This window comes from Engystomops pustulosus, chromosome 6, assembly GCF_040894005.1.
Source record: "Engystomops pustulosus chromosome 6, aEngPut4.maternal, whole genome shotgun sequence".
Lineage (NCBI taxonomy): Eukaryota > Metazoa > Chordata > Amphibia > Anura > Leptodactylidae > Engystomops > Engystomops pustulosus.
The window spans coordinates 176,613,506-176,685,594 of NC_092416.1; the positions used below are offsets into that span (position 1 = coordinate 176,613,506).

A 72,089-nucleotide genomic window follows, 5' to 3' on the forward strand; every position below is an offset into this window, starting at 1 on the left:
AAAAAATTATTTTATGTAATGTTTTTAACATTTTTTATTAACTTTTACTAACTTCGCATGCTCAGTGTGTTACAGCCGGGTCCTGCTAGAAGGCGTGTCAGGGGTTAACACCCGCGATCGGAGAAATCTCCGATCGCGGGTGTTAGAGGTGGGTGTAGGCTATAATATATAGCCGACACCCGCAGCTTCTGCCGCGGGCTCCATTCTGGAGCCGGCGCCAGAAGCATGACGTATTATTACTGCATTTTGCGGGAACGAATTTTGCGGGAACAAAGGAGGCAGAGACACAGGTACATGTACATGTCTGAGCTGTGAGGAATAGAATGGACAGTGAGGAGGGAGACACAGTGGGAGACGCCATGAGGACGGCCTAGAGCATATAGAGAGAGGAAGCTGTGTATATGCAGAGAGCAGCATGGAGAGAACAGAGGAGGCAGAGACACAGGTACATGTACATGTCTGAGCTGTGAGGAATAGAATGGACAGTGAGGAGAGAGACACAGTGGGAGTCGCCATGAGGACGGCCTAGAGCATATAGAGAGAGGAAGCTGTGTATATGCAGAGAGCAGCATGGAGAGAACAGAGGAGGCAGAGACACAGGTACATGTACATGTCTGAGCTGTGAGGAATAGAATGGACAGTGAGGAGGGAGACACAGTGGGAGACGCCATGAGGACGGCCTAGAGCATATAGAGAGAGGAAGCTGTGTATATGCAGAGAGCAGCATGGAGAGAACAAAGGAGGCAGAGACACAGGTACATGTACATGTATGAGCTCTGAGGAATAGAATGGACAGTGAGGAGAGAGACACAGTGGGAGACGCCATGAGGACGGCCTGGAGCATATAGAGAGAGGAAGCTGTGTATATGCAGAGAGCAGCATGGAGAGAACAAAGGAGGCAGAGACACAGGTACATGTACATGTCTGAGCTGTGAGGAATAGAATGGACAGTGAGGAGGGAGACACAGTGGGAGACGCCATGAGGACGGCCTAGAGCATATAGAGAGAGGAAGCTGTGTATGTGCAGAGAGCAGCATGGAGAGAACAAAGGAGGCAGAGACACAGGTACATGTACATGTCTGAGCTGTGAGGAATAGAATGGACAGTGAGGAGAGAGACACAGTGGGAGACGCCAAGAGGACGGCCTGGAGCATATAGAGAGAGGAAGCTGTGTATATGCAGAGAGCAGCATGGAGAGAACAAAGGAGGCAGAGACACAGGTACATGTACATGTCTGAGCTGTGAGGAATAGAATGGACAGTGAGGAGGGAGACACAGTGGGAGACGCCATGAGGACGGCCTAGAGCATATAGAGAGAGGAAGCTGTGTATATGCAGAGAGCAGCATGGAGAGAACAAAGGAGGCAGAGACACAGGTACATGTACATGTCTGAGCTGTGAGGAATAGAAGGGACAGTGAGGAGAGAGACACAGTGGGAGACGCCATGAGGACGGCCTAGAGCACATAGAGAGAGGGAGCCGTGTATATGCAGAGAGCAGCATGGAGAGAACAAAGGAGGAAGACACAGGTACATGTACATGTCTGAGCTGTGAAGAATAGAATGGACAGTGAGGAGAGAGACACAGTGGGAGACGCCATGAGGACGGCCTGGAGCATGTAGAAAGAGGAAGCTGTGTATATACAGAGAGCAGCATGGAGAGAACAATGGAGGCAGAGACACAGGTACATGTACATGTCTGAGCTGTAAGGAATTGAATGGACAGTGAGGAGAGAGACACAGTGGGAGACGCCATGAGGACGGCCTAGAGCATATAGAGAGAGGAAGCTGTGTATATGCAGAGAGCAGCATGGAGAGAACAATGGAGGCAGAGACACAGGTACATGTACATGTCTGAGCTGTGAGGAATAGAAGGGACAGTGAGGAGAGAGACACAGTGGGAGACGCCATGAGGACGGCCCAGAGCATATAGAGAGAGGAAGCTGTGTATATACAGAGAGCAGCATGGAGAGAACAATGTAGGCAGAGACACAGGTACAAGTACATGTCTGAGCTGTGAGGAATAGAATGGACAGTGAGGAGAGAGACACAGTGGGAGACGCCATGAGGACGGCCTAGAGCATATAGAGAGAGGAAGCTGTGTATATGCAGAGAGCAGCATGGAGAGAACAAAGGAGGCAGAGACACAGGTACATGTACATGTCTGAGCTGTGAGGAATAGAATGGACAGTGAGGAGAGAGACACAGTGGGAGACACCATGAGGACGGCATAGAGCATATAGAGAGAGGAAGCTGTGTATATGCAGAGAGCAGCATGGAGAGAACAAAGGAGGCAGAGGCACAGGTACATGTACATGTCTGAGCTCTGAGGAATAGAAGGGACAGTGAGGAGAAAGACATAGTGGGAGACACCATGAGGACGGCCTAGAGCATATAGAGAGAGGAAGCTGTGTATATGCAGAGAGCAGCATGGAGAGAACAAAGGAGGCAGAGGCACAGGTACATGTACATGTCTGAGCTGTGAGGAATAGAATGGACAGTGAGGAGAGAGACACAGTGGGAGATGCCATGAGGACGGCCTAGAGCATATAGAGAGAGGAAGCTGTGTATATACAGAGAGCAGCATGGAGAGAACAAAGGAGGCAGAGACACAGGTACATGTACATGTCTGAGCTGTGAGGAATAGAATGGACAGTGAGGAGAGAGACACAGTGGGAGACACCATGAGGACGGCCTAGAGCATATAGAGAGGGGAAGCTGTGTATATGCAGAGAGCAGCATGGAGAGAACAAAGGAGGCAGAGACACAGGTACATGTACATGTCTGAGCTGTGAGGAATAGAATGGACAGTGAGGAGAGAGACACAGTGGGAGACGCCATGAGGACGGCCTAGAGCATATAGAGAGAGGAAGCTGTGTATATGCAGAGAGCAGCATGGAGAGAACCAAGGAGGCAGAGACACCGGTACATGTACATGTCTGAGCTGTGAGTAATAGAAGGGACAGTGAGGAGAGAGACACAGTGGGAGACGCCATGAGGACGGCCTAGAGCATATAGAGAGAGGAAGCTGTGTATATGCAGAGAGCAGCATGGAGAGAACAAAGGAGGCAGAGACACAGGTACATGTACATGTCTGAGCTGTGAGGAATAGAATGGACAGTGAGGAGAGAGACACAGTGGGAGACGCCATGAGGACGGCCTAGAGCATATAGAGAGAGGAAGCTGTGTATATGCAGAGAGCAGCATGGAGAGAACCAAGGAGGCAGAGACACAGGTACATGTACATGTCTGAGCTCTGAGGAATAGAATGGACAGTGAGGAGCGAGACACAGTGGGAGACACCATGAGGACGGCATAGAGCATATAGAGAGAGGAAGCTGTGTATATGCAGAGAGCAGCATGGAGAGAACAAAGGAGGCAGAGGCACAGGTACATGTACATGTCTGAGCTCTGAGGAATAGAAGGGACAGTGAGGAGAAAGACATAGTGGGAGACACCATGAGGACGGCCTAGAGCATATAGAGAGAGGAAGCTGTGTATATGCAGAGAGCAGCATGGAGAGAACAAAGGAGGCAGAGGCACAGGTACATGTACATGTCTGAGCTGTGAGGAATAGAATGGACAGTGAGGAGAGAGACACAGTGGGAGATGCCATGAGGACGGCCTAGAGCATATAGAGAGAGGAAGCTGTGTATATACAGAGAGCAGCATGGAGAGAACAAAGGAGGCAGAGACACAGGTACATGTACATGTCTGAGCTGTGAGGAATAGAATGGACAGTGAGGAGAGAGACACAGTGGGAGACACCATGAGGACGGCCTAGAGCATATAGAGAGGGGAAGCTGTGTATATGCAGAGAGCAGCATGGAGAGAACAAAGGAGGCAGAGACACAGGTACATGTACATGTCTGAGCTGTGAGGAATAGAATGGACAGTGAGGAGAGAGACACAGTGGGAGACGCCATGAGGACGGCCTAGAGCATATAGAGAGAGGAAGCTGTGTATATGCAGAGAGCAGCATGGAGAGAACCAAGGAGGCAGAGACACAGGTACATGTACATGTCTGAGCTGTGAGGAATAGAATGGACAGTGAGGAGCGAGACACAGTGGGAGACACCATGAGGACGGCATAGAACATATAGAGAGAGGAAGCTGTGTATATGCAGAGAGCAGCATGGAGAGAACAAAGGAGGCAGAGGCACAGGTACATGTACATGTCTGAGCTCTGAGGAATAGAAGGGACAGTGAGGAGAAAGACATAGTGGGAGACGCCATGAGGACGGCCTAGAGCATATAGAGAGAGTAAGCTGTGTATATGCAGAGAGCAGCATGGAGAGAACAAAGGAGGCAGAGACACAGGTACATGTACATGTCTGAGCTGCGAGGAATAGAATGGACAGTGAGGAGAGAGACACAGTGGGAGACGCCATGAGGATGGCCTAGAGCATATAGAGAGAGGAAGCTGTGTATATACAGAGAGCAGCATGGAGAGAACAATGGAGGCAGAGACACAGGTACATGTACATGTCTGAGCTGTGAGGAATTGAATGGACAGTGAGGAGAGAGACACAATGGGAGACGCCATGAGGACCGCCTAGAGCAGTGATGGCTAACCTATGGCACTGGTGCCAGACGTGGCACTCAGAGCCCTTTCTGTGGGTACTCAGGCCATCACCAGAGATGACTCCAGGTATCTTCCTGCAGTCCCAGACAGCTCAGGACTTGCTTTGCACAGAGGTATTTTAAAGTGACAGCTGTACCTGGGACTATTTTCTGCTTTATTGGTGTCCTCAGGTGCTGGTATCAATGAAAACTGTGACAGAGAAGGGTATAAATCATAAATTAGATTTCTTTGTTGGCACTTTGCGATAAATAAGCGGGTCTTTGTTGTAGTTTGGGCACTCGGCCTCTAAAAGGTTTGCCATCACTGGCCTAGAGCATATAGAGAGAGGAAGCTGTGTATATGCAGAGAGCAGCATGGAGAGAACAATGGAGGCAGAGACACAGGTACATGTACATGTCTGAGCTCTGAGGAATAGAAGGGACAGTGAGGAGAGAGACATAGTGGGAGACGCCATGAGGACGGCCTAGAGCATATAGAGAGAGGAAGCTGTGTATATGCAGAGAGCAGCATGGAGAGAACAAAGGAGGCAGAGGCACAGGTACATGTACATGTCCTCATGGCATCTCCCACTGTGTCTCTCTCCTCACTGTCCATTCTATTCCTCACAGCTCAGACATGTACGTGTACCTGTGTCTCTGCCTCCTTTGTTCTCTCCATGCTGCTCTCTGCATATACACAGCTTCCTCTCTCTATATGCTCCAGGCCGTCCTCATGGCGTCTCCCACTGTGTCTCTCTCCTCACTGTCCAATCTATTCCTCACAGCTCAGACATGTACATGTACCGGTGTCTCTGCCTCCTTTGTTCTCTCCATGCTGCTCTCTGCATATACACAGCTTCCTCTCTCTATATGCTCCAGGCCGTCCTCATGGTGTCTCCCACTGTGTCTCTCTCCTCACTGTCCATTCTATTCCTCAGAGCTCAGACATGTACCTGTACCTGTGTCTCTGCCTCCTTTGTTCTCTCCATGCTGCTCTCTGCATATACACAGCTTCCTCTCTCTATATGCTCTAGGCAGTCCTCACGGCGTCTCCCATTGTGTCTCTCTCCTCACTGTCCATTCTATTCCTCACAGCTCAGACATGTACATGTACCTGTGTCTCTTCCTCCTTTGTTCTCTCCATGCTGTTCTCTGCACATACACAGCTTCCTCTCTTTATATGCTCTAGGCCGTCCTCATGGCGTCTCCCAATGTGTCTCTCTCTACACTGTCTATTCTATTCCTCACAGCTCAGACATGTACATGTACCTGTGTCGCTGCCTCCATTGTTCTCTCCATGCTGCTCTCTGTATATACACAGCTTCCTCTCTCTATATGCTCTAGGCCGTCCTCATGGCGACCAACCACTGTGTCTCTCTCCTCACTGTCCATTCAATTCCTCACAGCTCAGACATGTACATGTACCTGTGTCTCTGCCTCCTTTGTTCTCTCCATGCTGCTCTCTGTTTATACACAGCTTCCTCTCTCTATATGCTCTAGGCCGTCCTCATGGCGTCTCCCACTGTGTCTCTCTCCTCACTGTCCATTCTATTCCTCAGAGCTCAGACATGTACATGTACCTGTGTCTCTGCCTCCTTTGTTCTCTCCATGCTGCTCTCTGCATATACGCAGCTTCCTCTTTCTATATGCTCTAGGCCGTCCTCATGGCGTCTCCCACTGTGTCTCCCTCCTCACTGTCCATTCTATTCCTCACAGCTCAGACATGTACATGTACCTGTGTCTCTGCCTCCTTTGTTCTCTCCATGCTGCTCTCTGTATATACACAGCTTCCTCTCTCTATATGCTCTAGGCCGTCCTCATGGCGTCTCCCACTGTGTCTCTCTCCTCACTGTCCCTTCTATTCCTCACAGCTCAGACATGTACATGTACCTGTGTCTCTGCCTCCTTTGTTCTCTCCATGCTGCTCTCTGCATATACACAGCTTCCTCTCTCTATATGCTCTAGGCCGTCCTCATGGCGTCTCCCACTGTGTCTCCCTCCTCACTGTCCATTCTATTCCTCGCAGCTCAGACATGTACATGTACCTGTTTCTCTGCCTCCTTTGTTCTCTCCATGCTGCTCTCTGCATATACACAGCTTCCTCTCTCTATATGCTCTAGGCCGTCCTCATGGCGTCTCCCACTGTGTCTCCCTCCTCACTGTCCATTCTATTCCTCAGAGCTCATACATGTACATGTACCTTTGTCTCTGCCTCCTTTGTTCTCTCCATGCTGCTCTCTGTATATACACAGCTTCCTCTCTCTATATGCTCTAGGCCGTCCTCATGGCGTCTCCCACTGTGTCTCCCTCCTCACTGTCCCTTCTATTCCTCACAGCTCAGACATGTACCTGTACCTGTGTCTCTGCCTCCTTTGTTCTCTCCATGCTGCTCTCTGCATATACACAGCTTCCTCTCTCTATATGCTCTAAGCCGTCCTCATGGCGTCTCCCACTTTGTCTCTCTCCTCACTGTCCCTTCTATTCCTCAGAGCTCAGACATGTACATGTACCTGTGTCTCTGCCTCCTTTGTTCTCTCCATGCTGCTCTCTGCATATACACAGCTTCCTCTCTCTATATGCTCCAGGCCGTCCTCATGGCATCTCCCACTGTGTCTCTCTCCTCACTGTCCCTTCTATTCCTCACAGCTCAGACATGTACATGTACCTGTGTCTCTGCCTCCTTTGTTCTCTCCATGCTGCTCTCTGCATATACACAGCTTCCTCTCTCTATATGCTCTAAGCTGTCCTCATGGCGTCTCCCACTTTGTCTCTCTCCTCACTGTCCCTTCTATTCCTCAGAGCTCAGACATGTACATGTACCTGTGTCTCTGCCTCCTTTGTTCTCTCCATGCTGCTCTCTGCATATACACAGCTTCCTCTCTCTATATGCTCCAGGCCGTCCTCATGGCGTCTCCCACTGTGTCTCTCTCCTCACTGTCCATTCTATTCCTTACAGCTCAGACATGTACATGTACCTGTGTCTCATCCTCCTTTGTTCTCTCCATGCTGCTCTCTGCACATACACAGCTTCCTCTCCCTCACTGCTCTAGGCCGTCCTCATGGCGTCTCCCACTGTGTCTCCCTCCTCACTGTCCATACTATTCCTCACAGCTCAGACATGTACATGTACCTGTGTCTCATCCTCCTTTGTTCTCTCCATGCTGCTCTCTGCATATACACAGCTTCCTCTCTCTATATGCTCCAGGCCGTCCTCATGGTGTCTCCCACTGTGTCTCTCTCCTCACTGTCCATTCTATTCCTCACAGCTCAGACATGTACATGTACCTCTGTCTCTGCCTCCTTTGTTCTCTCCATGCTGCTCTCTGTATATACACAGCTTCCTCTCTCTATATGCTCTAGGCCGTCCTCATGGCGTCTCTCACTGTGTCTCTCCTCACTGTCCCTTCTATTCCTCACAGCTCAGACATGTACATGTACCTGTGTCTCTGCCTCCTTTGTTCTCTCCATGCTGCTCTCTGCATATACACAGCTTCCTCTCTCTATATGTTCTATGCCGTCCTCATGGCGTCTCCCTCTATGTCTCTCTCCTCACTGTCCATTCTGTTCCTCACAGCTCAGACTTGTACATGTACCTGTGTCTCTGCCTCCTTTGTTCTCTCCATGCTGCTCTCTGTATATACACAGCTTCCTCTCTATATATGCTCTAGGCCATCCTCATGGCGTCTCCCACTATGTCTCTCTCCTCACTGTCCATTCTATTCCTCACAGCTCAGACATGTACATGTACCTGTGTCTCTGCCTCCTTTGTTCTCTCCATGCTGCTCTCTGTATATACACAGCTTCCTCTCTCTATATGCTCTAGGCCGTCCTCATGGCGTCTCCCACTGTGTCTCCCTCCTCACTGTCCATTCTATTCCTCAGAGCTCAGACATGTACATGTACCTGTGTCTCTGCCTCCTTTGTTCTCTCCATGCTGCTCTCTGCACATACACAGCTTCCTCTCTCTATATGTTCTAGGCCGTCCTCATGGCGTCTCCCACTGTGTCTCTCTCCTCACTGTCCATTCTATTCCTCACAGCTCAGACATGTACATGTACCTGTGTCTCTGCCTCCTTTGTTCTCTCCATGCTGCTCTCTGCATATACATGGTTTCCTCCCTCTTTATGCTCTAGGCCGTCCTCATGGCGTCTCCCACTGTGTCTCCCTCCTCACTGTCCATTCTATTCCTCAGAGCTCAGACATGTACCTGTACCTGTGTCTCTGCCTCCTTTGTTCTCTTCATGCTGCTCTCTGTATATACACAGCTTCCTCTCTCTATATGCTCTAGGCCGTCCTCATGGCGTCTCCCACTGTGTCTCTCTCCTCACTGTCTATTCTATTCCTCACAGCTCAGACATGTGCTTGTACCTGTGTCTCTGCCTCCTTTGTTCTCTCCATGCTGCTCTCTGCATATACACAGCTTCCTCTCTCTATATGCTCCAGGCTTTCCTCATGGCGTCTCCCACTGTGTCTCTCTCCTCACTGTCTATTCTATTCCTCACAGCTCAGACATGTGCTTGTACCTGTGTCTCTGCCTCCTTTGTTCTCTCCATGCTGCTCTCTGCATATACACAGCTTCCTCTCTCTATATGCTCTAGGCCGTCCTCATTGCGTCTCCCACTGTGTCTCTCTCCTCACTGTCCATACTATTCCTCAGAGCTCAGACATGTACCTGTACCTGTGTCTCTGCCTCCTTTGTTCTCTCCATGCTGCTCTCTGCATATACACAGCTTCATCTCTCTATATGCTCCAGGCCGTCCTCATTGCGTCTCCCACTGTGTCTCTCTCCTCACTGTCCATTCTATTCCTCACAGCTCAGACATGTACATGTACCTGTGTCTCTGCCTCCTTTGTTCTCTCCATGCTGCTCTCTGCATATACACAGCTTCCTCTCCCTCACTGCTCTAGGCCGTCCTCAATCTGTACATATGGACAAAGCACAGTACTACTACTCCTATTCTGCATATATGGGCACAGCACAGTACTACTACTCCTATTCTGCATAAATGGGCACAGCACAGTACTACTACTCCTATCCTGTATATAGGGACACAGCACAGTACTACTTCTCCTATCAAGTATATTTGAACACAGCACAGTACTACTACTCCTATCCTGTATATATAGGCACAGCACAGTACTACTACTCCTATCCTGTGTATATGGGCACAGCACAGTACTACTACTCGAATCCTGTATATATAGGCACAGCACAGTACTACCACTCCTATCTTGTATATATGGGTACAGCACAGTACTACTACTCCTATCCTGTATATATGGGCACAGGACAGTACTACTACTCCTATCCTGTATATAGGGACACAGCACAGTACTACTACTCCTATCCTGTATATATGGACACAGCACACTACTACCCGTATCCTGTATATATGGGTACAGCACAGTACTACTACTCCTATCCTGTATATATGGGTACAGCACAGTACTACTACTCCTATCCTGTATATAGGGACACAGCACACTACTACCCGTATCCTGTATATATGGGTACAGCACAGTACTAGTACTCCTATCCTGTATATATGGGCACAGCACAGTACTACTACTCCTATCCTGTATATATGGGCACAGCACAGTACTACTACTCCTATCCTGTATATAGAGACACATATTTATGTACATATATATGGACACAGCACAGGACTACTACACTGTTCTGTATGTATGGTTTTCCATCATCGGGATGACAATGGAGATGGCAGAGCATGGCCACCAGACTTTCATGAAAAATGCAAAAACTTAATGTAGAAAGATGGACATCACGACGGAAAACCAACAGAACTTATAAATAGTCCATGGGCTCGTTGGGTAGCGTTGGTGTCCATTACCTGACCGCAGCCTTGGCTTATTTTGTGTCTCGGTAAACATTTTCGATGATACTCCGTCCCACGCTTCAGGTTTGTGTGGTCCCATCCTGGAACCAATGTCCACTTTGGAGGCCCCTGAAATGTATCCCGTTGCTCGTCCCCGATGTAGAGCATTATAAATCTCTTCCTAATTGCTTGACATCTACAAGTGCCTTCAAGAACAAACCGGCAGTGTGCATCAAGAGCGACTCGTCTCTGCTCCGGTAGACACAGTACGTATTGTATTTATTGGCTCGGAGACACAGAGGTCTCTTCTATAGGCTTGTGTGGAGGTGGTTTCCTCCAGTGGAGGCTCCATTCAACTCCAACTCAACATAATGGCATCATCCACAGCAAAACAGAGCTGACAACCCTTTCCAGACTGGGCGGAGCCCGGACTCCGGGGTCTACGATATATAGAACTTTTTTTTTATGCTCAAGAGCTGATAAATGGCTTAGTCATTATTTAAATTTTCGGGAAGAGAGCTCTACTTGTAATAGGATTTTAATGTATTCCAGACCCTTCTTGTTTGCACTGTTGGTAGGAACTAATGTTCCCTTCCAGCTCTCGTTGGCCGATGATTTACAGAATATTACCTAAATAGCTAGAAGGATATGACTCCGGCTTCATTCCCCCAAAGTTAAGCTGAACCTTCTCCAGACACCAGGACTTTGCCAGTGCTCGGAATTGGCAGAGATTTGGTTTTGATATGACTTTAGGAGGAAACCACAGAAAAAAACTTGCAAGTGCCCTGGCAACATTTCGAGTCTGTGTTTCTTTCCTTCCTTAAAGACTGAGGCAATATCCTCGAGTCGGTAAACAGATATCTTCCATGTGTTCTCTATGGAATGGAGCTACATGGTGGGCATCGAAAGGGCAACCACGTGGCTGTGCCCAGATTAGAAGAGGCACAGAGTTGGGGGGAGAGTTTTTTTTACATTTTTGGATCATTTTTTTTACATTTCTTTGTACAGTTGTTTCCAGTCCCCGGGGTTATGTACAAGATAGGTTCTGTAAGTTTGTTCTTAAGTTGAATTTGTATGTAAGTCAAAACTGTATACTTTATAATTGTAACTCCAGACAAAAAATTTTTTGGTGACAATTGGATTTTAAAAATGTTGGATTGTCATAAGAACCAGGAGTAACAATAAAGCTTCATGACAGACACCTGTGATAACTGTTTTTTGTAGCCTAGGGCTAAAATAAAGTAAATGAACAATAACCAGTGGTCCGTTTGTAACTAGGGGTTGTCTGTAAGTCGGTGTTCATAATTAGGGGACCGTCTGCCTGTACTGCTCCTATCTTTTCCCGTGTTACGGCGCTCCTCCTCCTCTCCCCGCGCGCTGCCATGTGCCCGCCGTACTATGGGATGCCGGGCAACAGCAGTGTGCATGTAGCCTTAATGAAGTTTTTTTTAAGAGAAGGGTTTTTTCTACGGTAGGGATGAGTGGGCTCATTAAGGTTTGGGGTCGTTTCAGGTACTGAACTTGAACTCTCACCCTCACTAGTAACAACAGTGGTCAGTGCTGGTACCGATTTTGAGTGTTACCCTTTAAATACCATCAGCGAAGGATGATCCTTGGGAAACACTGGTAACACCGGCATTTGGTGGTGGCACCAATCGTGAGTGTTTCCCTTTAAATGCCATTGGCAAAGCTCAGTGAGCAATGATCCTCAGGAAAATGTGTGGACCCGTTATAAGCTTTGGGTTTTGTTCGGGTACTTAACTCCAACTCTCACCCCAACTTGGAACACCAGCATACGGTGCTGGTACCGATCGCGAGTGTTACCCTTTAAATGTCATCAGTGAGAAATGATCCTCTGGAAAAGATAGGGATGAGGAGACCCATTAAGGTGTGGGTAGTGAACTCGACCTCTCACCCCCACTGGTGACACCAGCATCCGGTGCTGGTACCAATCGCAAGTGTTACCCTTAAAAAGCCATCAGCAAGCGATGATCCTCTGGAAACAGTAAGGATGAGCAGACCCTTAAAGGTTCCTGTCCGGTTTGGGTACTGAATTTTCTCACTGAAAAGTTTTTTTCAGCTAAAAATATTCCTAATGTGCCCATTGGACAAGCCCTTGATGTTGAATCGGTGGTGGTGCAACGCCAAACACCCCCACAGATCAGCAGCTGATACACAGAGAATATCAGGAAGCAGACAGCACCATTCTCTGTGTAGTGGTCAGACGGGGTTACTGCAGATCAGGCTCGATATATTTGAATGGAAATTTAGCTGGAATGACTTCGTTCAGCAACTAAAAAGAACCAAATCTGTTTCCTATCCCATTGTCTATGTATCAGCCGCTACTGATTCGTTGGGGAAGGGGGCTAAATGCTGGACTCCTACCAATATAATATTCCTCTTTAGGATGAGTGATCCAAAGTGTTGGCCAAGAAAACCCTTAAAGTCATGAAATTAAATTGGTTTATTGACTCCAGATCTAAGTTAGGGTGTAAGGGGAACTCTAGGTCTTGTGTTTTTTGTAATATTTTTAAAAAGACCTTTTAGGTCACTGGTGGAAGGTTTCTCTACATGACAGACTCTAAATCGAGACAAAAATTAGACTTTGACGTAGGAAATAAAAGTTTTGTGAAATGCAAAGTGCGAACTGTACCCTTGGCTTGGACACAGCTGAGGTGTTTGTACCAAAAAGTCAATGTTTAGCGCTCGGTAGACGTAGGGAGCAGCGCGGAGGATAATTCCAGTTTGGAGCGGTCATTCGCAGTTTTGCTGCCTGGTATCTGAGCAAGGTCTTTACTTGTTCTCCTTATAAAAACATTCTGAAATCCACAGATCCGACGCTGGTGATTATTGTGGCTCACTCAACGTAGACAAGACCTCATTCAGGTACATCAAGTCCTCCGTGCAGCTAATCACAACCTTGACGTGTAGATGAGCGATGGCCAAAATGAGATTAGGAAATGGCCGTCCTAAGGCAAATAGAAGCAAAGTGGGAGGTACACATAAGATATAATTAGTATATTGAGGGGAGAGAGCATGACCCAAGGGTCTAACATGGACAAGTTATAAATAATGTACAACCCACTGCAAGCTCAATCCTGAAGAAGAACGTGTGGACTGGAAGGGGGAGTAGACGTAGAGTTTGTGTGTGGTTGACTATATTCCTGTGATATAAATGGTACATATTGACCTAGAGCTAATTATCTTACTGACATCTCCGATGCTATACGTCCTCTTCTGACCATCCATGACAGAAAATAAAGTAGATAAGACAATTATTCCAGACCGGTTAGTGAAGATGTTCTCAGGACATTACTGTGCCACGAGGACCGGCTTCAACTAGGGTTAATCCCAAAGGGATTATTCCAGCAATCCTATCATCATAAAAGGATCTGGACTTGGGTGACAAGACCATGACACCTCACGGTAGTCCTAGGCTGGCCCAGATGGGCCAAGAAATGGGGCAACGCATCACGCTTAGAATAGTCAAAAATAGGCCAAGGTCGGGACAAGAAGAGCAGTAGTGGAGGAGTGGAGTAGTGGAGCAGTAGTGGCGGTTTTTGCAGTTGCTCAGGGCCAAAGCCTTCTAAGGGGCCCATGACCACCAAAACATACAGCCAAATTTTATACTAAGAAGAACCTTCACCCATGAAAACCTCACATACATCTGTTCCTGCTCTCAACACACAAGTACACAAGAGCTTTGAAGGTCCTCCAAAGGTCTGAAACCAAAGACTGAAAGCAGGCAGAAGGGGGTGTCTCCTCAATTTCCCAAGAAGCTTGATTCTAGTACCGTATGTTGGAAGCAAATTTCATACCTGTAATTGCTACAATATTCATACAGCCCGGGGCCCATGGCAGTCTTCATCCACCCCTGAAGAAGATATTATGCAGAGTCCAGGTGAATCTCATTTCTCCTCGGTTCTCTATACTAGCCTCAATTGGGTTATAAGAAAAGAGGATAATTGTCCGGTCCAGATCTACACAAAGTAGATACCTACAAGGTTGCAGTTGGCACTTCTGGGTAGATACATTTAGGAGTTCTGGGGGTAAGGGTTGCAGTCATTAGGCACCTCACCTTGATCATCAGAGATGGTTCCTTGGCTGATGCCTATTTGGAGCATTTTTAGATCTCTCAAGCTTTGGCAAGGGGAGGTCATTGGTTTCTGAACCTTAGATGATCTTCTGGCTTGGAGGATAATAGAAGGTTTATAAGGAACCTATCTCTTTTTAGAGTGAGCCTTGCTGAAGATCTCATCCTTGTGCACTTTTGTGATGGCACAATGGGGCAGATTTACCCGCTCCTGTGCGTTATCCGATGAGGATTCGGGTCTGTCGCAATTCACTAAGATCGTGTGTCCGACATCCTGCACCCGTCACTTCTGCACCAAGTTCCACCGGAGTTCACTTGCTTCTTCCTGGTGCACGTAAGTGCTTGATCTTGCGACACAATTCCTTTTTTAAATTCAGCGGTCTGTCCGAATCCGTCAGGTTGTCCAACGTCCCGCCCACCCCCAATTTCTGTCGCATGCAAGCCGATGCACCACAATACAATCGCGTGCGCCAAAAACCTGGGGCAATTCGGCCCAAAAAGGAAATATTCGGGAAACCTGACGAAAGTGCGGCGTTCGGACCCTTGGGAAATGTGCCCCAATGTATTTTTCATGATCTCGGCTCCAAAAAAATTTCTATTAAGGAGCAGGACAGAAGCCCCATCTTGTAACTATTATGCAGTAAGTTATGTAACTGCAGTTGGAGGAATTATCATTAGCGGGATCCAAAATCAGTAGAGTCCACATGACAGATGAGCGGAAGCCTTGTAACGCTAGCTCACACACTGTATTTTCTGTGAGATCAGCTGAGAATCTGGTGCTGCTTCCCAGTGATTGCAGATTACTCCAGTACAGCAAACACCGGGCAGCGTCTTCCTGCCTAAAACCGCACAGTAGCTTCATGGAACATATTCCCAAATCCTCCCGGAGATTGGCATTTAGTGTAAGTGATAGCTGGGGAGACAGAACATTTCCTACCGATTCTTAGAAAGGAAACAAACTTCTTAGAACAGCAGAGAAAGAAAGCTAGCACCCGCACAGACTTGGCACAATTAAAATGTTGCTATTTCGAGAAATATTTTTGGTTAGCCTCTGCTTCTTCAGGTGCAAAAAGCTTAAAGAAAACCTGTCAGGGCGATTTGGGACACTGAACCTCCCACAAATCCTTATCGACTGGTGGTTTAGTGTCTTGAAATAGCCCTATACCAGCTCTGTCTGGGGGCTGGTTCCAAAAAAAATACAGCTACACTTACCTAGTGATGAGTCCCTGGTTCTCCATCTCTAGCACACCATCTCCGGCTCTTCATCTTTGGTGATGCATCTCTGTTGCTTCATCTTGGTTCCAAAAGCTTAAATGAAACCTGTCAGGGTGATTTTGGGGCACTGAAACTCCCACAAATCCAAATGGATTGGTGTTTTAGTGTCTCGAAAACTTCTATACGAGTTCTGTGGGGAGATCATTTCCAAAATTAAATACTGCTGTACTTACCTAGTGATGAGTCCATTCCTGGTCCTCCATCTCTGGTGAAAAAAGCTTTAAGGAAACCTGTCAGGGTGATTTGGGACACTGGACCTCCCACAGATCTTTATGGACTGGACTTGGATATTTTCCAAATATAAATACAGAACTACTTACCTTGTGATGAGTCCATGCCTGGTGCTTCATCTCTGGTACTCCATCTGTAGTGATTCATCTCTGGTGCTTCATCACTGGTGATCCATCCCTGGGGCTTTATCTCATGTGCTCCTTCATCACTGGTGATTCATCACTTGTGCTCCATCTCTGGTGCTCCTTCTCTGTTGATCCTTACCTGGTTCTCCATCTCTTCGAACCTATCTCTGGTGCTCTATCTCTGCTTATACATCCCTGCTCATCCATCTCTGATGCTCCATCATTGGTTCTCTATCTCTGGTGCTCAATCTCTGCTCATCCATCTCTGGTGCTCCATAATTGTTTCTCCATCTCTGCTCACCCATCTCTGGTGCTCTATCACCGGTGCTCTATCTCTGCTCATTCAACTTTGGTGCTCCATCAGTGTTTCTCTATTTCTGGTGCTCCATCTCTTTTCATCCATCTCGGGTGCTCAATCTTTGCTCATCCATCTATGGTGCTCCATCAGTGGTTCTCTATCTCTGGTGCTCCATCTCTGCTCATCCATCTCTGGTGCTCCATCATTGTTTCTCCATCTCTGCTCACCCATCTCTGGTGCTCCATCTCTGGTGCTCCTTCTCTGTTGATCCTTACCTGGTTCTCCATCTCTTCGAACCTATCTCTGGTGCTCTATCTCTGCTTATACATCCCTGCTCATCCATCTCTGATGCTCCATCATTGGTTCTCTATCTCTGGTGCTCAATCTCTGCTCATCCATCTCTGGTGCTCCATCATTGTTTCTCCATCTCTGCTCACCCATCTCTGGTGCTCTATCACCGGTGCTCTATCTCTGCTCATTCAACTTTGGTGCTCCATCAGTGTTTCTCTATTTCTGGTGCTCCATCTCTTTTCATCCATCTCGGGTGCTCAATCTTTGCTCATCCATCTATGGTGCTCCATCAGTGGTTCTCTATCTCTGGTGCTCCATCTCTGCTCATCCATCTCTGGTGCTCAATCTCTGCTCATCCATCTCTGGTGCTCAATCTCTGCTCATCCATCTCTGGTGCTCCATTATTGTTTCTCCATCTCTGCTTACCCATCTCTCGTGCTCTATCACCGGTGCTCTATCTCTGCTCATTCAACTTTGGTGCTCCATCAGTGTTTCTCTATCTCTGGTGCTCCATCTCTGTTCATCCATCTCGGGGGCTCAATCATTGCTCATCCATCTATGGTGCTCCATCAGTGGTTCTGTATATCTGGTGCTCCATCTCTGCTCATCCATCCCTAGTGCTCAATCTCTGCTCATCCATCTCTGGTGATCCAGCACTGGTGATCCACCACTGGTACTCTGTCTCTAGTGCTCCAATTCTGCTTATCCATCTGTGGTGACCCATCACTTGTGCTCCATCTCTGCTCACCACCAGAAATGTTATTTTTAGTATTATTTTACTACTTTATTACCCTACACCACTACACTAATACTATTATTAATATCAGTAATAGTAGTAGTGGTGCCACTTTACTACCCAATACCAGGATATTACTATTATCAGTAGTAGTAGTATTGCTACTTTAATGCCCTAGACCACCAGAAATGTAATTTTTCATATCAGTAGTAGTAGTGGTACCACTTTAATACCCCATACCACTATATTACTATTATCAGTAGTAGCATTACCACTTTAATGCCCTACACTAATAGGGATTAGACATGAGCGCACCCAAATTTAAGGTGCAGTGAGTATGGAAAGCTCTAGTACCACCCTATAAGTAAATGGTTAGTAAAAACATATTATTGTTTGTATAATGAAAAGTTACAGTGGATACGGAAATTATTCAAACCCCTTTCCCATGATTGCTTAGTTTGTCTGGATGGACAGGTTGAGGGAGAGTTGTGATCATCCCAAACTTCTTCTATTTAAGGATTATGGAGGCCACTGTGCTCTTAGGAACCCTGAGTGCTGCATAAATTCTTTTGTAACCTTGGCCAGATCTGTGCCTTGCCACAATTCTGTCTCTGCGCTCCTTGGGCAGTTCCTTAGACCTCATGATTCTCATGTTTTCTGACATGCGCTGTGAGCTGTGAGGTCTTATATAGACAGGTGTGCGTCTTTCCTAATCTAATCAGTTAAATGAAACACAGCTGGACTCCAATGAAGGAGTAGAACCATCTCAAATAGGATCAGAAGGAAATAGACAGCACGTGAGTTAAATATGAATATCACAGCAAAGGGTCTGAATGTTTATTTTAGTTTTCCTGTTATAATAAATTACCAAAAATATCTACATTTCATTTTTTTTTCTGTCAAGATGGAGGCAGAGGGCACATTAACAATCTTAACAATTGGCTGCAATGACATAAAGAATGAAAAATTTAAAGGGATCTGAATACTTTCCGTACTCACTGTACAGCGCCCTCCGTTCGCCAGCTCTGCCTGACCCGGACATGTTGCTTGATGGGATGTTATTTCTAATATCAGTAGTATTGTTAATGATATCACTTGACTACCTCAAACCACCAGGGACGTTACTATTATTAATATCAAGAGTATTAGTGGCACCACTTTACTACTCCATACCACTAGGGATATTATTCCCACTTCACTGCTGCAGACCACCAGGTATATTATTTTACTTTTACTACCCTAGACCACCAGGGAGGGTGTGACATTTGGGGTGATGGTTGAGCACTTAAAGGGGTTATCCGGGTTTAGAAAAATTTCTTATGGCCGGGCTGGGGAGGGCTATTTAAACACAATAAACATGTACTTACCTCGTCCGGCGCTGCCGATGTCCCACGCCGCGGCCGGTCTTCTCTGTGCGCCGGTTTCATTACAAGGGTGCACAGGGAGCTTCCGGCCGGCCGGAAGCTCCCATGCGCACCATCTCCCAGCGCTTACAACGCTGAGAGATAGGGACGCATGGGAGGAGCCGTCCACATTGCGGACCGGAATCTCCCTGTGCGCGGCTTCCGTGCCCCTGTAAACAAACAGGGGTACGGATCGAAGGGACCGCGGCGCGGGACATCAGCGGCGCTGGACGAGGTAAGTACATGTTTATTTTGTTTAACTAGCCCTCCCCAGCCCGGCCATAAGAAATTTTTTTAAACCCGGATAACCCCTTTAAGGGTGTTACATTGTAATATATACAATGTATACATATACATTGTAATATATGCAATGTAACACCTATAAGTGCTCAACCATCACCCCAAACGTCACAGCATCCCTGGTGGTCTAGGGTAGTACAATAAATTCTCTCCGATTTCCGGTTCAGGTCCGATGTTGGATGGGCTCGGCGGTACTGCATTCCTACAATATGAATAATATGGATATTAATCTACAGTACGAAAATGTTATTTTTTCTGGTTGCCAATGCAATTCATATTCCCAATGTCCATGGAAAATCTCCTAATCTGGTGGTTATGTGATAAAGTCGGATAGAAACAAAGAAACCTTTAAGGTGAAGGAAAATCATCTTTGGTTTTCTATAGAGGAGACGTCGGCCTTTGGGAATGATGTAAAGAGGGAAAACAAAAAAAAGTGAAAAGTTTGGAAAGCAAACATTGTCATAATTAGGTTTGGGCTCAGCCCTGAAGAAGAAGAGAAAACCTATAGGAAAGTATGGGCTGGGGGGAGATATCAGGTAACGTTCCTGTAACACGCACTAACCACCGGGAAGGGCCACCCCATAATGTGTCCACTGAGGGAACACCACGTCACACAGAGGAGCTCTGTTACCCTTACCCGGGCTCCAGAGACCAACTAGTTAAATACTGAGGCTGGAAGTATGGAAAAAAAATCCAAAATAGCCGCTTTGTATCCAAAGCTTACATGAGAATATGGTCCCTGGTGGACAGGGGGGTCATCGGTTTCCGTGTGGAAGAAATGTTTTTAGGTTTTCTAAATATCTGATTATAAAAACAATGGAACATTATAATGTTCTACACAGAAGATTACAACCCCCAACATGACCAAGACACTGGACATGACCGTTATACAATCTATTATACTCTATACATAGAGCACTACAACCCCCAACATGACCCAACCGCTGGACATGACCATAATACAATCTATTACACTCTATACATGGAGCACTACAACCCCCAACATGACCCGACCACTGGACATGACCATAATACAATCTATTATACCCTATACACAGAGCACTACAACCCCCAACATGACCCGGCCATTGCACATGATCCTAATTAAAGTCTGTTACACTCTACACGTAGAGGACTACAACCCCCAACATGCCCTGAATACTGGGTGACCGCTCTCCTGTCATGTATTGAGGTTGTGGCTTTTTCTCTACAGAAGCTGAAACCAACCCCCCGTGTGTTGTGATCCGGTGCCTCGTCACCACTAATCTCCGGTGTTCAGGTTTCGGGTGTAAGATTCGGGGGGGCTCTACCTCGCGTCACTTAATCATAAAATATGCGCTGTGTGCGGACTGGACGGCTCGGGGGTAACATGGAGAAGCCAAGTCCTCACATATGAAACTAATAGCAGTAGCTCGAAAGTAGCCAAATAAAATCTCCCCATCCTCCCCGTGCCAGAGAACCTCAAGCCTGACCTGTAATCCCCCCCATCCCAGGGCTGGGGGTCCCGCGGCTGATCCCGCATTGCGTCTCCTATGTGTGTGTGTGTGACATGAAGCACTCGCTGGAGACCCCATTAAAGTTCCTTCAACTCATTCATTTCCCGCGCGCACTACGAGGCGCGAGGCTCCACGCTGGAGCGAAACACAAGCGTGGAAAATGGTAGCGCAGACTCCTGGCACGTATCGCCCTCCGTCCTAATCGCCAAAATGACTGATGTTCATTACTAGCGTCTCTCTCTCCCCTATACTCCTGTGGTTTTGTAGATTTCGAGCCATGAGCAGTCCCTCATGGAAAGTAACTTTATCCTAATGTTTCCTTTCAAAGTTACGATTGTTTCTCGACTCTAGGACGCGGCCCCCGGCTCGATTTTTGGCAATCTCCGATAATCCCATGATTTAATCCCCTTATTTCTTTGGCTTTTCCCAGTCATAAATGTGTAGAGCTGTCAAGTCAAGCTCACGTCCTTGTCTAAAACCACTTCTTGTTTGCTGCGCCCTGGCAAAGGCTTGAAACGCCGGAGCGGAGAGGCGAGGGGGTAATTGCGCGCTCCTGCTGCCATCAATGCCGTATCTGTGTATTCTGCCTAATTCCTCTACTGGCCCAAGTGTAATTCTATTACAGCCAATAAGTTCTGCTCCGATACAATGTATCATAAGGCAACTCGACCCAAATATAGACACTGGGGCACATTTACTAAGGGTACGAATCGCGATTTTCCTCCAGGTTTTTCCGAATTTTACCGTTTTGCACCGAATTGCCCCGGGTTTTTGGCGCACGCGATCGGATTGTGTCGCATCGGCGCCGGCTTGCATACGATGCAAAACGGGGGATGGCGTGGCTGTTGGAAAACCCGATGGATTCCGAAAAATCACGCTATTTTTAAAAAAATAGTGGCACTTGACACACACTTACATGCACCAGGAATAGGATGATGAACTCCGGCGGACCTCGGCGCAGCAGCGACACCTGGTGGAGATCGGGCGCACAACCGCGCCGGAGATCGGGCGCCGGAAGACCCGAATCCTCGTCGGAGAACGCGCCGCTGGATCGCGACAGGACCGGGTAAGTAAATCTGCCCCAAAGTGTCACGGGTGCCCCTGTGATCCATGACTTGGATCGCGGACACCCGTGCCCCTCTCCATGGCACCGCTCTCCCTGGCCCACACTCACCTCTCCGCGCTCCTGCTCCCATCCTGGCTAGGCTGCAAGCTCGTCCCCGCTCCCTAGGGTGCACATGCGCTGGCACTCGAAGATTTAAAGGGCCAGAGAAGCGCTGATTGGCGCTGGCAATTCCGGGTTTTCCTTAAAGAGCGGCAGCTCCCATCACTCCTCGCCGGATCTTTGAGCTCATAGGGATAAGTGAAAGCTTCCTTGCATTGTTCCCTGCTACTTGTTCCTGTGACCTTCCTGCTCCGCTTGATCTCCTATTGCTGACCCTGGACTTGACCTCTGCATCTCTGCCACCTGCCCTGACTGCCTGCTTGTGCCTGACAAGGTTCCAGTAAAAGATACAACATTTCCGAAATTTGTTTGTTCTTGTTGTGAATTCCACTTGGGAAAAGCAGCACTGAATGGGATTAATCCTCTTCTGGGTCTGCAGATACATCTAAAGGAATGTCCTCAGGCAATACTACAGCCAGTGTTAGATATGGTTCTCTGGAGAGATGTGTAATGAGACCGCTGTGTGTGTTGTTAGTAGCAGCAGAACTGTGATATATGAGTTCATATTCCAGAATTGTAGTTTTTTGGAATGAATACTATCACTTCTGCGCTCTTAGATCTGTACATTGAACTGTCCCATAGCCATTACCCTAAACTCTTTAAAGGGAACCTACCACCACGAATCTGCCTATAAAGGTAGATCGGGTGGTAGGTGGATCAATGGGACGTGAGGATAGCCCTTTTAAGGGCTAATACTCACGTCCCCGCACTTTTTTGGAAACTTTTATTAGACTTATATGTAAACTTTCTCGTGTAACCTCAGATGCGGCTACTCCACGCCCCAGTTGCCGTATGAGAAAATTTACATATAAGTCTAATAAAAGTTTCCAAAAAAGCCCTTAAAACGGCTCTCCTCACATCCCATTGATCCACCTACCACCCAATCTACCTTTATAGGTAGATTCGTGGTGGTAGGTTCCCTTTAACCATATTCCTCTTACAGCTTTTACACAAAGTAGAGGGAAGGAGCTGTGAGGCAGTTCAATGCAGAGCTAAGAGCACAGCAGTGTGAGGACAAGTTCCCAGTGCACTTAGAGGAGCTATAATCCTGAAATATAAATCCATATATCACAGTCCTGCTGCTACTAACAACATACACAATTATTGGGTATAATTAAACGTCTCTCCAGGTACAATACCTTACACTGGTTGTAGAGAGCACAGAGCACAGCAGTGTTGCAACACTTCGCCAGTGCATTTAAATAAGCTACAATTCTGGACTAAAATGTAATATTTTATAATCCTGCTATTAGTAACAACATACACAAAGGTATGATGACACATCTATCCGGGGACTACACCTAACACTGGCTGCAGAGAGCACAGAGCAGAGCAGTGTGAGGATGTACAATTCGGGTAACACGTCGGGAAAACGCGAATCTGGCCCTTAGTAAATGACCCCCAATGTGTGTAAGGAAAAGTTATACAATTTTCCAATATACTTTCTGTATTAATTTCTCAGGGTTTTCTAGATCTCCGCTTGCTGTCCTGCTATAGGAAGCTTCTATGTTTACTTCCAGTCGATAGAACTTTCTATTCATTGGAAGTTAAAAACAGAAGCTTTTATAGCAGGACAGCAAGCGGAGATCTAGAAAACCGTGAGTAATCAATATGGAAAGTGTATCGGAAACTTATATAACTTTTCCTTATACAAATCATATCAAATATTTGCTTAGAGTGGACAATCCCTTTAATTTCTGCCATCTTTGTTATAGCTGTTTATTGTAGCCTAAGGGAAAAGTACAGTAAATTACCAGCATCCAGAGGTCGTCTGTAAGTCAAGTGTTCTTAAGTAGGGGACCGCCTGTATATAGGATGCCTGGAGGATCTTAGAACAGCTCATAGGACCCCCCAGTTATAATCTGTCCAGACATCCCCTTTAAGCCGTACACCACAGTATCTGTCCTTACTATGGATTACTACTGTATGTAAGTGGAAACATCGGGTTTTACTGCCCAAACTCAATGCAGACGACATTTGAGATTTATTAGAGAATAATCCGGGTGAGATTTGGGTTTTTGATTATTTTTCGGCTGTGGTGATGAGATCCGCGTGGCGCTGTATATACGGACTCCATTCACTTCTGGGGGAGTTAATAATTTGGGGGTCAGCCGGTCATCATCCATCTCGGGCCGGTCCTGCTGGTCCATGTAATGAAGAAACGCTTTTATCTATTCTAAACAAATTAGAGAATCTGTGCGGCGATTGGCGGGTCACCTGATTAATCACCCCACAGCGCCCCCCCCCCCCGGCACGGCGCAGCGCTCGGGGTGTGAGGGGACTGACAGCTCGCAGGGGTGTTTGTGGTCTGCACTAAAACCACAGAGCCCCAGGCATATGGCTCTCATTCACTGAGACCGGACCAGCACCGCCCTCTACAGAGAGGAGCCAGAACCGAGCGCTGTGTATGATAGTCATATAGTCATACACTCACCGGCCACTTTATTAGGTACACCTGTCCAACTGCTCGTTAACACTTAATTTCTAATCAGCCAATCACATGGCGGCAACTCAGTGCATTTAGGCATGTAGACATGGTCAAGACAATCTCCTGCAGTTCTCCCGAGCATCAGTATGGGGAAGAAAGGTGATTTGTGGCCTTTGAACGTGGCATGGTTGTTGGTGCCAGAAGGGCTGGTCTGAGTATTTCAGAAACTGCTGATCTACTGGGATTTTCACTCACAACCATCTCTAGGGTTTACAGAGAATGGTCCGAAAAAGAAAAAACATCCAGTGAGCGGCAGTTCTGTGGGCGGAAATGCCTTGTTGATGCCAGAGGTCAGAGGAGAATGGGCAGACTGGTTCGAGCTGATAGAAAGGCAACAGTGACTCAAATCGCCACCCGTTACAACCAAGGTAGGCAGAAGAGCATCTCTGAACGCACAGTACGTACAACTTTGAGGCAGATGGGCTACAGCAGCAGAAGACCACACCGGGTGCCACTCCTTTCAGCTAAGAACAGGAAACTGAGGCTACAATTTGCACAAGCTCATCGAAATTGGACAATAGAAGATTGGAAAAACGTTGCCTGGTCTGATGAGTCTCGATTTCTGCTGCGACATTCGGATGGTAGGGTCAGAATTTGGCGTCAACAACATGAAAGCATGGATCCATCCTGCCTTGTATCAGCGGCTCAGGCTGGTGGTGGTGGTGTCATGGATCCATCCTGCCTTGTATCAGCGGCTCAGGCTGGTGGTGGTGGTGTCATGGATCCATCCTGCCTTGTATCAGCGGCTCAGGCTGGTGGTGGTGGTGTCATGGATCCATCCTGCCTTGTATCAGCGGGTCAGGCTGGTGGTGGTGGTGTCATGGATCCATCCTGCCTTGTATCAGCGGGTCAGGCTGGTGGTGGTGGTGTCATGGTGTGGGGAATATTTTCTTGGCACTCTTTGGGCCCCTTGGTACAACGCCACAGCCTACCTGAGTATTGTTGCTGACCATGTCCATCCCTTTATGAGCACAATGTCCCCTGTAACATCTGATGGCTACTTTCAGCAGGATAATGCGCCATGTCATAAAGCTGGAATCATCTCAGACTGGTTTCTTGAACATGACAATGAGGTCACTGGACACAAATGGCCTCCACAGTCACCAGATCTCAATCCAATAGAGCATCTTTGGGATGTGGTGGAACGGGAGATTCGCATCATGGATGTGCAGCCGACAAATCTGCGGCAACTGTGTGATGCCATCATGTCAATATGGAGCAAAATCTCTGAGGAGCTTCCAGCACCTTGTTGTATCTATGCCACGAAGAATTGAGGCAGTTCTGAAGGCAAAAGGGGGTCCAACCCGTTACTAGCATGGTGTACCTAATAAAGTGGCCGGTGAGTGTATAGTTATATGCAGTACCGGCCCTTTAAGGGGGGGCCATATAGACTGCAGGCAGTAGCAGGTATTGCCCCTGGAGAGAAGTGTGATCAGACCTCTGTGTATGTTATTAGTAGCCGCAGGACTGTGATATATGGATTTATATTCAAGGATTGTGGCTTCCTGAGAGTATTAAGGGTTGTCCTAACACTGCTGTGCTCTTAGCTCTATGTACTGAACTGAAAACAGAGTTATAAATTGCCCCTGGAGAGATGTGTGATCATACTGCTGTATATGTTGTTAGTAGCTGCAGGACTGTAATATATGCATTAGGATTGTAGATTCTCCAAGTGTACTGTGGATGTCCTAACACTGTTGTGCTTTTAGCTCTATGCACTGAACTGCAGACAGTGTAAATAATTGTCCCTACACAGATGTGTAATCAGACCTTTGTGTATGTTGTTAGTAGCAGCAGGACTGTGATATATGGATTTATATTCCAGGATTGTACTGGGGGTGTTTCCTGACACTGCTGTGCTCGGGGATCTCTGCAGCCAATGCTAGGTATGTCCTTGGAGAGATGTGTAATCATACTACTGTGTATGTTGTTAGTAGCAGCAGTACTGTGAATGCATTAGGATTGTGGCTTCCCCAAGTGAACTGGGGGTGTGCTCACAAAGCTGTGCTCTTAGCACTATGTACTGAACTACAGTCAGTGTTGGGTGTTGTCCCTGGAGAGATGTGTGTTCAGACTTTTGTGTATGTTGCTAGTAGCAGCAGGACTGTAGCTTCTTCAGGTGTATCGGGGTTGTCCTAGTACTTCTATGCTCTTATCTCTATGTACTGTGCTGCTGATAAAGTTAGTTGTTGTCTACAGAGATGTGTGTAATGATAGCTTTATGTAAGTTGTAAGTAATTGTCCATGCAGAGTAATTAGTAATTAACCTTTGTGTATGTTGTTAGTAGAAGAAGGACTGTGAAATATGGATTTATATTTCAGGATTGTACTGGAGGTGTTTCCTCACACTGCTGTGCTCAGTTATCTCTGCAGCCAATGCTAGGTATGTCCTTGGAGAGATGTGTAATCATACCACTGTGTATGTTGTTAGTAGCAGCAGTACTGTGAAATATGGATTTATATTTTGTAGCTTCTCCAAGTGCATTAGGGGGTGTGTCCTCACACTGCTGTGCTATGTACACTCAGGACTTGCTGCAGCGTGGTACCACCAGGTCGCTCCACAGGCGCGACTTTGTGCGCAGCAGCGGCCAAGGTTAGGTGCAGAGTCATAAGGCAAGATCGTGATCGGGGACGGGCAGGAGGTCGAGACAGGGAGTGCAGGATCAGAGTCGGGGACATAGGGCAAGGTCAGGACGGGCAGCACGGGACTGAAGTCAACAACAGAACCGGGGTCACAACGGGAATCCAGAATACTTGCACAGGGCACCAGACAAGCTTTCTCTAAGGCTGTGAGGCACAAAGATCCGGCGGGGTGTGCAGGGAGAGGCTGGGTGTAAGGGATTCTTCGAATGACCAGCACCAATCAATGGTGTGCTGGCCCTTTAAATCTTCAGAGGCCGACACACGCACACCTTAGAAGACGGGAATCTGTGGGCGCGCCAGACAATGGAGAGGGGCACGGGTGAGACATGGGTCACGGGAGCACCCATGACATCTGCTACAATGTAACCACAGGTTTTATTCTTAGGGATGGTATCTGAGGAGTCCCCCACAGCTGGAGAACATCACCGTTCTTCAAAGTATTTTGCTACAATTCAAGTGTAAGGTATACTCTTTGGAGATGTAGGGGTGTCTGAGGAATTCCCCCAAACATGGCTCAGCCAAATTTGTGCATCATTGTAACCTTAGGATACATTCTAAGTAGAGGTAAGATTCCCTGAGGAGTCCTCCCAAGCTGAAAGACATTGGGGGTCATTTAATACAATATAACTCTAGGTTTTACTCCTAGTATATGTAGAGAAAGTGTCTAAGGATATACTTTATGGGGGTGTCTGAGAAGTCCTTCCAAGCTGGAGGACTTCTGGTTCTTCCAAATCTTTTGCTGAGTTGTTACCTTAGGATCTAGTCTTTGGAGGTGTAGGGACGGTGTCTGAGGAGTCCTCCCATCATGGAGGACATCATGGTTCTTCTTCCTCCTCTATAAATTCCATCACGTGGTTCTGCTGGTGTCTATCGCTTAATGTTATAGACTTCTCCAGGAATTTTTTCCATGATTATAATCAGGTCCATAATAATACATGGAACTACCATGAGTGACTTCCACCAGCTCGTAGCCGGCTTCTGGACTCCTAGTTACATGTAACTGGAAGTGGGCTTTGTGCAGACTCTTACACGGCCGCAGCAGTAACCACAGCCCAGGGTTTTACAACATTGTACAGACCATAATGTTTAACCAACGTCTGCCAGTCTTATTATTCTCTGCATGTAGGCAAGCAAAGCCTGGAAGATGTCCAAAACCATCACAAAGTGTCCAAAATTATCAGCAGCCACCCACGCACCTACCGGATGATGACTGTCTGCTTCGCCACATCTGGTTCCTTGCTGAAGTGACCGGTGGACAATGGTGAGAGGACTCTCTATGTACATGAGGAAGGTAGGTTGTCAATATATATGGGAAGAACATGAGCTCTCCTCCAGAAGGAAGACATCGGATAAGTATTCGGCCCCCGGTGATAAGTATTCAGCCCCTGGTGATAAGTATTCAGCCCCCGGTGATAAGTATTCAGCCCCTGGTGATGAGTATTCAGCCCTGGTGATAAGTATTCAGCCCCTGGTGATAAGTATTCAGCCCCTGGTGATGAGTATTCAGCCCCTGGTGATAAGTATTCAGCCCCCGGTGATAAGTATTCAGCCCCTGGTGATAAGTATGCAGCCCCCGGTGATAAGTATTCAGCCCCTGGTGATAAGTATTCAGCCCCCAGTGATAAGTATTCAGCCCCCGGTGATAAGTATTCAGCCCCCGGTGATAAGTATTCAGCCCCTGGTGATAAGTATTCAGCCCCCAGTGATAAGTATTCAGCCCCCGGTGATAAGTATTCAGCCCCTGGTGATAAGTATTCAGCCCCCGGTGATAAGTATTCAGCCTCTGGTGATAAGTATTCAGCCCCTGGTGATAAGTATTCAGCCCCCGGTGATAAGTATTCAGCTCCTGGTGATAAGTATTCAGTCCCCAGTGATGAGTATTCAGCCCCCGGTGATAAGTATTCAGCCCCCGGTGATAAGTATTCAGCTCCCGGTGATGAGTATTCAGCCCCCGGTGATAAGTATTCAGCCCCTGGTGATAAGTATTCAGCCCCTGGTGATAAGTATTCAGCCCCTGGTGATAAATATTCAGCCCCCGGTGATAAGTATTCAGTCCCCGGTGATAAGTATTCAGTCCCTGGTGATAAGTATTCAGTCCCTGGTGATAAGTATTCAGCTCCTGGTGATAAGTATTCCGCCCCCGGTGATAAGTATTCCGCCCCCGGTGATAAGTATTCAGCCCCCGGTGATAAGTATTCAGCTCCTGGTGATAAGTATTCAGCCTCCGGTGATAAGTATTCAGCCCCTGGTGATAAGTATTCAGCCCCTGGTGATAAGTATTCAGTCCCCGGTGATAAGTATTCAGCCCCTGGTGATAAGTATTCAGCCCCCGGTGATAAGTATACAGCCCCCGGTGATAAGTATTCAGCCCCTGGTGATAAGTATTCGGCCCCTGGTGATAAGTATTCAGCCCCCGGTGATAAGTATTCAGCCCCCGGTGATGAGTATTCAGCCCCTGGTGATAAGTATTCGGCCCCTTGTGATAAGTGTTCAGCCCCCGGTGATAAGTATTCAGCCCCTGGTGATAAGTATTCAGCCCCCGGTGATAAGTATTCAGCCCCTGGTGATAAGTATTCAGCCCCCGGTGATAAGTATTCAGCCCCTTGTGATAAGTATTCAGCCCCCGGTGATAAGTATTCAGCCCCTTGTGATAAGTATTCAGCCCCCGGTGATAAGTATTCAGCCCCTTGTGATAAGTATTCAGCCCCCGGTGATAAGTATTCAGTCCCTGGTGATAAGTATTCAGCTCCTGGTGATAAGTATTCAGCCCTTGGTGATAAGTATTCAGCCCCTGGTGATAAGTATTCTGCCCCCGGTGATAAGTATTCAGCCCCCGGTGATAAGTATTCAGCCTCTGGTGATAAGTATTCAGTCCCCAGTGATAAGTATTCAGCCCCTGGTGATAAGTATTCAGCCCCCGGTGATAAGTATTCAGTCCCTGGTGATAAGTATTCAGTCCCCGGTGATAAGTATTCAGCCCCAGGTGATAAGTATTCAGCCCCCGGTGACAAGTATTCAGTCCCTGGTGATAAGTATTCAGTCCCCGGTGATAAGTGTTCAGCCCCCGGTGATAAGTATTCAGCCCCTGGTGATAAGTATTCAGCCCCTGGTGATAAGTATTCTGCCCCCGGTGATAAGTATTCAGCCCCCGGTGATAAGTATTCAGCCCCTTGTGATAAGTATTCAGCCCCTGGTGATAAGTATTCTGCCCCCGGTGATAAGTATTCAGCCCCCGGTGATAAGTATTCAGTCACTGGTGATAAGTATTCAGCTCCTGGTGATAAGTATTCAGCCCTTGGTGATAAGTATTCAGCCCCTGGTGATAAGTATTCAGCCCCCGGTGATAAGTATTCAGCCCCCGGTGATAAGTATTCAGCCTCTGGTGATAAGTATTCAGTCCCCAGTGATAAGTATTCAGCCCCTGGTGATAAGTATTCAGCCCCCGGTGATAAGTATTCAGCCCCAGGTGATAAGTATTCAGCCCCCGGTGATAAGTATTCAGTCCCCAGTGATAAGTATTCAGCCCCTGGTGATAAGTATTCAGCCCCCGGTGATAAGTATTCAGCCCCAGGTGATAAGTATTCAGCCCCTTGTGATAAGTATTCAGCCCCTGGTGATAAGTATTCTGCCCCCGGTGATAAGTATTCAGCCCCCGGTGATAAGTATTCAGTCCCTGGTGATAAGTATTCAGCTCCTGGTGATAAGTATTCAGCCCTTGGTGATAAGTATTCAGCCCCTGGTGATAAGTATTCTGCCCCCGGTGATAAGTATTCAGCCCCCGGTGATAAGTATTCAGCCTCTGGTGATAAGTATTCAGTCCCCAGTGATAAGTATTCAGCCCCTGGTGATAAGTATTCAGCCCCCGGTGATAAGTATTCAGCCCCAGGTGATAAGTATTCAGCCCCCGGTGATAAGTATTCAGTCCCCAGTGATAAGTATTCAGTCCCCGGTGATAAGTATTCAGTCCCCGGTGATAAGTGTTCAGCCCCCGGTGATAAGTATTCAGCCCCTGGTGATAAGTATCCAGCCCCCGGTGATAAGTATTCAGCCCCCGGTGATAAGTATTCATCCCCTGGGATAAGTATTCAGCCCCCGGTGATAAGTACTCAGCCCCTGGTGATAAGTATTCAGCCCCCGGTGATAAGTATTCAGCCCCCGGTGATAAGTATTCAGCCCCTGGTGATAAGTATTCAGCCCCTGGTGATAAGTATTCAGCTCCCGGTGATAAGTATTCAGCCCCCGGTGATAAGTATTCAGCCCCCGGTGATGAGTATTCAGCCCCCGGTGATAAGTATTCAGCCTCCGGTGATAAGTATTCAGCCCCCGGTGATAAGTGTTCAGCCCCCGGTGATAAGTATTCAGCTCCTGGTGATAAGTATTCAGCCCCTGGTGATAAGTATTCAGTCCCCGGTGATAAGTATTCAGTCCCCGGTGATAAGTATTCAGTCCCCGGTGATGAGTATTCAGCCCCTGGTGATGAGTATTCAGCCCCCGGTGATAAGTATTCAGCCCCCGGTGATAAGTATTCAGCTCCTGGTGATAAGTATTCAGTCCCCGGTGATAAGTATTCAGCCCCCGGTGATAAGTATTCAGCTCCTGGTGATAAGTATTCAGCCCCCGGTGATAAGTATTCAGCCCCCGGTGATAAGTATTCAGCTCCTGGTGATAAGTATTCAGCCCCTGGTGATGAGTATTCAGCCCCCGGTGATAAGTATTCAGCCCCCGGTGATAAGTATTCAGCTCCTGGTGATAAGTATTCAGCCCCCGGGGTAACTCTTATACTATCCCTAGCTGAGCACTAGCAGAGAGGAAGGGCGAGAGGGATTAGCTTATCCTTTACTTCACTTTAGTTCCCTTATCCCAGAATATTGTAGTAGTAGGTGGGCCCCCAAAATCAATTTCACTGGTGGGCCCCAGGCACTCCAGTCCGACGCTGATCATGATAAACCAGGGACATTACTCATAGATCCAGACGTGACTATGGTAATCTTCTTATGTTTGTTATACTTGGTCTCCTTCCTTCTAAAATTAACTTTCAAAACAATCCAAATGAGCCTGAAGTGCTCCTGGGGGTGATAACAGAGCACCTCCATGCCGTAGCTTCACAGGCTGTTACACTATGCAGGAGCCCTTCCCCCTCCCACATTGTGAGATTTCAGCTGGAAGAGGGAGGGGGGAGTAGCAATGGTGTGGGGGATGGTCGGAGAGTGTAAGAGCCTATGAAGCTTCAGCACGGAAGGGTTCTGGTAATGCCCCCCAGAGCCCAACTTATAAAAGTAGATTTTAGAAGCATAGAATATAAGAAAAATTGAGTCAACAATGAAGGAACAAATACTCCCTTATAGTATGATGAAGTCTCTCAGTCCTCCTGGACTTACATCCCCCCCCCCCCCACACACACACACACAATGTCCCTTATTTACCAAACAAAACTTGATACATTGTATAAATGTACATTTGCTATGTAACAATTTGTTTCTCTATCACTTGAATGCCACAAACCCTTCTTAAAGGTGAGGTAAGTTAGTCTGGGTTCCTGCTCCAGTGTTCAGCTTCTCCTTTAAGAGAAAAACATTCAGTATTTATGACTGGGAACTGGTTAAACTCCTTTTTCAGCCACTATGTGCAGCGCCGGTCACGTCACCAGAGCCGAGTACTTTCCCTTTGTGCTTGTCTTGTGATCTCGCTGTCAGACTGAATCCTTCCATGAAAGTGTCGCTTCTTCTGCCGCCTTGTCAGGGGTGAAGCATGGCCGCCCTGTGCTGCTGCTGTGTACAGGCCAGTAATGAGGACGAGGTAGGGACAGACCTATTGATCATGTACTTACTTATCTGATCACTGTGATCGCTGCCTTAAAGAACCCAAAATCTGTCGTCTCTATATTCTGATTGTGTTGTCTATTGTTCTCTGTTATCAGCCATCTGGGAAGAGGCATCAAAGGGAAGACAGGAAATCCAGGAAGTTCCTGTCCCTCATATCGCCACCTTAAGTCTCATATCTACTACCTCTTATGGTTACCAACTTATCTACCAGAATGTAATTAATTAAAGGGATGTTCCAGACTATATATTCATTGATGACCAATCCTTATATATCCTTATACATCCTTTATATCCTCCAATATAAAATAAGCGGGGGTCAGGCGCAAGGAACTCCTTACCGATCGGCTATCAATACACAGAGAATGAAACAGCTCCATTCTTAATGAAGTGGCTGGATTGAGTCGCTGCAGCCGAGCCCTATTCTTATGAAGATGATCTGTATTAACCAGCATTGGCCACTACACAGAGAATGGAGCTGTCTGCCTCCTCTTCCAGCTGATCAGTGAGGGGTGCCACATGCCAGACCGCCACTGATTTGATACTTAATGGGGCTTATTTACTAAGGGTCCGCAGATCGCACTTTCGTCGGGTTTTCCAAGGTTTTCAGGATTTGTGCCGCTTTGACAGATATTTAATTGGGGATTGTGTCGCACGCAATCGGATTTTGGCGCTATTGCGCTGGCTTTCATGCAATAGAAATCGGGGGCGTGGCCGTCGGATGATCCGACTGATTCGGACTGAGCGCGGGATTTAAGATTCAAATTCTGTCGCAAGATCAAGCACTTACATGCACCAGGAAGAAGAAGGTGAACTCCGGGGACCTGAGTGGGGAAGCGACACATGCAGAATATCCGGCGCACAATCTTAGTGAATCACGGCACAGGGCATGATGGTCGGACAATGCACTTTGGGGGAACTCCTCGGACAAGTAAGTCAATGTACCCCAATGTCTTTAGAAAACCCCTTTAATTACCCCATATATCTTGTTACAGAGGGAATCTTATAGAAACCGGGTGCCCATTGAGATCATGCCATCAGCTTGGCAGACACTGAGTTTAAGGGGGTGCAGTTATAGTGATTCCTATGCCAAGGGAGTGACAGACCAGGGTGCCCGAGCAGGGGGGTACATACTAGGAGTTCCGGAGTTATTTGTTTACTTCTGGAGTTATGCTTACTCTATAACACACTGAGTGATGTCATCGGGTATCCTATGATGTCATTACACAGTGGGAAGCATCTGCTTACAGATTGATGTCTCCAGTTTGCCCGACACCCCTGGTCACGCTTCAAGACTCTTAAATGGGTCACACATTGAGTTAAGGGCTCATCATCTATAGTGGCCATAAAATTCCTTCTGGAGGTTTGCTAATTGCTCACTACATGAGTGATGTCATCAGATATCATGTGACATCATTAAACAGTGGGAAACTACTTTGCCTGGCTTCACTATTGATGTGTCAAGGCTCTTTAATGGGCCACACATTGAGTTACAAAGTTATTACCTATAGGCAGTACTACTAGTAGTCCACTACTTTCTTGAGGAGCGTAAAATATATATTATATAATAGTGAGTGATGTCATCAGGTGTCATGTGATGTCATTAAGTAGGAGAGATTGGTATTATGCGCTTGAGATGCGGCTCCCAAGTGTTTTTAGGACACTATTAGGGTTATGTTTCCATTGACTGGAGGATATCTGATATATATAGAGATAAATTACATATTATGTAAAAGATTTCTCCGTATGTAGTTTCCACAGTAATGCACATAATGTCAGCTCCTGCTCCTGGGAGAAGGTACAGTGGATGTTTCCTGATATCCAGCTCCTGGAGGTGGAGATCAGTCGAGAGCCGGGTGACAGCGATCACGTGGCGTCTCAGGGTCACATGACTGCAGTAGTAAACAGGGCGCAGCCCAATTGTGCAAACACGGAATGGTTCCTCTTATGGGAATCATCCTGAGACTGAAAGGAAGACGATATTAGGTCATAACAAGCACAAAATGAGCCCACAATGTTACCGGAGCAGGGAACATTGGGGCACATTTACTAAAAGTGGGTTTGCCTGTGTATAATGCTGGGTGCGCCAGATTTATGAAGAACATGTGTCAGAAATCATTAATCTGGCGATCCCTGCACTGACCCAACTTTTTTGCACCTTTAACAAGGGGCGTTCAATACACTTATGTCTGACGTTGCGTGATAATTCTGGCGCACCATAGGAATAAGCCCCGGAACGTCCCCTAATTTGTGTTGCATGGAGGCAGCGCAGCTGCAACACAAAAGGGTTGGGTGGGTGTTATGGGGATTATATACTGAGGAGGTGTATGGGGATTATATGCTGGGGAGGTGTATGGGGATTATATGCTGGGGAGGTGTATGGGGATTATATGCTGGGGAGCTGTATGGGGATTATATGTTGGGGAGGTGTATGGGGATTATATACTGGGGAGGTGTATGGGGATTATATGTTGGGGAGGTGTATGGGGATTATACACTGGGGAGGTGTATGGGGATTATATACTGGGGAGGTGTATGGGGGTTATATGCTGGGGAGGTGTATGGGGATTATATGTTGGGGAGGTGTATGGGGATTATATACTGGGGAGGTGTATGGGGATTATATACTGGGGAGGTGTATGGGGATTATATACTGGGGAGGTGTATGGGGATTATATACTAGGGAGGTGTATGGGGATTATATACTGGGGAGGTGTATGGGGATTATATGCTGGGGAGGTGTATGGGGATTATATGTTGGGGAGGTGTATGGGGATTATATACTGGGGAGGTGTATGGGGATTATATACTGGGGAGGTGTATGGGGATTATATACTGGGGAGGTGTATGGGGATTATACACTGGGGAGGTGTATGGGGATTATATACTGGGGAAGTGTATGGGGATTATATACTGGGGAGGTGTATGGGGATTATATGCTGGGAAGGTGTATGGGGATTATATGCTGGGGAGGTGTATGGGGATTATATACTGGGGAGGTGTATGGGGATTATATGCTGGGGAGATGTATGGGGATTATATACTGGGGAGGTGTATGGGGATTATATGCTGGGGAGGTGTATGGGGATTATATACTGGGGAGGTGTATGGGGATTATATACTGGGGAGGTGTATGGGGATTATACACTGGGGAGGTGTATGGGGATTATATACTGGGGAAGTGTATGGGGATTATATACTGGGGAGGTGTATGGGGATTATATGATGGGGAGGTGTATGGGGATTATATACTGGGGAGGTGTATGGGGATTATATACTAGGGAGGTGTATGGGGATTATATACTAGGGAGGTGTATGGGGATTATATGCTGGGGAGGTGTATGGGGATTATACACTGGGGAGGTGTATGGGGATTAAATACTGGGGAGGTGTATGGGGATTATATACTGGGGAGGTGTATGGGAATAATATGCTGGGGAGGTGTATGGGGATTATATACTGGGGGGTGTATGGGAATAATATGCTGGGGAGGTGTATGGGGATTATATACCGTGGAGGTGTATGGGGATTATATGCTGGGGAGGTGTATGGGGATTATATGCTGGGGAGGTGTATGGGGATTATATGATGGGGAGGTGTATGGGGATTATATGATGGGGAGGTGTATGGGGATTATATACTGGGGAGGTGTATGGGGGTTATATGCTGGGGAGGTGTATGGGGATTATATGCTGGGGAGGTGTATGGGGATTATATACTGGGGAGGTGTATGGGGATTATATGCTGGGGAGGTGTATGGGGATTATATACTGGGGAGGTGTATGGGGGTTATACACTGGGGAGGTGTATGGGGATTATATACTGGGGAGGTGTATGGGGATTATATACTGGGGAGGTGTATTGGGATTATATGTTGGGGAGGTGTATGGGGATTATACACTGGGGAGGTGTATGGGGATAATATACTGGGGAGGTGTATGGGGATTATATACTGGGGAGGTGTATGGGGATAATATACTGGGGAGGTGTATGGGGATTATATACTGGGGAGGTATATGGGGATTATATACTGGGGAGGTGTATGGGGATTATATGCTGGGGAGGTGTATGGGGATTATATGCTGGGGAGGTGTATGGGGATTATATGCTGGGGAGGTGTATGGGGATTATATACTGGGCAGGTGTATGGGGATTATATACTGGAGAGGTGTATTGGGATTATATGTTGGGGAGGTGTATGGGGATTATACACTGGGGAGGTGTATGGGGATTATACACTGGGGAGGTGTATGGGGATTATATACTGAGGAGGTGTATGGGGATAATATACTGGGGAGGTGTATGGGGATTATATACTGGGGATGTGTATGGGGATTATATACTGGGGAGGTGTATGGGGATTATATACTGGGGAGGTGTATGGGGATTATATACTGGGGAGGTGTATGGGGATTATATACTGGGGAGGTGTATGGGGATTATATACTGGGGAGGTGTATGGGGATTATATGCTGGGGAAGTATATGGGGATTATATGCTGGGGAGGTGTATGGGGATTATATACTGGGGAGGTGTATGGGGATTATATACTGGGGAGGTGTATTGGGATTATATACTGGGGGGTGTATGGGGATAATATGCTGGGGTGGTGTATGGGGATTATATACTGGGGAGGTGTATGGGGATTATATACTGAGGAGGTGTATGGGGATTATATACTGAGGAGGTGTATGGGGATTATATACTGGGGAGGTGTATTGGGATTATATACTGGGGAGGTGTATTGGGATTATATACTGGGGGGTGTATGGGGATAATATGCTGGGGTGGTGTATGGGGATTATATACTGAGGAGGTGTATGGGGATGATATACTGGGGAGGTGTATGGGGATTATATACTGGGGAGGTGTATTGGGATTATATACTGGGGGGTGTATGGGGATAATATGCTGGGGTGGTGTATGGGGATTATATACTGGGGGGGTGTATGGGGATTATATACTGGGGGGGTGTATGGGGATTATATACTGGGGGGGTGTATGGGGATTATATACTGGGGTGGTGTATGGGGATTATATGATGGGGAGATGTATGGGGATTATATGCTGGGGAGATGTATGGGGATTATGTATTTGGGTGCTGCATGTAATCCACATAATCTTTATCTTATATTTCATTTGCAGGCTGCACCTTTTGCTAAATCTGGCAGGTTCCCGAAACAAGAGAAGGGTAAGTCGTCCACACTGCAGCCATCGCATGTACTAACCTCCTATCTCTAGGATAGTGATAAATGAACCTATCTATGCTGCAATACCTGACATAACCTGCAGACAGGTGTGGTGCTGTTTCTGGTTATTTAATCAGTTAAAGGTGTTTTTCATATATGATAAAATTATAAACGTAAGAATGTGTCATCAATGAACAAATGTTTCAAATTTCAACTTGAAACTTACCAGGGTAAAGACACGATTAACTTTCATTTTTCAATGTTTTGTTGTTGCTACATATAAACTTAAGGTTATACCTACATCTGTAAGATCAGGGAGCGAGAGGAGACATCACGTCCATCAATTGCGCATAGCCAACGTGAGCTGCAATACCAAGCATGGCCACTGTGCAATGTACAGCGCTGTGCCTGATAAGAATGGATCTTCTGAATGCTGGTCTGTGTTGGGGTGTTGGGGTTCGGACCATCATCTTACTGATGGTGATGGGTCGTTAGATACATGACTTGTGGCTATTAGATTTTCAGTACATTCTATATGGGAGACCTTCTGTATGTACATAGTCTATGTGGACCATTGTTACATAAGATCCTGTAGATTGAAACAATCAGACAGGAAGTCAGTTTCCCGCTGAGTTTCATTTCCTTTTTAGCTTAAAGGAAATCTACCATCTGATTTGATGCAGTTTGAAGCAAACATACCTGGAGACTGCTGTAGCTGCACTGATGCAGGGTCATATCTTGGTAATCCCTGGTTTTGCTGATAACACAGATATAAAATTATGATAATGAAGCTCTGTGGCTTCTATGCCTGCTCTGGTGCTTGCTTTGCAGCTTCTCATAGCAGGAGAGTTTCTCTCTGATTGCATCATCATCTCCTGCAGTTCCCTTCCTGCCAGACATAATAATCAATTGCTGCACCATCCCCCAGCTGCTGTGTATGAGTCATTCAGCTCAGGTTGATTAGTGCTTGACTAGTAATGCTTTACAATTCCAAGCTCAGTGTCTGTCCCAGTCAGTCTGTCCCAGCTTACCCAAGGTCCTGAATGGTATAATTGTTTTTTCAGCAAAACCACTCAGCTCAGGGATTAACCAAGATATGATCCTGCATCAGTGTAGCTACAGCAGTCTCCAGGTATGTTTGCTTCATACTGCATTACATCAAATGGTAGGTTTCCTTTAACTTCGGGATTAGAAAAGTATAAGAAAAAAAAAAAAAACTTTCTCATCACCAGTTCCATGGAGCAGGTTCTGTAGTGATAGCTGATGCTGATCTGGGAACCGCTGCCACAAGCAGTAGTCACAGAGGTCTGCACTTACAGTATGCTAAAAACCATCTGGAGACTGAAAATCATTTTTAATAACAAAACAATTAGCCAAAAATAATAATAATAAAAACATATAATCATCTGCACATAATTAAGAAAAAAACAGAATATAAAATATATAACATAAAATATAAAATAATATATTTTATTTATATAATATAAATAAATATATTAAAATTGGACTTAATGGGGCAGATTTACTTACCCGGTCCATTCGCGATCCAGCGGCACGTTCTCTGAGGTGGATTCGGGTCTTCCTGCGATTCACTAAGGCAGTTCCTCCGACGTCCACCAGGTGTCGCTGCTGCGCTGAAGAGCATTGGAACGCACTGGAGTACACCGAGTCATCCTGGGTGAAGGTAAGCGCGTGCCGAGCAACACTTTTTTTTTTTAAATGCGGCGATTTCTCCAAATCCGTCGGGTTATCGTTCTGCCACGCCCCCCGATTTCCGTTGTGTGCATGCCGGCGCCGATGCGCCACAATACGATCGCATGCACCAAAAACCCGGGGCAATTCAGGGAAAATCGGCGCAAATCAGAAATATTCGGGTAACACGGCGGGAAAACGCGAATCGGGCCCTTAGTAAATGACCCCCAATAGGTTCCTATTTCACCAGCAAAAAAATAATCCAAAATAATATTTGGTTAAATAATGAGTAATAATATACAGTGATACATTTGCAATATTTCAATATCAATAATAATAACAATATTATAATTTGAGATGTATACATTGTATCTTTTCTACTATAATAAGCTGAATATATGTAAAGAAGGAGACTATGGGGCTCATTTACTAAGGGCTCCGTGGCCGCATTTCTGTCGGGTTACCTGAATTTTTCAGTTTTTTGCCGAATTCCGCCAGGATTGTGGCGCATGCGATCGGATTTTGGCGCGACACAAATCGGGGTGTGTGGCCGTCTTATAACCCGACGGATTCGGAAAAACTGTGGAATTTAAAAAACTATTTGTGTCGCAAGATCAGCGCTTACATGCACTGAGAAGAAGAAGGTGAACTCTGGCGGACCTCGGCGCAGCAGCGACACATGCAGGATATCGGACGCTCGAACTTAGTGAATCCCGGCAGAACCTGAATCCTCATCAGAGAACTGGATCGCGACTGGACCAGGTAAGTAAATGAGCCCCTATATGTTAAGCTGTCTTGTGAACAATTTTATTTAACTTGTATGATTCAATAAAAAGATTTGAAGAGAATAATTTTCATGAGTTCTGATACATGGGGGGAGTTTATATGAATTTCAGATGGAATGTAAGGAAATTCTTCACACCTCCCATCGGAGAATATGGTGAATATGGAGGGGGTGTTCTGTTCAGGACCTTCATCTTTTAGCTTGTGTGGAGAGCGGCTATGAAGCCCATCCGTCACTCCTGTCCTGCATTACCCATGGAGTGGACATAGTGTAATGCATAATTGTGCCTGTGGAGGCACTGCAGGAATCCATTTTCTACCAAGTCTGCCCAGATATCGGGTGACACACTACACGTTGTACACATCATGCAGATCAATCTGTTGTGCACATTTGGCCAGGTTTCTAGTACATTTAGCCTAGTAAATCTGCGTCATGGTGACCCCTAAAGCTCACATCCCATCTCCCCTTTAATTTCAGTGCTGGAGAAAGGCAAGAAGCTTGTTATAAGGAATGTAAATGTGAACGAATATGATGACAAGTTTGCTGAGATTGCCGAGGTCTACAACCACCAGGTGGAGAATTACATGGCTATGAAGAAGTGTCTGTACCGACTTAATGAGGTCCATCATTGTGCCAGCCTCACCAGCTGCATGGAGAGGATACAGGACAAGTACAGTAAGTGACTCTAAGTATGTCCATTATAATGTATACTAGTACCTGTCGTAGACCCTATAGACTAGCTCTGCAAGGGACATCCTGCAGGTGCTAAAGCATCGGTAACGCTTTCCTCTGGATGCGTAAGAGCGTCCATAGTCCTTCAAGGGAATTGGGGCTTTAAACCATCCACAGGTCCGATATCACTTCTGCCCTTACCGTGGTCCACAGCTACTGGTTTATGCGTCGTAGAACATCTCAGCTTCAGTTAGTCTGGCACTTTAGTGAAGCAGTATGTACCACACCAGATTTACTGAAACTACAGATAGGTATTCGGAGCACCAGAGATGGGTCTGAGGTGGCTTATCAGATTCTTTGTTAGACCTCCTTCACCATCAAACAATAATGATAAGATGTTACCTCCTCGAAACTGACCATTGATGAGCACCAGAGATGGGTCTGAGGTGGCTCATCTGATTCTCCTCTAGGTAAGTAGAAGTGAGATAGTATTGGGTGATATGGCACACTAAACCTCAGGTCTAGAAGGATCTGAGGGCGGGTTAGTGACCCAAATCACCCCGACTTCATAAGATACTTGATCGATCTACTTTAGGATCTTCGGTCACACCTAGTCACTTTCTTAGACGATTATATTTCCAGAAGGTTCTTGGTTGACCCTTCAACATGTTGCAGTAACCTCTTAGATGCCAATGTTAGACCTCCTTTACCTTCCTTCACCGTCAACAAAACATGAAGTAAAACAAGGATAAGATGTTACCTCCTCGAAGCTGACCATGGATGAGAGCCTCACTCAACGCTGAACCATCTCGCTGGGATATGAGGCTTCTATTTTGATGTTGGAGCCAACCACCCTGTTTTTCCAGCAGAAAGCTCCATCATGCGGTAGAGGAGATGTATATTTATTTGCACTTCTAGGTGAAGGTATGTTTTTCGATCGGATGGGCAACATGGCAGTATCATAACTTTTCCGTAAGAGACTTTAAGGGGCCTTTTCAGGCTTTTTTTCTCATTTTTTCCTCATCCAAGTCTATAGTTTTTATTTTTTGGTGGTTTGTGCAAATCAAAACCTTCTCGCTGCCCATAAATCTGTCCGGCCAGTCACAGAAAGAGGCAAACATGTGGCCAAAATACATACGACTCTTAAACAAACCCGCATTAAAGAAAATAAACCAGCGACTCGCAGCGTTCCAGGCGGATCATGAGGCAATTCCATTAGGTTAGGGTCTAATTCACCTAGGAGAAGGCTCAAAGCGGACGGCAAATTAATTATACGGAGTGATGGAAAAGACAGAGGCTCCCGCTAGATAATGTGGACAGAAGGTTTTTCCAATATTTCCTCCTCGTACATGACATATTAGGTCTACTATACTACACATGACCATGATACTGATTATGGTGGTGCCATTACCTTCAGTACATTTAGGCAACATTGGCATCACCGAAAGCCAAGGCACCAAATATCATAGCAAATCATAGAAAGCTACCACGAAGGTATTAGGATACTATTGGGATATTAGGCTATTAGGGAGATACTAGGAATATACTAGGATACAATAGAGATACTAGGATACTAGGGAGATACTAGGAAGATACTAGGAAGTTACAGGGATACTTGGAAGATAGTAGAATACTAGGGAGATACAAGGATACTAGGGAGATACTAGGAAGATACTAGGAAGTTACAGGGATACTTGGAAGATAGTAGAATACTAGGGAGATACAAGGATACTAGGGAGATACTAGGAAGATACTAGGAAGTTACAGGGATACTTGGAAGATAGTAGAATACTAGGGAGATACTGGGATAAAAGGAAAATACTAGGATACAATAGAGATACTAGGATACTAGGAAGTTACTAAGAAGATTCTAGGGTATTATGAAGATACTCGGGAGATACTAGGAAGATACTAGGAATTTACAGGGATACTTGGAAGATAGTAGAATACTAGGGAGATATAAGGATACTAGGGAGATACTGGGATAAAAGGAAGATACTACAATGGTATGAAAATACTAGGATACTAGGAGGATACTAGGAAAATACTAGGATACAATAAAGATACTAGGATACTAGGGAGATACTATGAAGATTCTAGGGTATTATGCAGATACTCGGTAGATACTAGGAAGATACTAGGAAGTTACAGGGATACTTGAAAGATGGTAGAATACTAGGGAGATATAAGGATACTAGGGATATACTTGTATAATAGGAAAATACTAGGATACTAGGAAGTTACAAGTATACTAGGAAGATATTAGAATTCTAGGGAAATAAACGGATACTAGGATAATAGGAAGATACTAGGATAATAGGAAGATACTGGGATAATAGGAAGATACTAGGGAGATAGTAGAATACTATGGAAATAAAAGGATACTAGGGAGATACTAGGATAATGGGAAGATACTAGGATATTACAAGGATACAAGGAAGATAGTAGAATACTAGGTGAATACTTGTATAATAGGACAATACTAGGAAGATACTAGGAAGTTACAAGGATACTAGGAAGATATTAGAATTCTAGGGAAATAAAAGGATACTATGGAGATACAAGGATAATAGGAAGATACTGGGATACAATGGAGAGACGAGGAAGATACTAGGATAATAGGAAGATACTAGGGAGATAGTAGAATACTAGGGAAATACAAGGATACTAGGGAGATACTAGGATAATGGGAAGATACTAGGGAGATAGTAGAATACTAGGGAAATACAAGGATACTAGGGAGATACTAGGATAATGGGAAGATACTAGGGAGATAGTAGAATACTAGGGAAATACAAGGATACTAGGGAGATACTAGGATAATGGGAAGATACTAGGACGTTACAAGGATACAAGGAAGATAGTAGAATACTAGGGAGATACTAAGATGCAATAGAGATACTGGGTAGAAACTAGGACGTTTCAAGGAAGATATTAATTTCATAGTAGATAAAGTTGGAAAAGACCCAGATCCTTCAAGATCCTTCAAGGAAGGCAAAAAAGTCCTACAAGGCTGATCCAATTGGCCCAAATTAGGAATAAATTCTTTCCCAACTCCAATACGGCCTCAGAATAACTTCCTGGATCAACATCAAATTAACAAAACGTTTTGTTCCCGCAACACGTGATAATTTTATCCTTTATTTTAGTCTTCTATTACATCACATCTGAGATTGCATCCAAAGCTTCCCCCACAGCCCGGCCGCATTCCCTTATACAGGAGATGATCTCATGCCCATTCTCTTCTGATGTATCTTTCTATATAGCTGTCCTTTCCAATAGAATAGGTCATTAATATCAGATCCGAGTCTAAGAGATTGTAGGAATTTACCTTGTATCCATGTGCAAGTATTTGGGATGGGTTTTGGGATGAGATAGGTCTTCATATCAGATCAAAGACCTGGTGTTCGAGATCGAAGCTCCATTGTTTTTGCAGTGCAGAAGAAGAGTGAAGATGTCAGGCGATATCGTTTTGAGGCTGCCTGAGTATATGTGATGGTTGAGCTTTCGGGAATACTAGTTCTCTATGTCAGACATGATGTTATGTATGAAACAGAAAATTCACAGCATTTTATACACACTAGGCAGTGATCATCAAAGGATATTATAAAAAAACTTTAAAGCAACAGATTGATAAATCCAGGAACATCTTATTTACGACCGGTCAGCACTAGAGATGAGCGAGCATACTCGTCCGAGCTTGGGTACTCGAAACGGCTCGTTGCTCGGACGAGTATTTCGCCAGCTCGAGAACTGCTGGAGTCAATGCAAATTGTCTTCTGATAAGTTAGCAGATGTATGGAAACATCTGCAATGTGTTCTTCACTGAAGAACGCATTGCAGATGTTTCCGTACATCTGCTAACTTATCAGAAGACACGAGTGCAGAACGGTGTTCTTCACAATAGTATGTGAAGAACAATATGTGTGAAGAAAGAAAGAACACCTTTCTGCGCTAATGTCTTCGGATAAGTTAGCAGATATACGGAAACATTGGCAATGTGTTCTTCACATTGCAGATGTTTCCATACATCTGCTAACTTATCAGAAGACATTGGGGGTCATTTACTAAGGGCCCGATTCGTGTTTTCCCAACGTGTTACCCGAATATTTCCGATTTGCGCCGATTTCCCCTGAATTGCCCCCGGGATTTTGGCGCACGCGATTAGATTGTGGTGCATCGGCGCTGGCATGCATGCAACGGAAATGGGGGGGGGCGTGGCCGAACAGAAACCCGACGGATTCGGAAAAACCGCTGCATTTAAAAAAAAAATGTGTCGCGTAACTTGCACTTACCTTCACCATGTATGGGCCGGTGAACTTGAGTGCATTTCGGCGGGCCTCGGGGAACTTCAGCGCAGCAGCGCCACCTGGTGGACATCGGAGGAAGTACCTTAGTGAATCCCGGCCGGACCCGAATCCACCGCAGAGAACGCGCCGTTGGATCGCGAATGGACCGGGTAAGTAAATCTGCCCCATTATTTCTCAATACAATCACACATTGAAAAAATGTTCGAGTCTCCCATTGACTTCAATGGGGCTCGTGATTCGAAACGAGCATCGGAAAAAGTTTGTCTCGAATAACGAGCACTCGAGCATTTTAGTGCTCGCTCATCTCTAGTCAGCAATAAACACACTAAAAACCTGTGAGGCGAGACAAGGGAGCCCTGGCTCTAATCTGCTTGTGGCCTTCAGGTCAGTTTTTTTAGTGGTCAGCTCCAAGAATGTGAATGGGAGGCTGCCAGAATCGGGGGATCCCAAATGTAGAATAGTTCTATGCATAGGTCCTCTCTATGGCTAGCCTGACGAGACACTTTGAGATAGCTTTCTAAAGGATTGTAGGTAGGTCCTGTCACTATTACAAACTTTACAATGTGTTGACAACTAGTGCGGCCAACAAACGGGGGTTCCAAGCCAATGGATGGAGAAGGGACAAATCCAAGGATCAAATATTAAGACAGGTTTAAGGTCAGGAATTTCGAGGTCAACACACAAGGCGATATGAGGAACTCTGGAAGGTTCTGTGAATAATCTAGAGGAAACCAAACTCATAGCAGATGAAGTGATGATGCATAGGTGCACTGCTTGGAGGTGAAGCGGTAGTAGTATATCAAGGTAATGATTTGCATAAGCAGGAATAGGACAACGGGGCCTATTTACTAAGGACCCAAATTGCTCATTTTCGTCGAGTTTCCCAAAAATTACCGGTTTGCGCCGAATCGCCCCGGGATTTTTGGCGCACGCGATCAGATTGTGTCGTATCGGCGCCGGCTTGCATGCAACGGAAATCGAAGGTGTGGCCGTCGGACAACCCAACCGATTCGGAAAAACAGAATTCGGAATTAAAAAAAATGGTGGACAGCTGGTGGACATCGGGCGCACGACCTTAGTGAATCGCTGGAAGACCCGAATCCTCGTCGGAGAACGCGCCGCTGGTTAGCGACAGGACCGGGTAAGTAAATCTGCCCCAACGTGTTTTGGGAATGCACCCTCTTAGCATGATGATGGCATAAAGGGTAGTGACCAGGAAAGTTCACTATTGGTCACTGTGGTGATCACACGATATACTATACAGGCAGTCCCCGGGTTACATACAAGATAGGGTCTGTAGGTTTGTTCTTAAGTTGAATTTGTATGTAATTCGGAACTGTATATTTTATCATTGTAATCCCAGCCAGAACTTTTTTGGTCTCTGTGACAATTGGATTTTAACCCCTTAAGGACGGAGGGTTTTTCGACTCATTTCTCGCTCTCCAACTTAAAAAATCCATAACTTTTTCATTTTTACGTGTACAGACCTGTGTGAGGGCTTATTTTGTGCGTAACAAATGTTACTTTCCCGTAATGTTATTTATTTTAACGTGCCGTGTACTGCGAAGCAGAAAAAAAATTCCAAATGTGGAAAAATTTAAAAAAAACTGCACGTGCGTCACGTTTTTGTGGGCTCAGTTTTTACAACTTTCATTCTTCGCTCCAAATAACACGCCTACTTTATTCTTTGGTTCGGTGCGATCGCGGTGATACCAAATTTATACAGGTTTTATTGTGTTTTAATACATTTTCAAAAATTAAACGAATGTGTACAAAAAAGAAAAAAAAAATTTTGCCATCTTCTGACGCTAATAACTTTTTCATACTTTGGCGCACGGAGATGTGTGAGGGGTCATTTTTTGCGAAATGAGGCCACGTTTTCATTGCTACCATTTTGAGGTCTGTGCGACATTTTGATCATTTTTTATTTCATTTTTTATGTGATGTAAAAAGGTGTAAAAGTCGCATTACGGACATTTGGGCGCCATTTCCCGTCTCGGAGGTCACCGCCGCCCGTAACCGTTTTTATATTTTGATAGATCGGGCATTTTGGGACGCGGCGATACCTAATATGTTTGTGATTTTTACAGTTTATTATGTTTTATATCCGTTCTAGGGAAAGGGGGGTGATTTGAATTTTTAATATTTTATTAATTTTTTTTATTTTTTAAACTTTTTTTTTTCTTTTTTTTTCACTAATTTTTAGACCATCTAGGGTACATTAACCCTAGATAGTCAGATCGCTGCTACCATATACTGCAATACTTCTGTATTGCAATATATGGCATTTTTGCAGGTCATACATTACAATGAGCCACTGGCTCATTGTAACGAATCTGCAGATGCCAGATAGTCTCGGGTCAAACGAAGACATGAGGCTACCATGGTAACCGATTGCCGCCCCCCGATGACGTTCAGGGGCGCGGCGATCGCAAAAAAAATTCGGCGCGTTGAAAGGGTTAATAGCCGCGGGGGCAATATGCAACAACCCCCACCTCTGTATGAAGAGGACTCAGCCCGTGAGCCCTCTTCATACACTCCTTATATCTCTGCGCCATAGAGCTACGGCGCAGAGCGTTTAGGGGTTAAAAAGTTGGGTTGTCATAAGAATCAGGATTAACAATAAAGCTTCATTACAGACGCCTGTGATAACTGTTACAGCTGATCATTGTAGCCAATATCCAGAGGGCTGTTTGTAACTAGGGGTCATATGTAAGTCGAGTGTTCTTAAGTAGGGGACCGCCTGTACTTGATATACTACTACCGCTTGGCCTCTGGATTATTTACAGAGCCTTCCAGAGATTGAGCCTCATATTGGCTCTTGTGTTGACCTTGAGGTCCAGCTTTGAACCAGTCTCCACGAGGAGCATGTCTATACACATAGTTACTTTTTACCTATACTTCCACTATTCATCCAGGTTCTAGGAATCCTGAACACCAGGAGATGCTACAGCCATGCTATCACCCAGAAACCCTGGAAGGAGACGCCCACCATGCATAGGTGACCGGGTTCTCCACTGAGGACCTCTTTTATAGACCACTTGATCCAACACTGATCTGTGATTCCGACTTCTCCAAACTCATACCAGATATCTGTGTCCTGGGATGATCAGCTTTTCTAAACAATATTATTATCAGAATTGTGTGGTTAGATCTTTTAAGTGTCCTCCTGTCATTTCAGGTAATTATGACATCCAGGTCCAAATGAAAGGCTACAACTTCACCTTACTGGTCAAATCCACAGAAGACATCCCCGATGACCTACAGGAATCCCAGGAACTCATGACAGAGATGAATCGGGCAACTAAGGTCCTTCTTGGTAGTCAGACGAAGCTGGGGGGCATGGTGTTCTCTGCAGGTCAGATGGAAGGAGAAATGAGAAGGAAAGTAAAGGAGGTGAATCCTGCTTACCTGGACCAGATCCGTCTAGTGGAGAACCTGGAGGAGAACATGAAGAACATAGACAAAGCTAAACTACTGTCCACCGAGTATGAAGAAGAAGCCAGCGAGGTCCTCAGGGAAATTGCCCAGATCGCTGGAGTTACCATCTGATGGAGCAACTACAAGAGATATTTATCTTATCATTATGAAACATTATGTCAATATTATGTTTCTACTTCAGTATCAGCAGATCTCACCAAGGCTGCAAGACGACCTCATAGATGGTGGTAGCAGGAGCTGTGCCAGGAGCCTCAAAGGAGCATCCCTGAGGGCAAAGACAATGGACAATGCCAAGATGGAAGACCGCCAACATCTGTCCAGCATCTCCCAGCTATAGACTAGTATACATATAATAATTCATGATGTAACATTAGTCCTGACTACAGAGAATGAGACTAACAATAACCCGTATTAAAGGAGATGATTACACCAGATACTGATATTTGTGGACCATGGTCCCTATACCTCAGAAATACCAATAGGCATGATGTTATACATATGTAATGTGATGTCACAGGATAATACACACAGTGATGTCACAGTACAGGGATAATACACACAGTGATGTCACAGTACAGGGATAATACACACAGTGATGTCACAGTACAGGGATAATACACACAGTGATGTCACAGTACAGGGATAATACACGCAGTGATGTCACAGTACAGGGATAATACACACAGCGATGTCACAGTACAGGGATAATACACACAGTAATGTCACAGTACAGGGATAATACACACAGTGATGTCACAGTACAGGGATAATACACACAGTGATGTCACAGTACAGGGATAATACACACAGTGATGTCACAGTACAGATATAATACACACAGTGATGTCACAGTACAGGGATAATACACACAGCGATGTCACAGTACAGGGATAATACACACAGTGATGTCACAGTACAGGGATAATACACACAGTGATGTCACAGTACAGGGATAATACACACAGTGATGTCACAGTACAGGGATAATACACGCAGTGATGTCACAGTACAGGGATAATACACGCAGTGATGTCACAGTACAGGGATAATACACACAGGGATGTCACAGTACAGGGATAATACACACAGTGATGTCACAGTACAGGGGTAATACACACAGTGATGTCACAGTACAGGGATAATACACACAGTGATGTCACAGTACAGGGATAATACACACAGTGATGTCACAGTACAGATATAATACACACAGTGATGTCACAGTACAGGGATAATACACACAGCGATGTCACAGTACAGGGATAATACACACAGTGATGTCACAGTACAGGGATAATACACACAGTGATGTCACAGTACAGGGATAATACAAACAGTGATGTCACAGTACAGGGATAATACACACAGTGATGTCACAATACAGGGATAATACACACAGTGATGTCACAGTACAGGGATAATACACACAGTGATGTCACAGTACAGGGATAATACACACACTGATGTTACAGTACAGGGATAATACACACAGTGATGTCACAGTATAGAGATAATACACACAGTGATGTCACAGTAGAGACATAATACACACAGTGATGTCACAGTACAGGGATAATACACAGTGATGTCACAGTACAGAAATAATACACACAGCGATGTCACAGTACAGGGATAATACACAGTGATGTCACAGTACAGGGATAATACACACAGTGATGTCACAGTACAGGGAAAATCCACACAGTGATGTCACAGTGCAGGGATAATACACACAGTGATGTCACAGTACAGGGATAATACACACAGCGATGTCACAGTACAGGGATAATACACACAGTGATGTCACAGTACAGGGATAATACACACAGTGATGTCACAGTACAGGGATAATACACACAGTGATGTCACAGTACAGAGATAATACACACAGTGATGTCACAGTACAGGGATAATACACAGTGATGTCACAGTACAGGGATAATACACAGTGATGTCACAGTACAGAGATAATACACACAGTGATGTCACAGTACAGGGATAATATACACAGTGGTGTCACAGTACAGGGATAATACACAGTGATGTCACAGTACAGAGATAATACACACAGTGATGTCACAGTACAGGGATAATACACACAGTGATGTCACAGTACAGGGATAATACACACAGTGATGTTACAGTACAGGGATAATACACACAGTGATGTCACAGTACAGGGATAATGCACACAGTGATGTTACAGTACAGGGATAATACACACAGTGATGTCACAGTACAGGTATAATACACACAGTGATGTCACAGTACAGGGATAATACACGCAGTGATGTCACCGGTGTCTGCATGGGGAATAGCGCAGAGGTCACAGCTGTTGTACCTGTTGTAAGGTGTGCACCCTGTGATAAATGTGTCCTATATGTTGTCCCATTGTTGCCACTGATTTCCTTGGAGGCTTCTGCTTTCCTCCCACGCACCGAAACCTCAGCAGATTTTACCATCGGAGACATAGACCATGTAATAGGCGGCTCGGGGGGGCAGTGTTCTCTGAGCTGAAGTGTAAAAGTGCAGATGTTGGTTCCAGTACTTTGTATATTTTGCCAGTGAATAATGGCCGGAGTCAGTGTACACATCCCATACCTCCGGGGTGACTCCTCCGCTCTCTTTCCATACGCCCGTCTGGCTTTTGCTATATCAATTATAGCCTTTTTTTTTATTGCCCATGTGTCTTCCCTGAAAATAAATTCCTGCAGGTTGTTGTTTTTTTTTTTGCAAAGAAAGATGAATTACTGGAGATCACAGAGACCGAAACGCGTTAGTCTATAATCCATCCACATAGAAGATCTACAGGGGGCAACGTTCTCACTATAAATCAGTGCTGCTAGGTCCAGCAGGTGTATGAGAAACACTGGAAGATATATGTATGTAAGATAAGCAGATAAGTTGGGCAAGAAATTTTCATCTATCTATCTATCTATCTATCTATCTATCTATCTATCTATCTATCTCTATCCTGCCTTGGTGATACACAGTGCTGTAAGCCAGTCTGTTCAGACAGCAATGAGACAGTTATGAAAGAACCGATCAGAAGAAGGTATATGCAAGGCATTTTGTGGCTTGTAGGAAACAGCATGTGTAAATCCTACTCTCCTGAAAGCTTATTCTGCTTACAAATAAGAATCTGAAAGGTGAAGTGGGCAGAGATTTCATCCAGCAGGGACAGTATTTCTAAACCTAATTACCCTTGTGGAGGGTACTGTGGAAAATAATACCACTACACAACTCACAGTGCATTGACAAGAGAGGGGCAGTACACTATGCTATATAGAGACTAGATTAAGGGAACTACTATTATGAAAGGGGGCTGCATTTACATTAAAGTAACAGATGAGGAAGAACCAATCAGAATGAGATTGAAGCAATGCATTATGGGTCTTGTAGGAAACTGCCATCAAGTGTAGCATACCTATAGACTGTCCCAATCTATATACTAATAGGCTCTGCACATTTGGGGTATAAATAGCTGCCGTAATAATAATATTAATAATAATATGCACTGTTAGCCATTATTATCATGGCCAGCATTTAGGTATAATCTAGGAGCACAGACTGCTGTGGGACAACCCCTGTAACTCTCACAGAGCAGCGCTACAAGACATTACATGCTGACACCAACACAGAAAGCAGACAAAAGGAAAAGAAGTATCAGACAGGGGTCTCCCATCGGTGTCCACATCGCTCATGTCTATAACCCTCATCATCCATAAATGATGGATAATGGTGATGGGGGGGGGGGGGCAGCGCAGACACAGATTCATTAAAGGTGATTTTAAAGATTTTTTTTTTGTGCGTTTTAGTACAAAAAAAAAGTCTTCCCTGGAAATAGCCAGCGTTCTTCTATCCAGACAGAAATGTCAACTATTTAGACACTTCCTTCTTATAACACGGACTCGGATAAAGGAGGTGGGCACAAAGTGAGCAACAAGCAACTAGGGCGACGCAATCCGTGAAAGAGCAGAATGCAAGGGAAATAAAAGAGGGCGGCATGGTGCGCTAGCGCATGATACTATCCCTGCCCCGCTACACACGCACCGGATATATATGAAGAGGCACCAGCAGACTGATCTCACATCTGTATATTTCTGTCTGTTTACCCATCTTTCATCTATCTAATATCTATGCATATTTCTATCCATCTCATACTGTACATTACTTGCAGCCTCTGTTTACAGTTATGACCTTCCAATTACAAAACAATCTGCCATCGCAGCAGCTCAGAGCAGGAGAGAAGAGAGTTTGTCGGATTTTGTAGATTGTACAGCGAAGTGAAGTGGACAGAGAAGTGTCCATGTGTAGCAGGATAGAAGAGAAGTGTGTACGAGCTGCAGACAGGACAGAGAAGTGTCCAGTGTAGCAGGATAGAAGAGAAGTGTGTGGGATCTGCAGAAAGGACAGAGAAGTGTCCCTGTGTAGTAGGATAGAAGAGAAGTGTGTAGCAGTTGCAGACAGTACAGAGAAGTGTCCCCGTGTAGCAGGATAGAAGAGAAGTATGTGGGAGGTGCAGACAGGACAGAGAAGTGTTCCTGTGTAGCAGGATAGAAGAGAAGTGTGTGGGAGCTGCAGACAGGACAGAGAAGTGTCCCGTGTAGCAGGATAGAAGAGAAGTGTGTGGGAGCTGCAGACAGTACAGAGAAGTGTCCCCGTGTAGCAGGATAGAAGAGAAGTGTGTGGGAGCTGCAGACAGGACAGAGAAGTGCCCCTGTGTAGCAGGATAGAAGAGAAGTGTGTGGGAGCTGCACATAGTACAGAGAAGTGGCCTGTGTAGCAGGATAGAAGAGAAGTGTGTAGGAGTTTCAGAAGGGACAGAGAAGTGTCCAGTGTAGCTGGCTAGAAGACAAGTGTGTGGGAGCTGCAGACAGTACAGAGAAGTGTCCCCCTTGTAGCAGGATAGAAGAGAAGTGTGTGAGAACTCTAGACAGGACAGAGCAGTATCCCCGTGTAGCAGGATAGAAGAGAAGTGTGTGGGAGCTGCAGACAGGACAGAGAAGTGTCCCCGTGTAGTAGGATAGAAGAGAAGTGTGTAGGAGCTGCAGACAGGACAGAGAAGTGTCCCCGTGTAGCAGGATAGAAGAGAAGTGTTTGGGAGCTGCAGACAGGACAGAGGAGTGCCCTTGTGTAGCAGGATAAAAGAGAAGTGTGTAGGAGCTGCAGACAGTACAGAGAAGTGTCCCCCTTGTAGCAGGATAGAAGAGAAGTGTGTGGGAAGTGTGTGGGAAGAAGTGTGTGAGAGCAGTGTCCCCGTGTAGCAGGATAGAAGAGAAGTGTGTGGGAGCTGCAGACAGGACAGAGAAGTGTCAAAGTGTAGCAGGATAGAAGAGAAGTGTGTAGGAGCTGCAGACAGGACAGAGAAGTGTCCTTGTGTAGCAGGATAGAAGAGAAGTGTGTAGGAGCTGCAGACAGGACAGAGAAGTGTCCCGTGTAGCAGGATAGAAGAGAAGTGTTTGGGAGCTGCAGACAGGACAGAGAAGTGCCCTTGTGTTGCAGGATAGAAGAGGAGTGTGTGGGAGCTGCAGACAGGACAGAGAAGTGTCCCCCTGTAGCAGGATAGAAGAGAAGTGTGTGGGAGCTGCAGATAGTAAAGAGAAGTGTCTCCGTGTAGCAGGATAGAAGAGAAGTGTGTGGGAGCTGCAGATAGTAAAGAGAAGTGTCCGCATGTAGCAGGATAGATGAGAAGTGTCACGGGTGACCCCGCGATCCATGTTGCGGATCGCGGGTGCACCTGTGCTCTGCTGCCCCTCGGGTCAGTACTTACCTGTCCCGGCTCCTGATGGCTCCATTGCGGTCCCTTCCAGGCAGGTCTGTCTCCTGTGTAGGCCGCGCGCTCCCGCCGCTAGGGCGCGCGTGCCTACTCTCTAAGAATTTAAAGGGCCAGCGTCCTCCTTATTGGCACTGGTACTCCTCGCTCTACTATATAGCCTGGCTACTCCCAGCATCAGTAAACAATTGACGGTCCAGCCAGGATCCTCGGTCCAAAAAGATTCTTTATTTAGGCATAAATAGCAATGACAAATCCACTTAGCAGGATAGAAGAGAAGTGAGTGGGAGCTGCAGACAGGACAGAAAAGTGTCCCCATGTAGCAGGATAGAAGAGAAGTGAGTGGAAGCTGCAGACAGGACAGAGAAGTGTCCCCGTGTAGCAGGATAGAAGAGAAGTGTTTGGGAGCTGCAGACAGGACAGAGGAGTGCCCTTGTGTAGCAGGATAAAAGAGAAGTGTGTAGGAGCTGCAGACAGTACAGAGAAGTGTCCCCCTTGTAGCAGGATAGAAGAGAAGTGTGTGGGAAGTGTGTGGGAAGAAGTGTGTGAGAGCAGTGTCCCCGTGTAGCAGGATAGAAGAGAAGTGTGTGGGAGCTGCAGACAGGACAGAGAAGTGTCAAAGTGTAGCAGGATAGAAGAGAAGTGTGTAGGAGCTGCAGACAGGACAGAGAAGTGTCCTTGTGTAGCAGGATAGAAGAGAAGTGTGTAGGAGCTGCAGACAGGACAGAGAAGTGTCCCGTGTAGCAGGATAGAAGAGAAGTGTTTGGGAGCTGCAGACAGGACAGAGAAGTGCCCTTGTGTTGCAGGATAGAAGAGGAGTGTGTGGGAGCTGCAGACAGGACAGAGAAGTGTCCCCCTGTAGCAGGATAGAAGAGAAGTGTGTGGGAGCTGCAGATAGTAAAGAGAAGTGTCTCCGTGTAGCAGGATAGAAGAGAAGTGTGTGGGAGCTGCAGATAGTAAAGAGAAGTGTCCGCATGTAGCAGGATAGATGAGAAGTGTCACGGGTGACCCCGCGATCCATGTTGCGGATCGCGGGTGCACCTGTGCTCTGCTGCCCCTCGGGTCAGTACTTACCTGTCCCGGCTCCTGATGGCTCCATTGCGGTCCCTTCCAGGCAGGTCTGTCTCCTGTGTAGGCCGCGCGCTCCCGCCGCTAGGGCGCGCGTGCCTACTCTCTAAGAATTTAAAGGGCCAGCGTCCTCCTTATTGGCACTGGTACTCCTCGCTCTACTATATAGCCTGGCTACTCCCAGCATCAGTAAACAATTGACGGTCCAGCCAGGATCCTCGGTCCAAAAAGATTCTTTATTTAGGCATAAATAGCAATGACAAATCCACTTAGCAGGATAGAAGAGAAGTGAGTGGGAGCTGCAGACAGGACAGAGAAGTGTCCTGTGTAGCAGGATAGAAGAGAAGTGTGTGGGAGCTGCAGACAGGACAGAGAAGTGCCCCTGTGTAGCAGGATAGAAGAGAAGTGTGTGGGAGCTGCAGATAGTACAGAGAATTGGCCTGTGTAGCAGGATAGAAGAGAAGTGTGTAGGAGTTTCAGAAGGGACAGAGAAGTGTCCAGTGTAGCTGGCTAGAAGACAAGTGTGTGGGAGCTGCAGACAGTACAGAGAAGTGTCCCCGTGTAGCAGGATAGAAGAGAAGTGTGTGGGGACTGCAGACAGTACAGAGAAGTGTCCCCGTGTAGCAGGATAGAAGAGAAGTGTGTGAGATGTGCAGACAGGACAGAGAAGTGTCCCCGTGTAGCAGGATAGAAGAGAAGTGAGTGGGAGCTGCAGACAGGACAGAGCAGTGTCCTGTGTAGCAGAATAGAAGAGATGTGTGTAGGAGCTGCAGATAAGACAGAGAAGTGTCCCGTGTAGCAGGATAGAAGAGAAGTGTGTGAGAGATGCAGACAGTACAGAGAAGTGTCCCCGTGTAGCAGAATAGAAGAGAAGTGTGTGGGAGCTGCAGACAGGACAGAGAAGTGTCCCCGTGTAGCAGGATAGAAGAGAAGTGAGTGGAAGCTGCAGACAGGACAGAGAAGTGTCCTGTGTAGCAGGATAGAAGAGAAGTGTGTAGGAGCTGCAGATAAGACAGAGAAGTGTCCCGTGTAGCAGGATAGAAGAGAAGTGTGTGGGAGCTGCAGACAGGACAGAAAAGTGTCCCCATGTAGCAGGATAGAAGAGAAGTGAGTGGAAGCTGCAGACAGGACAGAGAAGTGTCCCCGTGTAGCAGGATAGAAGAGAAGTGAGTGGAAGCTGCAGACAGGACAGAGAAGTGCCCCGTGTAGCAGGATAGAAGAGAAGTGTGTAGGAGCTGCAGACAGAACAGAGAAGTGTCCTGTGTAGCAGGATAGAAGAGAAGTGTGTGGGAGCTGCAGACAGGACAGAGAAGTGTCCCCGTGTAGCAGGATAGAAGAGAAGTGTGCAGGAGCTGCAGATAAGACAGAGAAGTGTCCCGTGTAGCAGGATAGAAGAGAAGTGAGTGGAAGCTGCAGACAGGACAGAGAAGTGTCCCCGTGTAGCAGGATGACCACACTGGTGTCTGAGGGGGATACTGTGCAGAATTACAGGGGTGCAGCAGGAGACCAGCACAGGGGGATCCCCTCCAGGAGAAGCCACTGCTGAGGAAGTCACTGGGTGCAGGGTGTCACACACCTGGGTGCTGCTGTGGGGGTCATTCTCATGCTGTGCTGCTGGAGAAGCAGAGAGGAGCTTGTAGCAGGATCACATGTAAGAGCCCGAATCTAACATTGCACCTAAACTGTGCCTAAAGTAAAGTGATTAATAAGAGGCAGGAACTGGTTAACATCCAATGCTCAGTTTACTACTAAAATTCCATGAGTAATAACAGGAATAACTGTAAAATATAGATTTGTATTCCAGGATTGGAGCTACAAGTACCATAAGGGCATGTCCTCACACTGCTGTGCTCTGTGCTCTCTACAGCAGCCTATAAGGGCCATTGAGGCCTGTTTAATCATGCTTTTATGTACGCTGTTAGCAGCAGCAGTCCCGTATATATCTGAATTATAGTCAAAGATTGTGTCCTCACACTGCCTTGCTCTTTGCTCTCTGTAGCAGAGCTGAGGAATTCTACATTTAAGTATGTTGTTAGTAGCAGCAGGACTGTGAAATATGGATTCATATTCCTGTAGCTTCTCCAAGTGCACTAGAAGTATATCCTCACACTGCTGTGCCCTTATCTCTAGGCAGATCATCCCAGGTGCGCTGAATCTCACTATTCAACCAGAAGCCTACTACAGCTTTTACGCAGAGCAGGGAGTGACTACAGAGTTGCTCTTTGTAGAGAGTTAAGCGCACAGCAGTGTAAGGACAGTGAAGTGCATAAGTAATGATTTTTTGGGGTCCTATGGGGATATGATAACCAATAATGTAATTTTGAATGAATCTATGTCCCCCTCCCCACTTGGGCCTATAATGCCTCTAAGGTGCCACCATCTTTGTACCTATGAGACCTATATGACAGCCGAGCGCAATCATGATAGCGTTATGGCCAGTGAGCCATGGGGCCGCTGTATCCTGCAGTATATATAGGTGTTATACGGCTCAGGTATTAATTTTATGATTTATTTTCTTTCCTGTCTGCATAGAGTGCTTTACAGGTCCGGGGGGAGACTCCGCTCAGACGCCTGCAGTTTTGTAATTTACGTTTTTTTTCTCGTTGTGGGTTTTCGTTGAAATTCGATGTCGTTTTCGGCTGAAATGGTAAATGAAAACAGGCAGAAGCGAAGGAAGACGCGCCATCTGCTAAGATTTACCGCTAATCTGTCTATTACACGTGCGAGGAGGCTGGGGGAGCCGCACATCCAACACACACATGTTCCCCGCATTTATCTATTATTCTAGAACATTCCAGCAGGTATTTTTAGTCTGTAGGTTAAGTGGAAAAAATCTCAAAGATTGTAATCGACTTAAAGAGGACGTGTCCCCCATAAAAAAGGCACCAGGAGATGTTACTAAGGTAACAGATGTAGCAGTGTTACAGTGCTGGCGTTATCGGAAATCTCTGATAACGCTAGCAAACACTGCCGTTCTGTACAATCGGAAGGCCGGACCGCGCTCAAAATGGTGTATTCATGAGGCGACGGTCCGAGGCGCTGCCTCTTCCCTGGACTGCCCCGTCCACTCCATAGGCCGCCAGTGACTGCCAGGTTTCCTAAGGCAGTCACACATATTGGGGGTCATTTACTAAGGACCCGATTCGCGTTTTCCCGACGTGTTACCCGAATATTTCCGATTTGCGCCGATTTCTCCTGAATTGCCCCAGGATTTTGGCGCACGCGATCGGAGTGTGGCGCATCGGCGCTGGCGTGCACGCGACGGAAATCGGGGGGTGTGGCCGAACGAAAACCTGACGGATTCAGAAAAACCGCCGCATTTAAAACAAAAAAATCTGTCGCGGAGCTTGCACTTACCTTCACTTAGCCCAGCTCGGTGAACTCCAGCGCGTTCCGATGCTTTTCAGCGCAGCAGCGACATCTGGTGGACGGCGGAGGAACTACCTTAATAAATCCCGGCCGGACCCGAATCCAGCGCAGAGAATGCGCCACTGGATCGCGAATGGGCCGGGTATGTAAATCTGCCCCACTGTTCTTCACATACTGGGGGTCATTTACTAAGGGTCCGATTCGCGTTTTCCCGACGTGTTACCCGAATATTTCGGATTTGCGCCGATTTCCCCTGAATTGCCCCGGGATTTTGGCGCATGCGATCGGATTGTGGTGCATCGGCGCTGGCATGCACGTGACGAGAATCGGGGGGCGTGGCCGAACGAAAACCCGACGGATTCGGAAAAACCGCCGCATTTAAAAAAAAAAATCTGTTGCGGAGCTTGCACTTACCTTCACTCAGCCCGGCTCGGTGAACTCCAGCGCGTTCCGATGCTTTTCAGCGCAGCAGCGCCACCTGGTGGACGACGGAGGAACTACCTTCATAAATCCCGTCCGGACCCGAATCCAGCGCAGCAAACGTGCCGCTGGATCGCGAATGGGCCGGGTAAGTAAATGTGCCCCACTATTGTGAAGAACACATTGCGGATGTTTCCATACATCTGCTAACTTATCAGAAGACAATTTGCATTGACTCGAGCAGTTCTCGAGCTGGCGAAATACTCGTCCGAGCAACGAGCCATTTCGAGTACCCTAATACTCGAACGAGCATCAAGCTCAGACGAGTATGTTCGCTCATCTCTATATCCATCTATATCACTTCTATCTATCTTTCTTTCTCACATTTTCCTTTTGTTGATCTGTGATTGGCGCTCTATTCTTGCCTCTTTTTGCGCCCTATCTTTCTTTGTCGTCTCAGCTCTTTATCAAATGCAGTTTTCTTTTTAGATTTTTTTTAGGCGCAAATTTTGAAAAGGTGCAAATGATTGCGTAACTTATACCATTGGCTTTCCTACGTTAGGACTGGAGTGTTTTAGAGCAATAGTTTGCGCCCTTTTATGTTAAATCGGTACCAAACATCTGGAAGGAGGAGAAATAAGGAGAGAAATTAGGGGTAAACCTCTCTGAGATTTCTCCCCGTCTCTCCTGGCAGTGCTGGACCTCGGGCCTAGCGCTGGCTGCAGCCTGCCTCTGTTTATTGTGTGTGTCTGGTCTCCATGGTGACAGGCTCACGCTGCTTCACTGATTTTATAACTTTCCTGTAAATGTTCGGTAGGGCACAGGATTTATTTAAAACTGTCATCACCTACAATGGGAGCCTCCGCCTCACGTGGTTGCCAGACGCCTCCGGGCCACAACTTTTACTTCTCTTCTCCTGAAAAGAAAAAGAAAAGGGAAAAAATTTGGATTGGGAAAAGGAATTCGCCAAAACAAAAACAATACAATGCAGACGACTTTCCAGAAGTCTGAGCTCAGGGCGTGCGGGGAACGGAAGGTGTGACGTATAGCAGGGGCGACAGCGGCCACCAGACCTTCTAGTACTGCCTCAACACCAGAAAATAGAGACTTTCCAGGATAGAACCATCGGCTGTTAGTAACAGCCAGAAACTCCCCTCATATTATATCCCCCCCGGACGTTCCCTCTCTTATTGTGCCCCTCTAGCTACTCCCCCTCTTATGCTACCCTGCCAGCAGATCCCACTCATATTGTGCCCCTGTAGCTGCTCCCCCTCTTATTCTGCCCCCCCCCCCAGCAGATCCCACTCATATTATATCCCTCTGCAGCTCCCCTGGTATTGTGCTCCCCAGCAGCTTCCCCTCATATTATATCACCCAGCTGCTTCCCCTTATTGTTCTCCTTTTGCTGCTCCCCCTCTTATTGTGCCCCTCTAGCTGCTCCCCCTCTTATTGTGCCCTCCCAACAGATCCCACTCATTGTATATCCCCCTGCAGCTCCCCCTAGTATTGTGCCCCCCAGCAGCTTCCCCACATTATATCCCCGAGCTGCTTCTCCTCTTATTGTTCCCCTTTAGCTGCTTCCCCTCTTATTGTTCCCCTCTAGCAGCTCCCCTTCTTATTGTGCCCCCCCCAGCAGAACCCACTCATATTATATCCTCTACTGCTCCCCCTGGTATTGTGCCCCCGAGCAGCTTCCCCTCATATTATATTTCCCAGTTGCTCCCCCTCTTTTTGCACCCCGACTCAGTAGTTTCCCCTCATATTGTATTTACCCGCAGCTGCTCCCCCTGATATTGTGGCCCTCACTTCCTCCTTTCTTTGTTGCCCTTAATGAAAAATATAATACACAGATACTGACATCTCCCTGTTCCCCCACAGCAGCTCTCCTCCTCTCCTGACTGCTGGGTGTAGCACTGTGTAAAAAACACAAAGTTGTGGTTAGACAGCTGTCCTGGGACAATACCTAACACTGCCTGCAGAGAGCACAGAGCACAGCAGTGTGAGACATGATTATACATCTCTGCAGGGACAATACCTAACACTGCCTGCAGAGAGCACAGAGTACAGCAGTGTGAGGACACGCCCACATAGCTCTATACAAGTATACACCATATGCCCTGTTATTAGGACCCTGACTCTTCTCCTTGTGATGTAACCATGTGACACATTCGCCTCTGCTACATTGTACTTGATGTCTTCAGAACCTGTCATCCAGCATTTATTGTGTCCTGACCCGGTGGATTCCAGAATCATCTCCCCTTCCTCCGCTTGTCAGATTGTACAGGAGTTCTGCACAAATTCCACCGATTTCTCCATTTCTCACGTTCACCTCGAAGAATAAGTGGAGATGTCAGGAAGATTGGGCGGAAAGCGGCATTCCTCAGACAATTCTACCAGCTCCTGCACCATATGTTTTATCAACTTGTACAAATACACATCCAGACAGCTCCCAATCCTTAACCCTTGCCTGAAATCAGGAGGAAATGACACGCGGGATGGGTTTTCAGAATAACTATGGAGGTCAGCGAGTGAGACTACCACGAACACGCATCATATGGGGCTGGAATGGGGAGAGATTCTGTACCATCAAAACTGTTACTAATTAGTCTGGAACCTGGATAGATAGAGGATAGATACAGGATAATACAAATATACAAAAAATACATAAATATAGATGATAATTCATGGATAGATAACATAATAAATACATAAAAATGGACGTAAGAGAGATAGGGGATGGATAGATAGATAGATAGATAGATAGATATGAGATAGATAGATAGATAGATAGATAGATAGATAGATAGATAGATAGATATGGGATAGATAGATAGATAGATAGATAGATATGAGATAGATAGATAGATAGATAGATAGATAGATAGATAGATAGATAGATATGGGATAGATAGATAGATAGATAGATAGATAGATAGATATGAGATAGATAGATAGATAGATAGATATGGGATAGATAGATAGATAGATAGATAGATATGAGATAGATAGATAGATATGAGATAGATAGATAGATAGATAGATAGATAGATAGATAGATAGATAGATAGATAGATAGATAGATAGATATGAGATAGATAGATAGATAGATAGATATGGGATAGATAGATAGATAGATAGATAGATATGAGATAGATAGATAGATATGAGATAGGTAGATAGATATGAGATAGGTAGATAGATAGATAGATAGATAGATAGATAGATAGATAGATAGATATGGGATAGATAGATAGATAGATAGATAGATAGATAGATAGATAGATAGATAGATAGATAGATATGAGATAGATAGATAGATAGATAGATTAGATAGATAGATAGATAGATATGAGATAGATAGATATGAGATATAAGATAGATAGATATGAGATAGACAGATATGAGATATAAGATAGATAGATATGAGATAGATAGATATGAGATATGAGAGAGTACAAAATCACAAGGGAGAAGGAATGTCTGAATACAGGCACATGGTCAAGATACCAGAATACAGAGATCAGCGATAATACGATATCAGGAGTTTACTACAAACTAGGTCTGTAGCAGGCACAGAACTCAAGGTGAGCAGATGATGCCAGAGTCCTGTCCCCAGGAATGATTGGAGTAGATCTCTGACATCCAAACCAAACAGAACAGCAATGGAGAGATGTGAGTGGACAGAAAGCCTGTCAGTTATAGCTGGGGTTAACTGTTGAGGAACCGGAGCAGAGGTGCAGGAGAGTGACGGGTGTGGTGCAAACAAGTCAAGGTATCAGCAAACATAATCCATTGTTCACACTAGTGAAGTCAGAATGAAACATAATAACCCAGCCACCACCTCCTCAGCAGTACTCCACGGAGAGAGGATGATGTCGGCGAAGATCTTACAAATAGAAAGATAGATAATTGATGGGTAGATAGTCATAGCCAGAAATTAATTCAAGGGTCACAGAGGGGATGTAGAACAATGAGATTTCCTTAAAGTAATATTCCCATTTTAGGCATATATGTTCTATCCATAGAAAATGGCAAAAATGCCTGACATGTGTGACGAGAATATCCTACATCCTAGCTCCCATTTTCATTTTCACTGATGGACAGCGGATTGGCTGAGTATTTCCCATCCCGAGATGTCACTGCTACTGGCCCTATGATGTCATTGCTCCAGCCGGTGATGTCACTTCTCCTAGCCCTATGAGGTCATTGCTCCAGGTCTTATGAGGTCACTGCTCCATCTGTTGATGTCTCTGCTCCTGGCCCAATGAGGTCACTGCTTCATCCGTTGATGTCTCTGCTCCTGGCCCAATGAGGTCACTGCTTCATCCGTTGATGTCTCTGCTCCTGGCCCAATGAGGTCACTGCTTCATCCGTTGATGTCTCTGCTCTTGGCCCAATGACGTCACTGCTTCATCCGTTGATGTCTCTGCTCTTGGCCCAATGACGTCACTGCTTCATCCGTTGATGTCTCTGCTCCTGGCCCAATGAGGTCACTGCTTCATCCGTTGAGGTCATTGCTCTTTGCCCAATGAGGTCACTGCTTCATCCGTTGAGGTCACTGCTCTTGGCCCAATGACGTCACTGCTTCATCCGTTGATGTCTCTGCTCCTGGCCCAATGAGGTTACTGCTTCATCCGTTGATGTCTCTGCTCTTGGCCCAATGAGGTCACTGCTTCATCCGTTGAGGTCACTGCTCTTGGCCCAATGACGTCACTGCTTCATCCGTTGATGTCTCTGCTCCTGGCCCAATGAGGTCACTGCTTCATCCGTTGAGGTCACTGCTCTTGGCCCAATGAGGTCACTGCTTCATCCGTTGATGTCTCTGCTCCTGGCCCAATGAGGTCACTGCTTCATCCGTTGAGGTCACTGCTCTTGGCCCAATGAGGTCACTGCTTCTTCCATTGATGTCTCTGCTCCTGGCCCAATAATGTCACTGTGCTAATTGGTGATGTCCCTGCTCCAATTATGCCACCGCTCCAGGCCCTATTCACTAGGGTAAGGGTCACCATTCCAAATTGGAGACTCAGTTTAGTTTCCATCCCCTACTTGAATCTTAAGTCATTCTTCCTTTCAACTAAAATCAGATTATTTTTTAAAATTTTCCATGCTATTTTTGCTCCGGTGCACTTAAAACCTAGTCCATAAAGGAATCACCTGTATCTGTAAAATTTTTGTGGAAAAGTCTAAGACAAAAAAGTACAAGCGCCTCTTGTGTCTCCTCGCATAGGAGACGCTCCGCAGCCACAATTAAGGGTCTCTGGTTCGGAGGTGGCAAATTGTTTGAATTTCCGCAAGGACTCGGGATCTCGACGTTCCATCAGCCCCTTCCCGTTAGTGGAGATGATTTCATATTTCATGTCTCGCTGATTAGACGGCCATATTTATTTGTTGTGATCAGGCCCATTACATGTGCGAGGCCGGGGCGACCTTCTGTAAACACGGTGCAGACGCTCCGTGGGGAATTTCATGATTTGAGGTTTGCTCTTCTTTGAAGTGTAATGTAGCCTTCAGTGGGTTTTAGCGTAAACGAGCTTTACGTTACTGGGTCTCATTGGTCGGCCGGCGCTGTGGTTGCTAATGGTGTATACATCCAAAAACCCAAAAATTATCCCCTCCACTCGTCTAGATTCATAACTCAAAGACCCTTCATGTTTTCTTCACCCAACATTTTCTTAGGGACTCCTGAGCAGACTCTTATTTTGGAGAATTTCTGAGATGTTTGTGTTGGTTTGCAATCACCCATTAAAATCTGACTACACAAGGGTCTACAGAATCCCATGACCTTCAACTTTAGGGGACCAAGTTTGGAAACCCCATTTGGACTGACCCTTGGCCAATACCCCCAGAACAGGATCATCGGAAGGGGAAGCCCTGGTCTTGGTCTTGATGTGAACTAGAAGGACAGGGTTGTCATCATGACACATCTCTAACATCAGAGATATGAATGGTGTGACCCTCAGGTCCAGGAATGACTTTTCATGGTCACAGAAGCGTTGCCTATATTCCCACTACCCAAGCAAAAGCACAATGTGGTTGTGAAGAGACATCTAGATAACTGAAAGGTGAAGTGCAAAAATATCTATATAGCAAACATCATAGGGGCTGCAGATATCTGAGTCACTATGGAGAAGGGGAGAATTAGGAAAGACCTAAACAACTCAAATAGTGTAGGAAATATCTAGATTACTAATTCACTTCTGAAAGTGATAACATCTAGATAATTACAGGGAACAGATAGAACAATATCTAGATAATCAAATCTAAGTAACTAAAAGTTTTTGGTGGAAACATCTAGATAACTACAAGGGAATAACTGGAAACATCTAGATACTACAGGGGAAGGGCTGGAAACATCTAGATACTACAGGGGAATAACTGGAAATATCTAGATAACTACAGGGGAATGGCTGGAAACATCTAGATACTACAGGGGAATGGCTGGAAACATCTAGATACTACAGGGCAATAACTGGAAACATCTAGATACTACAGGGGAATGGCTGGAAACATCTAGATACTACAGGGGGAGGCCTGGAAACATCTATATACTACAGGGGGAGGCCTGGAAACATCTAGATAGTACATGGGAATGGCTGGAAACGTCTAGATAAATTCAAGGGAATGGCTGGAAACATCTAGATAACTACATGGGAATAACTGGAAACATCTAGATACTACAGGGGAATAACTGGAAACATCTAGATAACTACATGGGAATGGCTGGAAACATCTAGATACTACAGGGGGAGGCCTGGAAACATCTAGATAGTACATGGGAATGGCTGGAAACGTCTAGATAAATTCAAGGGAATGGCTGGAAACATCTAGATAACTACAGGGGAATGGCTGGAAGCATCTAGATAACTACAGGGGAATGGCTGGAAACATCTAGATACTACAGGGGAATGGCTGGAAACGTCTAGATAAATTCAAGGGAATGGCTGGAAGCATCTAGATAACTACAGGGGAATGGCTGGAAACTTCTAAATATCTAAAGCAAATAAAGGGTCTTAATAAAGTGTTTCATTAGCCAACAAAATGGTCTCTCAGATTCATGGATAATACTTGCATTTTTCAATCCATAAGGTTGCGTTAGTCTGGAGAAACATTACATGCAGCTTCAGATCGGATCCACAATACATAGACGATAAATACAATGTATAAAAGCAAAGGAAAATTCTGCCGGAAATCTAACAATATCCCTATGGAATATATAAGTTATGTTCCGACGTTCCATCGGCTCTTCCATAAGAACATAGCTTGGCCAAGGAGGATTATATCATTGGAGGAGCTATGGGACCACCAGCGTTCCCCCGTTGAGCTGACAAAGCATTTTCTTTCTTTTTGGAGAGGCTGATCCTGAACAGCCTACTACCACAACACAGTGTTAAAAAAATCCCCCATCCCATTGACAGGACACAGCGAGCCAAGGAATTAAACCCCTTCCAGAGATACAAAAACACAAGCTGCAATGAAAAGCCACGCAACGCTTCACTTCTATGGCTACAAGACAGAAGAGATTAGGCCGCCCCAACTGCGACTCTTCTACTAATTGACTTTTTTTCATGACTTGTCTCTGTTGGTCCTTCCAGAACAAAAACCCTGGAGGTGGTTACCAGACGAGGACATGAGGTCTTAGAAGCTTTCTCTGTGGGCTTTCTCATTCCTGCTGCCCAAAACCATGAAAAGGAGCAACCAAACAGAAGAGAGCCCAGCTTGGCTTCCCGAAATGAACCACAACTCCCCAATGGGTGGATTTGCTCCTGGGTTAGCATTCTGCCTTGATGAGGAAACGCAGGTGAAGTGTAAAGAGAATAATCCCTTGGATCCCCTCCACGGTGCTCATTGTTGTATTAATTTAAGCCTGATGGTTTTAGTGGTGGTTTTAGCACAGTTACGGCAGGACAATATGTAGAAAGGGCTGACAGGAAAGACCCCACTAGGGTAAAAACAGGGATTACCCAGCAAAACATTATTAAGCTCTGAATGACCAGAAGCTTCTACTGCACAATTCTCCGGTGGCTTTGTTTTACGGGATTAGATGTGGTTCAGAGGTTCGTCCTCATCTCTACGGGAGTCATTATGTCACTGGATGATGTCTCCAGCAAATTACGACATTACATGGAAACTAAGGTCAAAGTCAAATAGTTGCAGGTATGGGAGTGCTCAAACTAGGGTAAGTTATAGATAACACACCGTCAAAGATGGCCAAAAGTGCTACTCTACCTCTCTACTTCTTCTCTACTTCTATAGAATTGTCCATCAGATCTGATTTGGTCCAAAAAAATGTTTTTTTCCGAATACTAATCGAGACGATTCCCTCAAAAACATTGGTCAAAAGTGGTTCTCTACTTCTATAGAATTATCCATCAGAATTGACTGGGTCCAAAAAAAAAAAATGCTGTCCCTGTTTGTAATTGAGCTGAGCCCCTTAAAAAAAACGGAGTAAAGAGGTTCTGTACTTTTTATAGACTTGTCCATCAGACTGGCCTGATTTCTAATTAAGCTGATTTGCTTAAAAATGTTAAGGTCAACTCTTTCAAGGTTGAGGTCAACTTTTTCAAGGTTGAGGTGAACTTTTTCAAGGTTGAGGTCAACTTTTTCAAGGTTGAGGACAACTTTTTCAAGGTTGAGGTCAACTTTTTCAAAATTTAGGTCAACTTTTTCAACGTTGAGGTCAACTTTTTCAAGGTTGAGGTCAACTTTTTCAAAATTTAGGTCAACTTTTTCAACGTTGAGGTCAACTTTTTCAACGTTGAGGTCAACTTTTTCAAGGTTGAGGTCAACTTTTTCATGGTTGAGGTCAACTTTTTCAAGGTTGAGGTCAACTTTTTCATGGTTGAGGTCAACTTTTTCAAGTTTTTTTTTTACATCAGAACACCATGTATATGTCACATGACAAAAGAAAGCTAAATCTATACCCCTGTCTGGGTCAAAGTTCAGGATAGAATTGGGACTTAGTACTTTCAACAGTGGTCAGGGAACAGATAGGTGGGGTAGGTAGATGACATTTTCCAGCAGCTCCACTGAGAACTCCATACTTTGTGAAAACTCAGATCCTTGTGTAAGAGCCAGTATCAATATTTCAGATAGGGGGAATGGGATGTACTCTTGATGAATCATTAAAAAACATTTGGAAAAACACATAGTCTAAGACTTATTATTGGTTGTTCAGGACTTGGAAGGGTTGGTGGACAGCTTGCTCAAAGAATTCCTTCTATGATTGTGGGTCTTGTGACTATTCAGGCTCTTGGTCTTCACCATGATGGAGATCCAACATTTTGAAGGCTCCTGAGACACAATACTAACATAGTCCACATTACACAGATTGTAATCCTCCCCATTGCTCCATGTTTCCTATCGGTAAGCCGGTGGATAATGGGAGGGTTTTGGATTAACTGGGGGAAAACCTGTTGAAAAATCAAAACTGAAGCTATAGAAATCCACCTCTCTGGGGAGACCTCCAGTTTATCCATCTTTTTTGAGACTAAGCTGACCATAGATTTGTGTTGCCCTGAATTGATTTCATTCCATTCTCTGAGATGAAACCCTCTTTCTTCATTTTAATTGAGTTCTTTAGATGCCTCCGCCACTGGAGGTTGCAAAAAATGAGTAAACAGTAAGAAAAATTGTTTGGTATTCATTGCTGGAAAAAAACTCCAAAAAATACACACAAAAAAAATTATAAAAAATACCAATGGTACTCGAATCTGGTGCCATTGAAAAATACAACTCTTCCCATAAAAAAACAAGCACTAATGCAGGCACTTCAATAGAAAAAAAAAAACAGAATATAAAAAAACACATCACATGACGATATGTAAATGAAGAGAAATAAGCACTTGGAATTGAGATGGAAAATAGTCTAGACTCGATTTTTTTTAAATGATGGGTGTGGAGCATCCTCTATATTCTACCCATAATACCTATTTTCGAGAAGGCCTCTTTTTAATGCAAATTTGGGTGGTTTCACTAGAAAGTTAATGAGGGCGTTTACTATGAATTGTCGGCAAGTTTTCGGGTGGACGAGATTTGTAAAAAACAGTATTTCTACAGATACTTTGGGCATGATGGGGGCGGGGAGAGAAGTCGGTATGCGAGTGCCCTGGACCGCCCTTTACTACAGCCTCTGCATTTTTCTGATGGAGACTACACCGGTGCTGGCACTACTCATGGGTGTTAACCCTTTGACTGCTACTGGCAAAGCTGCCGGTGGCAGTCAAAAGACGGTGCCGCCATATTGGTTTTGATCGTCATTCCCCATGACATCATCGGGGTGCAACAATCATTTACTATGACAGCCTGGAGCCTTTATAAGACTCCAGGACTAGAGATGAGCGGACCCGATGGTCTAGTTTGGTATTTGGCAGCCTGATCCGGACATATTGCCGTATTGGTGGCCGAGTCCCCCTTGCCAATCATAGTCATTGCTATTTATCAGGGGCATCAGTTTGCCAGTTCGGCAACCAATCTGGCAATATATTTGGGTCAGGCTGCCGAACCCGAACGCAACCATCAGGTCTGCTCATCTCTATTCAAAACCTATCATTTCTGAAAATCTGTGTCACGGGTGCCCCTGCGACCCATATCTCGGGTTTCAGGTGCACCTGTGTACCTCCATGTGCCCCAGCGTGAGTAAATTTACCTTTCCTGGTTCCAGCAACAGTCCCTAATTCCGATCCTGTGCTGCCTGTCTCGACCTCTTGCCTGTTCCCGACCACGAGTTTGCCTGACGAATCTGTACTACACTTTGGCAGCCACCATGGACGACCCTGGCGCCTGTGGAATGACTTTGCCGCAGCAAGTCCAAGCCGCTTTGCGGCGGGCTCCGGTGGGTACCACTTAGACTCCGCTCCCAGGTGTCGGCTCACGTCATCGTCCACGGTGGTCCAGAGGAACCACTGCCTCCGATCCTGACAATCTGTAACAGTGTGCCGGGGGCACACTGTTACAGATCTAGAGCAATTTATCCATATACTACCACACAAACAAATTCCCACAGAAGGTTTTCATTTTTAAAAATTGTATTAAAAACCTGTATAAATGTTGATCATACCGACCCAAAGAATAAAGGAGATGTATTATTAAGAGTGAACAATAAAAGTAGTGAAAACCAAGCCCACAAGAAAACGAAATTTGTCACCAATTTCATTGCATTTGGAATTCGTTAAGGGGTTTATAACACCGGAAGTGATAAATTCCCTTCCCCCCCAATAGGCAGAGGAGTTGCTCTTCATGCACGTCCCGTAATTAGCTGTACAAAAACTTCCGTAGCCGCATCTTCAGTGTGCGCTTTTTTCCTAGGGCCTTACAATCGCCCCCGCCGTACACAGCGCTCATTATACGCGAGGCCTGGGTTGCGTTACGTCTCGTTCTACCGTTGCCAAACCTAAATGGAACATCATTATCTTGGCTTTGAGCTGGGTCAAGGTTGCCTCGGTTCATCTGTTTTAGACATTGCTGCTTTTTTTTTTTTATAATTTTTTAGATTTTTTTTATTTTTTTATTTCATACTTGCCAGAGCAGAACCTTTCCCCCTTTTTTTGAGTTCTGCACACGTTCGTGTTGATTTTGTGGTTTTGTGAAACTGAATTTGGCTGGCGGGTCCCTGTGTTTCCATGGTGAACGCAGGTCCTTATCTGCTACTGGAGATTGGCGCGGAGACAACAAGGTCTTTCAGTACAGTTCGGTTTTGGGGGATTATTTTTGAGTTTTTCAAGTTTTTTTTTCGTATTTTTTTCCCCCCCTTAAACTCTGTCATTTAGGAATCACATAATTAATTGTGCAAATCCTGTGCCACATGGAGCTGCTGGAAGGTTTGAAGTTGCGATTGATCACGGTTACCGCAGTGCCCGGCGCCACAGCCTGTCCAGCTCCAGGTACGAGGGAGAAACCCTGGCATCTCCTGCTTGTTTTTCTAACATCCTTTCCAAGCTCGACTTCTCCGTGCAGAGGAAAGACCGGAGAGTTTATTTTTATTCAGCTCAACTCCCTCATAAAGCTCCATTGAGCATTTTTTTTTAATTTTTCTATAGTTAAAGGAAATCTACCATAAAAAATTCATCCTGATAAACCAGGGACATTACTCATAGATCCAGGCACCGGGACTGTGGTAATCTGCTTATATTTGTTATCCATGGTCTCATCTCTTCTAATAATAACTTTTAAAATTTTGCGTAGGCACTAAAAGGGTTACTAGAGCCCCTCCTTGCTGTTGCTTCACAAACTGTTACACTGGCTCTCGCTCACCCTGCTTCCTCAGCATTCCCCCACTCACTCTGCCTGATGAAACCTCACACAGTGGGAGGGGGTTTCTCCTGCACAGTGTAACAGCCTGTGAAGTTTTAGCACTGAGGGTCTCTGGTAACAATTCAGAGCCCCCCTTCAGAGCCCTACAGGTTCATTAGTATTACTATAAAAGTTGATGTTAGAAGGAAGGAGACCATGGATAACAAATATAAGAAGATACCACAGTCACGGTGCCTGGGTCTATAAGTCTCTGGTTTATCAGGATGGATTGTCATGGTAGATTTCCTCTAACCCTCCG

At 45.8% G+C, this 72,089-nt stretch overlaps 1 protein-coding gene across 2 annotated transcripts; it reads left to right on the top strand.

The window, feature by feature from the left end:
- Positions 1-32,621: 32,621 nt before the first annotated feature.
- Positions 32,622-49,343, top strand: LOC140065080 (uncharacterized). Of its 2 annotated transcripts, none has more exons than XM_072112562.1 (4): positions 32,622-32,798; positions 37,967-38,012; positions 40,964-41,161; positions 48,650-49,343. In XM_072112562.1, exons 1-4 carry the CDS (start codon positions 32,751-32,753, stop codon positions 49,018-49,020), a joined length of 663 nt encoding a protein of 220 aa, XP_071968663.1. In that variant the 5' UTR covers positions 32,622-32,750; the 3' UTR covers positions 49,021-49,343. The 2 variants fall into 2 exon arrangements, with proteins under 2 accessions (XP_071968663.1, XP_071968664.1); XM_072112563.1 differs by lacking the exon at positions 32,622-32,798 and adding an exon at positions 32,929-33,752.
- Positions 49,344-72,089: the final 22,746 nt, after the last annotated feature.

What these genes read in the sequence shown, in the direction of transcription:
- LOC140065080 (XM_072112562.1), top strand. Translation starts at nt 32,751, where the DNA reads ATGGCCGCCCTGTGCTGCTGCTGTGTACAGGCCAGTAATGAGGACGAG. An exon ending in GTTCCCGAAACAAGAGAAGG is followed by an intron (nt 38,013 to 40,963) that starts GTAAGTCGTCCA and finishes CTTTAATTTCAG; the next exon opens with TGCTGGAGAAAGGCAAGAAG. An exon ending in GAGGATACAGGACAAGTACA is followed by an intron (nt 41,162 to 48,649) that starts GTAAGTGACTCT and finishes CTGTCATTTCAG; the next exon opens with GTAATTATGACATCCAGGTC.